Source organism: Ascaphus truei, chromosome 1 (assembly GCF_040206685.1).
Source record: "Ascaphus truei isolate aAscTru1 chromosome 1, aAscTru1.hap1, whole genome shotgun sequence".
Classification (NCBI taxonomy): domain Eukaryota; kingdom Metazoa; phylum Chordata; class Amphibia; order Anura; family Ascaphidae; genus Ascaphus; species Ascaphus truei.
In genome coordinates, this window is record NC_134483.1 from 228,960,791 (window position 1) to 229,032,879 (window position 72,089).

The following is a 72,089-nucleotide window of genomic DNA, read 5'->3' on the forward strand; positions in this document are numbered from 1 at the left end:
ATAAGACCATTTTACTTGATATTTATACATATATATTTAGGCACTGTACCATGTATGAGTTTCACTGGATGTGCTAAAAACTGAGCTCTGTCTGTGTTTTATGTTCTGTCTCTGATTTTAAATATATATTGCCATGCTCAGTAGCACTCCTCTGTGACACTCATATGCTTATATATATGTTGTGGTTATTTTGGGGGTTCAATAGGAGCTTGTTAGGTGTCCAGTATGTTTTACAATTGTTGTTCAGCTAGTCTTGGATGATTGGAGGGTGGCAACCTCCTACATAATTGTAGCTCACCCCCTCCCACATTTAAATGGTTAAGGGCTCACTCCATAGCATCTTCCACTCAGGGGAACTTGCTGGCTTGCAGTATGGTTGTGACAACTATAATACAGAGTGCTTTTCCTGGTAATGTACAGGTTAATAAAAGCTTCAATCAGACTTAGAACTTTGCCACTAATATTGACAGATTTACTATAAATCATTCTTCCTGTTACTACACAGGTTATTAAGAATTTATATTAGCGTTAGGGACCCCTGAATTGTGGTCTGCCGTGCAGTTGGCTCAGGGGCTTACAACAATTTTGGCCAAAAATGTTAAACTAAAAGACAATTTTACTTGATATTTATACATATATATTTAGGCACTGTACCGTGTATGAGTTTCACTGGATGTGCTTAAAACTGAGCTCTGTCTGTGTTTTATGTTCTGTCTCTGACTTTAAATATATATTGCCATGCTCAGTAGCACTCCTCTGTGACACTCATATGCTTATATATATGTTGTGGTTATTTTGGGGGTTCAATAGGAGCTTGTTAGGTGTCCAGTATGTTTGATCTACTGTATGCCAAGAGTCACTGATTAATTGTAATTGGCTACTCATAGAGGACTTATTCAACCAGTGTGTATTAGTGCTGCTACAGTATACTAGTGTCAGACTTTCAAGTTAGTATTGCCACAACAATGTTACATTCTAGTGGGAAAATTGTTTATGTGTGAAAGGAAAATCCGTTATTTCCTCCCCTGGCTTCAGAACCAAAAGGAACCTATTCTCTGCAGAGCAAAACTGAAGCCAAACTGAAGGAAAATCCGTTATTTCCTTCCCCTGGCTTCAGAACCAAAAGGAACCTATTCTCTGCAAAGAAAACTGAAGCCTTGTGACCGGACACACTATCTGCACCTGTTTGCAGCAGACTTCCCAGGAAGCTTCACGCCCTGCAACTGTTATCTTCGATCTTTGATGAACCTTATCAGGCCTGGGAGACGAACAAAATGAAACGTAACGCACGCCAGGTTGCAAATCCTTTGTCTCAATTTATTACTCATAGGGTAATGGTTTTTATACAGAATAAAAAAAGATATTGGTTAGAGGCGTAACATAGGCGTGTCCTGGGCGTATACTAGGTGTGTCTTGGGCGTAGCTTTGATTAGAGGCGTGATTTAGGGGCAGGACATATTAGTGGCGTGACTTTTGAGACGTGTCCCTTTTCAATACAAGCAATGTTCTGAATACATAGCTTATTCATTGTCTGTTATCAAAAGAGACCTTGAGTCTTAGCAACTTTATTTCTCTACCTTGCTTCTCGCAGAGAACCATTCTATTATATTCTACTAAAACACCAGGAAATTGACCTTACAAAAGTATCTAGTGATATCCTGGCCAGGAAGAATGAAATGCAATTTAGCAGAGAAACTGAGTGCATTTATGAATTATATTTCAGCAAAAAGCTGACTACAGAATCTTAACTAGTTATGACCAGACAAAATGGAAGCTTAACATGAGTGCACATTCTGGCCTGACATACTGGTCCTAACAATCCCTCCTTTTTGTTCTCTAAAAGAACAAATACCCTTACTAGGTACGCTTCTCTATGACAATGGCCTTATGGGGACCAATAGTATCATAGACTCTGTTCATGGCCACATATGAATTATTAGTTGCATACATGGCGTGAGATGAAACTGAAGGTTTCCTTGAGACAAATGAAAGCATTGCACACTTAGCACAGTGAAAAATAACAAAAATTGCTGCGATTATACTAATCACTACAATAAAACCATAGAGAATTTTCATACCCAATTCTCCAATCCAACTAGTGAGTCCTGACATCCAATTTAAGTTAAGGCCTGAGGATTCTTTACGCATCCTTGCCTGAATTTCCTGTAACTTATCCATATCTTCATGAATAGCGCCAGACTCATCTTCAATATAGGCACAGCACTTCTGTCCTACAAGTTTACAAACACCTCCTTGTGAGGCTAGCAGATAATCAAGAGCCATTCTATTCTGTAATAATACTGTCCGGATCTGCTCTTGTTCATTAGTCAAACGGATGATAGCACACATGTCTGATTAAGAGCATCATTAATATTTACCATAAGATCACTTAATTTAGAATAGAGATCCAGAACACCTAAACTAGGTATAAAAACCCAAGCTGCAATGCGGTTTGAACTAATGGTCCTGGTCAGATCTTTTCGATTTCTCAGCTTCCCTTGGGGTAACGTGTCAGATACATAGAAAGTGGGAAGAATGAAACCCAGATAACAAAGGGCAGTGTGATTGCAGGGTACAATCTTAGTGGCCCACATGCCACACAACCAATAGAGATATATATATATATATCATTAAATATTTCTATAGATTAGAATATGTCACATAATCTAAGGGTCAGCTATTTGTGAGAATTGGTGGGGGTTAATTTCTGCTAAGAGCGACTGTACAAACATTCTTCTTGCACACATCTTTCATACTGCATTTACTCAGAATGGCAAAACGGACCAAGATGGCTGCTTTGGTCACAATGGCTGACGTGATCCTTTCCTTGTGGTTGACTCACTTCCCTTTGTGACCTCCCACCTTCCTCATATCCAGTCTTCTCAGTCCCCCATATCCTTAAGAGACAGTCTATTTAAAGAACAAAACAGTTAACCATTTCATAGTCCTGATGGACCAAGATGTCCAAGTTGTGCATAACTTCATTCCTTTCTTTTCTGGCCATTATATCAGCCCAGTTGATTTCTTCTTTGGTCTCTTCTTCTGGGGGACTGGCTACATCATCACTGCAGAGAGGCATAGCGTCGGTGGGGGTTGCAACGCACTTCTGGATCAGAGTTTTGCTGTACTTAATACATAGAGAGCAATGAGTAGGACAAACACACACATACAAAAACATTCGCTAGCTTCGCTCAAAGCAAATCAATCCAACCACCAAGTCCCCATGGTCCCTAAATCCTGGATAAATACACAACATTGCGCTTTAACTAGGGCGCATACATGCCCCTCCTTTTGAGGCTAAAATATAGTCCAGAGCTATTTTATTCTGTGGAGCCATTAATTTAAACTAAACCTATTCTTGGTTAAATGAGTAAATGTCTGTGGCTGTATGATTTAGGATATCCCTGTAAACCTGTCATACAGTAACCCAACTCCTACATTTGGGAATAAATTCCTTGAAACATATTCTTCCCATAGACTACTTTTTAGCACTTGTGTATTGGGTGCATCTCTTCTGTTTCTAACTCTACGTGTGAACAATTAACATAACTGTGTGTTTGACTGATAAAGCATTCTCCCACCGGGATATCATTCTGCAGGGAGATTCTATTAACCTAGAAATTCAAACAAAATAAACAAAGTTAAACAAATAATACCTTATACTATTTTGTCATCCTTATGGGACGCCACGTACACAAACATAATGGAGCATACATTGTAACTGAAAAATAATAAAAACCTGTAAAAATAAAAAGTTCAAAGTTCGTGTGTTGAGGCCTGGACATTTTTGCCTATAACCTTTTTCCCTTGATGATTAGTGGTCAGAGAGTATTGTGTCCATCAAAACACTTATTTGCAGGCGCTGTGTCTTTGTCTTTATTAGCTGTTTGTGCCTAGGCTGGCACTATTTTGACGTGCGTGATGTGTATCCATGATGATAAGCAATTTTTACTGCAATGCTGGTGATGAGTAGTATTTAAATGGCCTTTTCATCTGGGATGAAGAGCGTGCTTGCGTAGAAAATGCTTGACCATTAACTCGTCTTGCGTTGGTGCACTTTCAGCTTTAACCTGTGCCTAGAAAGACTCAAAAATATATATTAGTTGCATGCAATACTTATTAATTGTTTTATTACCAATAACATGGTCCTTAATTAGTTACTTTGAACTACTGATGGTCATAACTCATCCCATAAGTGTCTCATAGGGAGAGAATTTATACCTAGAAATAAATTCTTGTATTAATATGGTTACTACTATTATTAGCATCCGCAATATTAAACAGAGATATTCCCTATTAACGCTCCTCAAATTTTAAATTAAGCAACCAATATGGACTTGACTTTGCTACAATCCAAGTTCCTAAAACTTGGTACCTCAGCCTGTGCCAAACCAATTGCTTCCATAATCAATTCTATCCTGTCTGCAGGCCATATCTCTAAGACCTGGAAAACTGCTAGAGTTATCCCAATCTTCAAAAATGGGGACAAAAATACTGTCTCAAACTACAAATCAATCTCTCTTCTCCCAATACACACTTACTCTCATTCATACCTAACTGCCATCTGCCATTTTTTCTGATGCAAATGGTGTCAACCTTTTAGTCATTTAATACTAACTAACCTTAAAACTCGCCCCACAAGTCAAGCATCCCAACAGCCTGCACTCATGGCTATTGTCCCACATCCACAGTCACTCCTGGCTTTCACTTCAAACACTCCACTGTAACTATTCTGCTAAAAAAAATGTGAAATGCCCTGTATATAATATATACCCTGTTCACTTATGCAATTACACTTGCAATAATATATCCCCTGTCCTTAAACTCTATTTCCAGGACATACCCAAAAACAAATAAATGGTTACAAAATGATAAATTTGACAGATATTATATATCCCTCAACATAGGGACGGCTTGCTACCTGCTTTGCTGTGACATCTGCAAAGGTATTATTATTTACATGGGGCCTGTCAGCTCTTGGAGTTAACATTGCTATAATAAATTCTGAACCTGCTGTGCATTGTGTATCATTTACAACATATCAATTTCTTGACCCTCTATAGGGATTTCAGAAAGACATTCAATAACCTATGTATGTATCTCCCCTCTTTTGTTCATATATTATCTATATATGTGAACAAAAATACAAAAACACAAAAATAAAAATTATGAAAACAGGTTGCTTTGATATATAGCAAAATTAAACTGGTAAATAGATTTGTATGTGTTGTGATTATAAAAATATTTACTGCTTGTGTTAAAAGAAAAAGCCTGCAGTAGGTCTTTTAACAACTGTGGCATTTACAATATAAGAAAAATCCTGAAATCCTGAACAAAAGATTTCCTTTTAAAATAGACAAATAATTTTGAACTCTTTGCAAAGTGCTGAGCACACGGCCAGCATTAACTTTAAAAGACACTCTGACTTTAAAAAGAAAAAAATAATTTTCAAAGCGCCTCTTTTTTTTTTTTTTTTTTCTTTTCTGGGAAAACAGCCAGAAATTTCACAGTACAGATAACGGGTTTCGCTGTCTAATTCATATTAACTGCTGGATTAATCCTCACGCAGGGGATTCTAACGTTAGTTTAATGTTAAATATGAAGCTTTCCACGCTGTCCTAAAACTGCATTTTGTATGGTCTTTCAAAGATTAAATAACGGGAATATTTTAAATTACTTATAAACACCAAGTCTATGCCAACAAGAGCATGCAATATTCCTTCATTCATTCCCCTGAATGCCTTCTGAAAGAAATCTCATACTCCTGCAAACTTCCATCAATACAATTGCTATCCCGTTTTAACTATGCCCTCTTTTAAGCTAAACAAAATATCTTCAAACATGCAACAGTTATACCATGACTAAAAAAACAGCAAGCTTGACCCTACCTGTCTTGTATGGCTTCTACACTGCTTATTTAACGGAGACAATTCTCGCTAAAATAACTGACCTCCATGCTGCTAAAGGCAGATATCATCACACTCCGCTCACACCATGGACACCCTCCTTTTGAAGTGCTATGTACATTAATGGCGTTATATACATATATAATGCAATATATTAATTCAAACAGTGCTTATGAGCTCTTACCAGCATTTTAAACAAAAACATCTTAATCCTGTAGAAATAAAATTGAAATGTGTTATCTTACTGCTTTACGGAAAAGAAGACAGTTCTACATTACCTTGTTCTCATGATTAAACTGCTTAAGCACAGCTAGTTAATTTTAATGTGAATGCTTCGCATTCTTTAAACTGTAAGAGAGAGACTGTGCCCCTCCTTTTATTAAGATAGAAATACCACACACGAAAAGAAATGTGTCCGGTTTAAAAAGTATCCGCCTGGCCAGGACGAATAACCCTTTTAAACTATAACCAGGGACTGAGCTGAATATACTCCCCTTCCGTTGTGAGGTATTTCTCTCTATATTCGGTGTACACCTTTTTTTTTTTTTTTTTTTAAACCTTTTAAAATTTAGATTTCATCATGAGCAACTAATATTCATATTTTTTGTACAGATGTTAATAAGCATGACCATACAGTGTCTCACACAAGAAATCATTCAGGAGAAAATTCATCAGGGTTACAAACAAACTCTACATAAAGTAGCGGTGTTTTTTTTTTTTACAGAGACTTTCACTCTGAGCCCCCACGGGCAAAGCAGCACTTCCCTGCTTCTCACTGATAGTGGCACACTCTCTGCCAATGACCAAAACCACCACAATTAAAACAGACACCATTATTCTGCCGAGAACAACCTTCTGCATATTCGACAAAACGGGTAATGACTAGCTGTCTGAGCAACAAATTCCTCAGGAATCAGACCAGATTTACACTCGCATTTAAAAATTGTACATTCCTAGGCTTCCGTCCAGAGTCATTCTTACTCATGCAAGCACCCATTAGTAGCTTAAAGAAAAACAGCTAAATTATGACAAATAATTGCAATATTTATACTTACACAATATACAATGGTCGTTCAGCTAGATCAGAGATAACAGTCCAGTCGTGCACAGAATTTACTGGACTCTTACCAAAAATTCTGTTTAAAAGGGCCTATCCCAATTCTTCAGTCACAATTTAGGTCTATTAAATTCCCAGAGGGGGTGAAGCATCATATATAAAAATTTACATATATACTCACCACCTTTGTGAATTTCCCACTTCTAGACACCAAAACTGAAAGGAAAATCCGTTATTTCCTCCCCTGGCTTCAGAACCAAAAGGAACCTATTCTCTGCAGAGCAAAACTGAAGCCAAACTGAAGGAAAATCCGTTATTTCCTTCCCCTGGCTTCAGAACCAAAAGGAACCTATTCTCTGCAAAGAAAACTGAAGCCTTGTGACCGGACACACTATCTGCACCTGTTTGCAGCAGACTTCCCAGGAAGCTTCACGCCCTGCAACTGTTATCTTCGATCTTTGATGAACCTTATCAGGCCTGGGAGACGAACAAAATGAAACGTAACGCACGCCAGGTTTCAAATCCTTTGTCTCAATTTATTACTCATAGGGTAATGGTTTTTATACAGAATAAAAAAAGATATTGGTTAGAGGCGTAACATAGGCGTGTCCTGGGCGTATACTAGGTGTGTCTTGGGCGTAGCTTTGATTAGAGGCGTGATTTAGGGGCAGGACATATTAGTGGCGTGACTTTTGAGACGTGTCCCTTTTCAATACAAGCAATGTTCTGAATACCTAGCTTATTCATTGTCTGTTATCAAAAGAGACCTTGAGTCTTAGCAACTTTATTTCTCTACCTTGCTTCTCGCAGAGAACCATTCTATTATATTCTACTAAAACACCAGGAAATTGACCTTACAAAAGTATCTAGTGATATCCTGGCCAGGAAGAATGAAATGCAATTTAGCAGAGAAACTGAGTGCATTTATGAATTATATTTCAGCAAAAAGCTGACTACAGAATCTTAACTAGTTATGACCAGACAAAATGGAAGCTTAACATGAGTGCACATTCTGGCCTGACATACTGGTCCTAACAATGTGTATCCTCGGTTAAAAGGCTAAAAGGAGCTAAAAGGACCATGACACCAGTACAGACAATAATTATTTAGAATTGTATCTTATGCTTTCTTTGGGGGTGGGGGGGAGACAAAGCATGCATTGCATCAGGTACAGCACGTTACATTAGGACTAGAGGTTTACATTAGGTTTGGGGGGGAAGGGACCTGGCATGCATGGATTGGAGTGCAGTGTCTTACCTGGCAGTTTTGCCGGGAGAGTTACCAGCACCAAGGAGGGTTTTTTCCTGTGCTTTCTCTTTGCCCAGCTCCAGACATACACATGCAAAACAGAAATAGAAAAAAATTATACCATGACACTAGTACAGACCATAATTATTCAGAACTGTATATTCTACTTCTTTTTTTTTGTGGGGGGGAGGAGACAAAGCATCCATGGCTTTGGGTACAGCACTTTACATTAGGACATTAACATTGTCAGTGAAGTAATTCTTCCTGGGTGGGTAGCGGGGAAGGGTGGGTTAACCCCATAATTACTATAGCGGTTATTATCCGCTAAGTTGATTAAGGGGATAGGGGCCATTAGATTATTGTCAGAGTCTCCTAGACATCCTGCTCCTATCCATAGTTCATTTCTCTGTCCACCTGGTGTGCTGCTGGTTTCTGTCTGATTTGGGGTTCCTCTGTATGTCTCCTCTTGTTGCTCCTGTCCTCTGTCCTTATAGTTTTCTGTTTCCTGTTCCTCTGTTGCCTTTGTTTTGTTTCCAGATTCCCATGTTCATGCTTCTGCTTCTGTCCAGTTCTGTTCTGCATTGAGTCTGATACTTATTAAAGGCCCTTGACGGTAGATGCAGGTCGTAAATAAAGAACAGGAAACAGCTTTAAGCCTTGCTCTGAGTCAGCAGGGAGATGTAGAATAGAGAGTCAACTCCAAAGAAGCTGAACTGGCAACTGCATTGAGTAGGAAAGGAAATGCAGAAGGACAGCTTCAAGAGTTAAAAACTCAAATAGTTGGTTTTAAATGCTCATTAAGTGATACCACGAAACTGCAGGAGACTGGGACAGTAGAAACAGATTCCAGACAGACAGAATTCAAAAGCAAGGTGGCAGAGGCTTTGCAAGACCTGAGCAAGGGTTACAAGGAACAGACATTTAGTGCTAAACTGGAGTCTGAAAAGATGAAGTTGGAGAAAGAGATTCCAAAACTAAAAGAGATGTTGGTCACAAAAAGAGACCACGGAGCGTGAACGCAATGTTCCTACCGGCTCGTATGGAGTGCCTGATGCACCCTTTCCTGATGCCCATGTTCCTGATGTCCATGCCCCTGCGATTGAGTTAAACGCACCCATCAGGAAGTTCCTCATTCCAAAACTAAAATAGATGTGTTGGTCACAAAAAGAGACCACGGAAAGTGAACTCAATGTCCCCACTAACTTGTATGGAGAGTCTGATGCACCAGTTCCTGATGCCTATGTTCCTGATCTTTATGCCCCTGCATTTAAGTTAAATGCACCCATCAGGAAGTTCCTTGCAATGCTCGATGTACCGGTTACTGGTTCCTGCGCCGTCGTAGTAGGAACAAGTATTTTGCTTGTCAACGAACCACCAGAGGTAGGTCACCCTTAGTCGCCTTTCATCAAGGCCTCCAGGAAGAGCCTGAAGCATCTTCCGGAGAACACTTATCAGAGGGGGGGATAATTTCAGGGTCTCCTAAACATCCTGCTCCTAGCCATAGTTTCTTTCTGTGTCCACCGGGTGTACTGCTGGTTTCTGTCTGCTCTGGGGTTCTTCTGTTTGCCTGTATCCTCTTGTTGCTCCTGTCCCCTGTCATTATAGTATCCTGTTTCCTGTTCCTCCCTTGCCTTTGTTTTGTGTCCAGACGCCCATGCCCATGCTTCTGCTTCTGCTTCTGTCCTGTTCTGTTCTGTATTGAGCATGGTACTTATTAAAGGCCCTTGCCTATGATCTGGCTTGTCCTCGTTTGTTCCCTGGTCTCCGTCCCTGATCCCTAGTCTCAGTTCCTGTTCCCCTGCCCTTGCTTCCTGTTGCCGACCCCTGCCTGGACCCCGAATATCCTGCATGCTGCCTGGCCACCGAAAACTGCTTGTGACCCTGATGATCCTGCTTGCTGCCTGCCACTGAACTCTGCTTGTGACCCCACCAGTCCTTGCCTACTCCCCGCTGTTCCGGCCACTGAGGTCCTACCCGCTCCAGGAGTCTCCCCTTGACAATTGTATTTTTTTCATGTATTCTTGCTGTCATCGGAAGAGATCCTTTGGATAGATTAGTATTACACTAATGTTTTCCACTCCTTTGTACTGAGTGATATATATATATATATATATATATATATCTCAAACAACGTGTACAGTAGCGCCAAAAACACTAATATAATAATATTGTGACAATGTAAACTTATAGTATCTGAAGTGATCAAACCGTGAATATATATAGACCAATGATTAATTAAGTGATGTGTGAATGTGACAAAAACAATAACAAAAAATAAATAAAGGAAGAATATAAGAACCAGTCCTAATGTATAGTCCATCCAATAATAGATATTTTACTCCAGTAAGGGGGTATTTTGCTGCTCTCTGGAGGATCAACCAAATCCAATCAGAACCATGGGGAAGACAAGAAGAGAGAGTGCACGCCCCATAGCATAATAAAGTAAATTTATTGATTGGGAAAAAACAAGGGGGAGGGGGGGAAGAAGATCAGTAACAAGGGTAATATTAAAATAGGCAAGTGTGAATCAAATTTCACCACCAGCCTGATGTCTCCACGAAACCTCCACAGTTAGTGTCTCACTTTGTGGGTTCAAAGAGCCACCACGATCCACTGGAGGGCTGGAAACACCAGGATATCCACAAGACATCTATCTGGAGCCTCAGTATAGCTTCTAAGGTAATACAGCCACAGATCTGCTCCGCGGGTGATCCGGCTTGAACACGGGCTACTTGATGACGTAATATCGCTTGCGAGATGAAGCTCCCTGACGCGTTTCGTTGCGCACGGGCGACTTTCTCAAAGGGATTATGGTGAAAGTCTATTGGCTGCTTATTTAAGCCACATAAGAATCCCAAACCCGCCCATTTCTTTCTGATTGGTTAAACAATTTGACAGACTGATTCACAAACAAATACATGTATCTTAAAAACGACTATTGAAAGACATATATTTTCTACATATAGATCAATTAGAAAAAACAGTCTGGTGTAGGTTTAACTGTTGATAAAAAAGATAAATTAAGTATTACTCAGAAAACCCATATTAAACATATTTAAAAAAATGCTACTAAAAATAAAACTACTATAAATAATAAATTGATAATTAATATTTAATATTAGCTCACATCACACTAAACCAAATATATATTTATATAGATAAATAAAGTAAATAATATAAACTTTTAAACAAAACAATGACCAGTTTAAATTTATTGTGCAATTTGTGTGCTAAAATATATAAAATAAATGTATTTTAAAAATAAATTTAAATAAAAAATAAAAATTAGGGGAAGAGCCAAAATAATACTATAATTCTACTAAAAACCAATGCAGAGGACTAAAAAGTTCCAACAGACCAAGTGAGTATGATAATATGTTACTAATGTATCATACCAGAAAGTATTGGTAAGATACCCTATTTTTAACAACCTCGAACTATCAATATTCTGAACACAATGTTGAAAACTGAATAATACAGTTAATATAAGACTGTGCATACTGTAAGTAAATCCATAATCAGATATATGATATTACATTTTTTATATAAGAAGATAGTTTAATCAATATATACAGAGATGTAAAGAATAAATTACATTCCAATATGCATCAGCATAGAGGAGAACTGAGGATAATTTTAATTTTAGTTTTAATTTAAATATTAATATTAATTTTAATATTAATTATAATTTCAGAGCAGGGAGAGTCAGTGGAGGAGGATGGAGACTAAACCAGAGTGCTTGTGTCTAAGCATTCGTTCAATCCACCGGTGGCAAGAGTACCCAACCGGTGGATCCAGAAAGTTTCTTGATGACAAAGGGATTTAAAACGATATTCTCCCAGAGATGAAGGAGAGATTTATTCCAAACCCACGATGGTCAAGGATTTGGGGTCCCTATTGTGTACTAGATTGAAATGTCGAGGAATGCTACAGTATGTGTATCGATTCCTTTTATGACATTCCTCCTATGCTCAAGGAAGCGTGTACACAACTGTAGGACGTGTGGTACGACCAACATATTGCTGGCCGCAACCACATTGTAGCATTTATATATCACATATGAAATAAGACAGTTAATACTGCTCTTCACTTGAAATGTAACCCCCTTATGAAAAGAAACTAAACTGGATTTGACTACCAAATGTTTACAGGTGATACAGCTACCTCTGTCGCAACACACACAATTTTAGCCCGTTAGGCACAACATTTATGTCACGCATCCCATGCTATAGACATCATTACTTTGTTTACTCTTTTATAAATGCAGTGGAGAAAATTCAAAGGACACAGTATAAAAATAGTAGTGTACAAACTGCTGATAAGGTCTACCGTGACGTGGTTGTAGGCTTGATATGTTTTGGTCAAAGGATTTAACTAAATGACTGATACTTACAGTATGAGAAGAAAAACAGAAATTAACTAAATAATTTGTCATATTGGATGTGCATTATGGCTTCTATGTTTACTGTTAATTATTGAGTTATGAATTTCATTATTACATGATTTCTATCCATCCTTTTTTATGAATAAATTGTAATTTAATAATAAGTCATGATAAACAATGGAGAAAAGAACCCCAGTAAAGCACTCATACACTGTGTTGAGATGATGGTGTAGATTTAAAACTAGACTTTATTAGAAATATATTAAAACAATGGGAATTAAAATAGGATTAAACTCGTATCACTACGCTTAGTTACCTAAGGGATATGATAATCCTTAGGTAGGTAGTCGTTATTAAAGTGTTGCTTGAGTACACTAGCCCCCAGCCACCTATGCTAGGGAAGCCTGGGGTAAAGCTACTGTAGAATGAGGGATTATAATTACTATTCTTATATGGAATGCCAAATTATATACTTGTAGTGCATTTGGTGCAATAGTGTTGAAATGATGCTGCTAATGGTTGGTTGATTTCACAGCCTATAATTAGCAATAGAGTGTCATTTTAATCTTGATACGATAATGCATCTATGTTGCCTTAAGGTTGGATGAACAGTATGACAATACTGCCCTAAGGATATACATCAACTGTAGCTCTAGGTCATATAATTAGGACTTGTAGCTCTAGTTGGTATGCACGGTATAGTTATAATAGTGTGCTGCACTTCTAAGACCTGTTGCTGACTGCAGTAGGGGATAGACTAAATAGAACACCGGAACATCTAAATAGAGCCGGCCACCTCCTCCCTCCTCCCGATCGGGCACGTGGCGGACATTTTTTATTTTTTTTAATTAGTGCGACCTCGGTAATAGCGCGGTCGAATTGGGTGGCCCCCGAGGACCGCGCTATAACGGAGTTGGGCTGTATATATCCAGAGATATCCATAAGGAAGTTATAGTATAATTGTGTATTAATAATTATTTGTAAATATTATTTTTTTTTAATAAATTCAAAAATCAAAAACAGAATACACAGACCATTTGCAGCCAACAGTACTGTAGTTTAGGCAGTGCTAACTCATTAGCAGAAAGAGGGTTTCCCTTTGCTGCTTTCCAGCATGGAGGTCTGCCAAAGAGTGAAGGACAGTCTGGACGTTTGGCTTTTACAGAATAGCTATACTTGACCCGCTGTATTCCTAGGAACTATAGTTCTTTTATGTTTGCTGTTACCTAGGGAAACACTTTTTTTTTCTAAACTGGAGCATGTTCAGCTTACTCCCGAGTCAGTGTGAAAGAAAAGCTCACAAAGTTCAGCTTTGCTTCACAATCAATTAATATTGTTTTTAATTTGGATACCGTAAAAGTGTAAACAGACTTGTTTTGAGGATCATATTTATTGTCTTGCAGACCTATTATTAAATGTAGATTTACATCCAAATTAATGAAGCTCAACTCAATAATAAATAACATGATAGAGGAGAAAGCAGTAGTTTTGTTGGACAGGGAAAATAATATAAAAAATAGGGGGGAAAAACCCCAGAGTACTTGAGTTCCGACTTTGGACATGTTCTGCTTTTAACATGTTTATAAATGCATAAAGCCAATTAATATTTTATCATCAAGTTGGGTTCATGTGCCTCTTTTTCTTAATTACCTGCAGTGCTTTGCATTTTCCACTCTATTTTACTTGTACACATCTAATTTGCAATTAACTCAACAAGAGAAATAGTGAGTGTGCAGTATGAGAAACTTGTTAAATGTTAAGGCAGCATTTAAAGGTGAAATCTCAGCTATCCAGCCAGCAAACAACATTTTCTAAAAAAAATAAATCTACAGTAATTGGCTTCCCAAACCAGGCGAACAGTAAATATTTTGACTGTTTTCATTTTTTGGGGGACATTAGTTACAAACTGTATTGCATATCCTTACCAGAAATCTGATAAAGGAAGGGAAAAAAGAGAAATCTAAGTCTCAGGTCACCATGTTTACATAACTTAATTTTTTTATTTAAATGCTTACAGTACATATGTCCAATTTGGGTTAATAGGTAATCAGTTACCAAGTTGTAACACCTTTAACAAGTCACTGCCATTAATGCAGTTTGGTAAGGTCGACTCCCTTTTTATAAGTAAAAATGTATTAGAAACCAAATAAAAACAAGTACGGCTCACTTTCATGTGTGAAAGTATAGAGGGACATACAGTAACCAGGCGTGGGTAGGAGAACCTTGATCCTGATGGGTCCTCAGATGTCCTAAGAGAGTAAGCTTTCCAGTCCTTCTGGTTTGGTGTCCTGCTCCAGATCCTGCAATCCGGATGATCTTGTGAGCCTTTGCCTGCCTTGATATATCCACTCAGGACCACTTGTGGTTTGCTCTGCAACTCACTTCCGCATTCGGCGTATGCCGTTGGGAATGGTTGGGTAGTGTAATGATTGATGTCACCGCGCTTCATTAGGCACTGCCACAAAGTTAACCTACCCATTTCGCTCCCAAGGGTTTCATCAGGGGAGGTGGCCCTAATCCTCTTCACCTCATATATGCCGCCACTACTAGCCAATTGTAATTTGAACCCAATCAAACAGGTAGATACATCTGCAATAGTTAATTGAATAATACACAATTTGGGCTCATCTAAGTCACCTACCTGGCAGAGTGTGCACTATTTAAAAAATTAACCATTTAGGCAAAAAATGTTTAGTATAATGTACAGTATATACCTAATATAACAATACAATCCATATAATATAGAAATAATCTAAACAGTGACCTAAGGTCTATAAAGTGCAAAATATTATAGTTTGGATCTAGGTTTAAGACAAGTGGCTGAAAATAGTCCAAAATACATCATATGTTTGCATACAACACTACATAAATATCTTTATACTGTTGCGGTCCCGTTTATTCTAAAACATCACCGCATTTTTCCTGGATTTTTTTCCGAATGCGACGCACTTCACCGGGTGCATGCCGCATTCATGTTGCGTTCTCAGCCGCGGGTCATGTGCGGTTGATGCGCGGTTCATGCGTTTATTGAGAATGGTTCGGATTTAATAGGTTGCAATTCTTTGCATGTCCGCCAGATGGCAGATATTCATGAATTGTAATGCGTATGCGCTCCAGTAATGTGTCGACTTGCAGGTGTTTCGTTTAAAAAAGATACCACAGTTTAAATTGGCCTTGGGACTGAAGGAAGAGGTTACAATAATGTATCAATTTAGGCTTTTCATATTAAAGAAAGACAAAGACCAGTTTCTGTTATTCTCCAGAGACCCGCCACCATGAGTGTTCAAGTGCAGCCCGTTTTCCAAAAACCCGACAGAACGTATGCATATTTAATATGGGCCGCGATTAATGCAACAGATGATAAGATAGCAACAGTTGTTCAAATTTATCAGCATTTTATCGAACACTATGGGCCTCATGCAGTAAGCGTTGATAAGGGAAATATGGCCATGTTATAGCCAAAATTGGGTTTGAGATTCAGTAAGCGCCGATAAGTGCTTCATATCGCCAGGTTTCGGAGCCGATAATTTGGTTATGGCCAGTCGCCTGCCGATAAGCCTGTTTTCGACACTGATCGCCACTTTTTTAAATCGGCTGGATTCAACAAAAAAAAACAGCTTATCGGGGCTGATCGGCACTACGAAATTGAGATGTTATGGCCGATTTCTCCCGCCAACTAAAGTTGGCATTTTGGACGGGAGAACGATCGCTAAGGCTGCCGGAACGGCACTTAGAAAAAAAAAATCTTCTGTACATCAATGGAAGTCAATGGAGCGGGGACGTATAACAGTATAGTACTGTTTACGTTTCATTGCTCACAATACAAGGGGGATTTGCATTACAGTGTGGGGGCATTCCCTGCATTGTGTCACAGCTGACGTGTCTTATTTGCATAACATTCGACTTTTACATGTTTTCAGCATTTGCGGGTCACATTACTCATCATGTGATGATGTGGCAAGGGAAAATACTATACTACACTCTTAAAGGAGAACCTCACATCATATCACACATTTTACTCAACTCAGCGACAATTATTTACATGATGTCACACATGTCACACATGTCACACATACACAGTATATTCATCTTCCTTTACATTACACAATGCTTGTAATGTGACACGCATCTTTAAACGTTCATGTACATCTGTATTCTCATGTTTACATATACTTTTGGGTCCTCCCTATTTTCATGACGTCACTTATTGGACGCTCAATCACATTGCATGTTTACATTGTAACCGTTGCATTACAAGCACTTCAACCTAACTTATACACACATGTACAGTAATTCATCATTGGGACACCTTGTAAACTCATTCTATACCAACTATCCTCCTTACACAAATGCATGCATATGCACTCGACTATTCATTGTTGCCAACATGTCACAATAACATGGATAATTACACATGTTACACAAAACTTTTCCCACGTCAATCTCAGCCTTTTTGTCTCATTACATGACTGACTCTTGCGTTCACAAGTGTTACATGCATTGCACATGCAACTATTTATTTGCAAGCAATCTTTGTACAAAGGTTCACGTCACATCATTGCCAAATATCATCATTCCCTGCAGAATACACACAACAAATACTTAGAACAACAAGTGCACACAGCTTGCCACAGAAGTACTTTATTATGTTAATGTAACACCTTGCATTTTACTATGTCACCTGACATCATCACATACCTATTTAAAGGACGCACATTACCTGCTCATTCACAGCTACTCATTTCAAAATGTTGCGAATGTTTAGGAGACGCAGGAACATTCTTTTCTATGACATGCTTGATGATCAAGAGAATCATATAGGGCAAGGTAGGGACACACCGAGGGACAGTGACAGTGACGCGGATACGACAGGGACAGGGAGAGGGACAGGCCGAGGGACAGGTAGAGGGACAGGAGATCAGAGGAGAAGACAGAGGAGACAACTTGTGCCTCGTCCGCGTCTGTACAGGGAGAGAACCCTGTTAGATGGGATGAGTGAGGAGGAGATTGTAAGTCGCTATCGTTTGAGTTCAGCAGCAATCTTAGCTCTTTATGAGGAGATAAGGGGGGATTTAGATTTTTTCACAGCCAGAGGTCGTGCAGTCCCTGGGCTTGTTAAAATGCTGTGCTCATTACATTATCTTGCTTCCGCGTCATACCAGACAACTGTGGCCATAGTGGGCGGGGTCTCGCAATCTACATTCTCGCGGGCCTTGACCCAGTTTCTCTATGCACTCAATAGACGCGCTAGGAATTATATTCATTTTCCTACAGAGGCGACAGAGTGGCTGGAAGTCAGGACTGGCTTTTATAATATAGCAGGGATACCATCTGTGCTGGGTGCAATCGATTGCACACATGTTGCTTTGATTGCACCTAGTCAGAGTGAGCATGTGTACCGCAATCGGAAGCACTACCATTCACTCAATGTACAGGTGGTATGTGATGCGACGATGAGGATAATGCATGTGGTACCCAAGTTCCCTGGTTCCAGTCACGATTCCTCTATCCTGAGGAACTCTTCAGTCTTCCATGCGTTCGAAGAGGGACATTTTGAACCTGGTTGGCTGCTGGGTGAGTACATATTTACATGTTCTAACACAAAACACATGTTGATTTAGGAATGTTGGCATTGTACAATTTGATCACTAATGTCAGCTTATGTGTGCTCCATTCATTATAGGTGACTCAGGATACGGAATTAGGCCGTGGCTCTTGACTCCGGTGCTAAACCCTCAAACTGAAGCAGAGGACAGGTACAATGCAGCCCATATATCTACAAGATCTGTTATAGAGAGGACATTTGGCCTACTCAAGACCAGGTTTAGGTGTCTGGACAGAACTGGTGGGGCTCTTCTATACAAGCCTCAAAAAGTGTCTGATATTATCCTTGCCTGTTGCATTTTGCACAATGTTGCACTCAGGCACAATGTACAGTCAGACCTAGCTGAGGCTTTGGTAGACGAGCATCCCACCCATGTAGCTGCTGAAAATGAACAAACAGCCAGTGGTGGCCAGACACGACAGAATCTCATCAATTCATTTTTTTCTTGTAAGTACAAACTCATATGTTCCTAGTACTACTTTTATAGTTTAATTATGTTATATTAACAATAATGTTTCTTTATATAACCTTCTGTTAGGACACAGATGAATATGGGTTGCACACCTTTCTTTTCTCTGCTGTGTGCACAAAGGGATGTGGCACCGGTATGTTATTGTTGCACAGGTTATATAATCCCTCTTCAATTGTACTTTAGTTGTGTGTATGTGAATACAACTTGGGTAACAAAGCAATAATATTTTAGCATTGTGTTATTCCTTATGCTAAGACAAAACACATATTATGCCCATAATCATTCATGCTTCTAGTATGCTTACATACAATGTTATTGGTGCAGTGTAACATGTACATCCATATGATGTGTACACCAGGCTGATTTACATTTTGAATGTCATGCAATATACATGGTGTTGTACATTTAACACCAAATACACACTTTGCTGTGTTGTTTACGGTACTGAAGATGGCATGTCAATGTTTGCAATTTATATATTGTTCCTTTGCATTATAGGTATATCTCCAGTATGACTGATCATGGTATGTATATTTGCTGACATCTCTCATAAGATGTGGCTACCTCAATCTTCCTATAATTATTGGAACTAAAAACCCAACATATTGGTTTAAACACAAATGTTACATATATGTACTTTCTGTATCATGTATATGCATTTAGCTACTCTTGAGCTTTCATGTGCATTGTATTACAAAATGATTACTCACATTTCATCACATTTTATGTATGTTTCCTTATAATTTCCATTAATGTAATATAGAGGTGGTTGGAGAAAAGGGGATAACTGTACTTATTTGTTTACTTACGGGAGCACATTCATCACTAGCATAGACACACTTTTTAAGACAACTGTTTGTGTCTCTATCAATTGGTGTAGGATCCATGTATAACACCGACAAATGATAACACCAGCTTTATTATGGTAGCTTATATCATCATATTGACTATACTATGTATTTCTAAACGATTAATAAACACAGTAAACTATAGTTAGTTAGGTTAATGAAATATACACAGAAACGTACTTCATAACATGATGGTGATGTCATATTCAGAACATCATGCATTGGAGGGGACCATAACATCTGGCCAGTAACATTATTTGCTACAGTCCCAAACCATTTTATCTACATACCCATGTAACAAGAGATTTTAAAAATAAATGGCTACTTGGTTGTAAGTGTCCTTTACATTGGGAGAAGGAGTGGCTCACTGAGTAAAGACACACACTGGCACTGATAGTTTGAAGCAGGGGAGTCTGGTTCAATTCCCGGTGTGGGCTCCTTGTGACCTTGGCCAAGTCACTTTATCTCCCTGTGCCTCATGCGGCAAAAAAACATTTGTACGTTCCACGGGCCAGGGACCTCAGGCTGAAACATGTGTCTGTAAATCGCTGCGTACAACTAGCAGCCCTATACATGAACATGCTCATATTATTATTATTATTGTTACATAGTTTCGACAGTCATACGTTCCATTACATATTAGAATACACAAATGTGTTAGCAGAGTGGGAATGGTTGTTATATATAAAACACACCATGTCATAAAATGTTAGTAGTCATTAAAGAACACTCAATAAAAATTCATGAGCCACTCTTTTGCAACATCATTATGTTAATTAAGTGCTTATGCAATATAGGCATAAGGGTATCACATTTTTAATTGTTTGTTAATAAGCGCTGCAAGCAATATAAAATTAGTTCCATATGTAGTATAGTAGTCGGTGGCTCCTCCTCACAATCATCTCATATAAAGGTAGACTCTTCTGAAATCATACATTGATCCGATTGTATCTTCCCCGACATCTCTGAAATACAGCAAACACATGATGGTCAAAGATGGCACCTTACTAGATATGCATCCGTGACAACGCGTTACGCAGCTCTATATGATTGTGTAGATACACACGTCAGTCACTTATATGTTAGAAGTAAAACTGTTCATCAGTATGTAATGTTTCTTTAAATTTGTAGCAGGCATAACTATGTATAAGAAGTGAACGTTGCCTGTATACTGAAAGATGTGCGCGCACATCTTTGTGTGCGCACGCACTTCACGCTTGGCTCCACTAACTGTTAGCGCATGCGCAAAACAAAGCGTACGTTGTGCGTTCAATACATGTTGAAAATACCAGTAAACATAACATCTTTATTTCAAATACAATGAAGACGAAACTACATTCGTTCTAAACGAGTACATCTGTATTCTTTTTAAACAGACGTGTTTGAACAGAAAGCACGGCCGATAACACAATGCGCAAATGCAATACGTGTGACGTCATGTTAAGCCAGCGTGAAACGCACGCTAACACTCCTCCCACTCAATTAACATTCGGCTAACGCCCAGGGTACGCCTACAAACACTGAGCCGCACGCATCACACACTGCAGTTACCGTTACTATAACAAAACATGACAGCCAATAGGCTTTGAGGCGCGCACGTCGCTTGGGGGCGGGACTTACATCACTAATCCTTTTTAAGGACGCCTTGGCCCATGACAAGGGTCCCACGTCATACGTGGTGGACCCGGTTTTCAATGTTGTAGATGTTGCATGATAACAAAACAGGTATGTGTTAGAGTAATGGTAAAATGTTGCTAATATGTTTAAAGGGATAGGAAAGTACGTATATTTATTCCGTCAGCAATGTGTACTACTCTTTCAGGTCCTACTATATTGTATTAGGAAACAATTTGTTTGTGATCGCTACATGTTATGCAGTCTGCAATGTTACGCTGTATCCACGCATTGAAAGTGAAAATGGTGGTTACAAAAAAAAAAAAATGTAAACGCAGAGTCAACGCATAACGATTGTTATATTTACCATTCTTCTAGAATTAACTCTTCGCCTGGCTGCAACTGATCGCTCCAGAAATGCAAGCCATTTTCATCCACGCTTAACCCAACCGCTGAATCCAGTATGGCACATATCTCCTCCAGGATGCGCTCATAGGAATCGCCACTGCTTTCTTCAAATAATTGGTCGGGAGGTAGGTTCATTTCTTCCGGTTCCCATTCCAATGCAATTTCAGCTGAAAGGCTTGGTACATAATCATAGTACTTTTGTTCTTGTACAATGTGGGTTTCAGGAATGGAGGCTGCAGATATTGCAGCACGTATCGATTCAAACGGATCAGTAGTAGCGGATACATTGCTATTGCCATTAGGAATAAATATGCCTTTCACGACAATATAAGTGCCGTCTTTCAGGAGAAATTGTTTTTCCGGGGCAATCTTCCAGAAACCATAGGTGTGTTGTAGCTTATCCTGGTCACGTTCAAAAAAGTCATTACTTGATAAAGTGAATCTTATTGAGGAATTAAAATTCCGTGCATGCTTACGGTCTTGGTAATAAGGATATTTTGCTCGAATGAAATCATCGATTTGGCGTGTGCTTGCTTTCTGTCCGCGACTGTTCAAGATGGCTTCACAGATCATGTACTTATACCCTAAAAGGGGATTAATATTGTTAACGAATTCATCAGCCATGTCTGAGTAGCACAAAAGCTGTGTGCAGGTCTGTGTTATTTGCTCATCAAAATGAATGTGCTGAATGGCTAACAAACTCCTGTTTTTCCTTGTCAAGGTCAACAAAAGTAACTACTTTGACTCCTTATTTCAAACGCCAATTGGATTTGTTTGTCTAATTGGGTTAACAGTTGTGGTTCGTGATATGGGACTGTGGGAGAAACATTTCTCCTTCTTTTATCTCGTTTGTGAAAAACATCCCTAGACTGTGAATGCGTTCACATAGTGTTTTTTTGAAAACTAACAAAGACCAGTGTGTGAAAATATTTCTTAGCCAGGCATATCAGTAAAAACACACCTGCAAAAAGAAATGTTTTTTCCCCGCTTACATTTCTGTGTGTATGTGAAAGTCTGGTTAACTCCCTGTCTGCATGAGTTTAAATACGTGTGTATATATATATATATATATATATATATATATATAAATATATCTCTTATAAAAATATATATATATTTATATATTATATTTTATTTTTTTTTATATTGCAGGAGTACACACAACATTGATGGCATTAAGTATACCTTGTATGAAACCTATTTAAATGGTGAGAAACATGATTGAATTAAGTAATAAACATTTGTTTAAGCACAATACTGTTAGAGTCTCATACTTAGGATATTTCTCAAACATTAGGCCTGTATTATTAAAATAGTGTTTTCACAAGGAAGCATGAAGTGTATTAGTTTGTGTATACCAGTTTATATAGTACTATATATATATATATATATATATATATATATATATATATATATATATATATATATATATATATATATATACACATATATACATATATATATATATATATATATATATATATATATATATACACATATATACATATATATATACACATATATACATATATATATACACATATATACATATATATATATACATATATATATACACATATATACATATATATATACACATATATACATATATATATACACATATATACATATATATATACACATATACACATATATACATATATATATACACATATATACATATATATATACACATATACATATATATATATACACACACTCACACTCACACTCACTCAGTGTGTGTGTGTGTGTGTGTGTGTGTGTGTGTGTATATATATTATTATACATTCTGAGATGTTATAGAAACGAACACACAACTGATTAAAGGACAAAATTACAATGGCCAAGCAAGGCAAAGGTAAGTAATAATTTACACATAATCCTGCTGTACACGTACAAGAAAGATGTTTGCACTTACTTAGGTGTTTTAATAATTGCATGTGACTAATATGCATATGCAATTCTTACATCAATTAACACACCCAAATGCAATGTTTTGCTGCAAAGTCAATGGCAGCTTCTCTAAACTTAGCAACTGGCTCCTGGTGGACCATTACTGAACAGACGATTACAACATAAATATTTATAACACAATTAATTATGAGTGTTAACATTTCCAAAACTTCACGTGTACAAGAACATAGTTGAAAGTTTGGAAACAACACAGTCTTCAGCATACATACAATAGTAATTAGATAATCTGAAGTCAACAAAACAAGGCCAAAGACATATTTTCTGAATTATAACATTTATTTTTTTTGTTCCTTTTGCGAGCGAGTAACAGGCCTGCTTGTTGTCTCTTGAATTTTCCTTTTTCTTTTGCCACCAACTTTAGGCACAACAGAGCCACTTTGAGTGGCCTCTGGCACTTCACGGGCAGGGCTTGTGGCCAGTGACTGTTCACCTACGGGGCTTGTGGCCAGTGACTCACCTACAGGGCTTGTGGCCAGTGACTCACCTACAGGGCTTTTGGGCAGTGATTCACCTACAGGGCTTTTGGGCAGCGATTCACCTACAGGGCTTTTGGGCAGCGATTCACCTACAGGGCTTTTGGGCAGCGACTCACCTACAGGGCTTTTGGGCAGCGATTCACCTACAGGGCTTTTGGGCAGCGACTCACCTACAGGGCTTTTGGGTAGTGACTGTTCACGGACAGGGCTTGTGCCCAGTGACACATGTGAGCAAGTTGGTAGACACTGCACAAGTGATGGTTGGTCTGTTTCATGTGTGTCTTGTTTTGTTTTTGTCGCCTCCTTTGTAGGTGTCTGCTGCTGAATTTGTACAGATGGCAGCGGTAGGATGTCATCAGGAACCTGCACAGCAATGTCTGCTACTTGACCGGTAACATTTGGGCCTGGTGAATGAATATCAGATGAATGTGGTGAAAACTGACCTGCATGAACAGATCCTGGCTGGGAGGTGTTGAATTGTGGTACATTAGTCATTCTCCAGTAATTAGCTTGTGTTTGCTGAACAACTAATGCTTCGAATGAGGTGTTGATTTTTTGCAACTGTTTAGGCACTTCAATGAAGACTCTGTGGAGATGTGCCAATTGTGATACTGTTTCTTCCTGCAGTCCAATCATCCTTTCCAGCACTGTCATCATGTCTGAATGGCGACGATTTTCTGCGTCCACTATTTTTCCCTCTGAAGCTACAATTGCATCGTATGTGGAAGTTGATGGACGATTTGGCGGTACAACAGTTTCTATTGGCACCTCTTCATGGTCACATGATTGTATTTCAGTCTCTTCTGTGGCGTCATCCTCATCATACTCATCATCCTCATCACCATGATGTTCTAAAAAGAAATGTACACATTATTAAATGGCATGTTAATGTATGCTGTGTTACTATGTAATTGTACTGTGTCCTAAGTAACACCTAACATGTTAGCATACGTTTTATAACCTCATTAAAAACTACCTTGACTTACGAATAATGTTTGGACTCAGTATGAAATATGAATGAATGAAAAGTTGCTCTAAACTCAGAAGTCCTACATGATAATTAACATCACTAACACAATACATGTTGCCTTACACTTAATTTTCACTGACACTAAGTAATCCTATTTAAAGAAGATGTGCAAAACAAATAATGCACATGACAACATAACATATAGAAGAGCACATATTATATGGCCAGCAAATGATACACTCACCTTCTAGTAGTGTTGAGCTGGCTGACCCAGGTGAAGACACTTGTTCCATCTCAGGTGACACATGTCCTCCAGGGGCAACTATATATAACAATAACATAAGTTTTACATTTACATGTGTAAATATTGAACACACACTTATTGTATGTTCTGTATTTATGATTAACTAACAACATCAGTTCCTTAACCGAAAATGTGTGTGAAAGTGAACATAAATAGTTGTAATAACACTGTACATGCCTGTGTACTTAGAATTTTTGAGTTCCCTAACATACAACATACTATGTTTCTGCAGTAATGCGTGAGGATAAATAGATTAAATGAGTACATAAAAATCATATGTTGTGTAGTGATATCAGTATCATAATGTACATAACTATCATGAGATGACCATTCACAATGGTTATCATGAAGGTGGTCATATTGCAAAAAGTGTTGTTTTTGGTAGAGGATATGTGTGGTACATTAATCGAAGATGTGGCACACCTGAATGTGGCTGTGACTCAACAAGACAACACATGCAGTGTGTGATAATGTGTCTTTCATAGTAGTTCAACTATAGATATGAGTGAACTAATGTGTGACGTACGCTTTGATAAGTAATGAGTTGTTGGGGCATTTAGTAGCTAGAGTTAAGCTTTCAAATGAGTGTGATTAACTTCAGTTGTGCTATTCATGTTGTAAGAAAGGTATTCCCTTCCCCAAAAAGCCTAATCAGCCACACCTTTCAATGACTTGAAACAGGTGCAAATGGTGTGAACTAAGTTGACCGTGAAATGAGGCTGTAATTAGTGTGTGTGCTGAACCCCACCCCCTCTGTTGAAGTGTATGCTGTGATGAGATATTAATTGCAGCTGCTTTAACACAATGGTAGATGAGCTAAGTAGTCATCTGCAGTGTTTAAGTTATGAAAACAATGACATAACATATGATACGTGTGCCTCATTATGCTGTCTGTATATGACATAAAGCAAAAATGGACCTTTTCATAAGCAACTATAGATGTGTTAGTGCCAGTGATGTTTGTAGGCCGTTACATGCAATTTCTTTGATGCATGCTTAAAATAGGCAGTAATGTCATGTTTGTCGGAGTAAAATCAATAAAATACACAATAATATTCTACATATTTCTGTTCTGTACCTGTAGCTACTAATAATTTCTCATGAACATGTGTTACACATGTGTACTACCCTGTTGTTCCCCATCTTCGCCCACCATCAATTGCTTCCACTGCAGCTATGCATTTTGGGAATTCACATGTAAATGAGCACGCAATGGCACGTGCTATATTAGTTACTGCTTTTAGTAGGACTACTACATATATGTCTATTTTGAGATATATATATATACAGAATCAGACATATACATATATAGATGCAGGTATGCTTATATTGTGAAGACAGTATAAAAAGCAGTGTAAATATGCAAAATAACTGTAAGAAACGACACGCCTAGTACAGTAATATTTATCACCTGCTGGAAATTGTGACGGATAAATTCCAATGTCACGGTCACCAGCCAAGCCTTCCACGACGACGGTAAGTAATTTTGGCCGAAGCAGCTCCTCCAATGGAGTCAATATGAGACGTTGTGGTGTGGGCCCACCTCCAGTGCCAGTAGCATGCACGCGTTGGTCTTGTATTTTCTTTTTCAATTTGGACCTAATATCATCAAATCTTTTCCGACAATGATACTTGTCCCTGACACTATTCCCACAGGCATTGACACCAATGACTATTGTGTCCCACATTTCTTTTTTGCTTGCTGCACTTGTCCGCCCTTGAAAAACATATAAAAGATATGAGGTAAATTAATAATAATATAAGCACCAGTTTCCTACACTGCTAGCTGTTCCAAGAGATAGCAAACATGCTGTTTTATGTGTAATATGTGCAGCACATGAGCATTCACTACTAAACCTATACATGTAAGCAAGGTTGCATTCATATTGTATGCAGTTCTGGCAAATTGACCGCCTGTGTTTATTTGTCCTTGTAAGGCATGATAAAAAGCTGTGTTTCCACACTAATGAACATAGAAAGATATTGTGTACCCATATTTGCATATGAACAAAACTCAGATGACCTAGGATCACATGTATTTGAATAATAAATGTAAAGTTACACTTACCTACTAAATGTCCATAGAGACTGTCATAGTGCTCCAGAATGCCAGTGACAAGAGCCCTATTTTCCTGGTCATTGAAGCGAGGATTACGTGGCTTCTCCACACGTTTTTTCCGAGCAGGTTTAGGGTCAGAGCTTGGCTGGTGCTGACTGGACTCTCCTTCTTCCAATGGAAGAGCCTCCAAAAGCTGGCCACCAGCAAGCACGCCACCACCAGACACCCCATCAGCAACTGCGCCACCAGCAGCACTCCCAGCACCAGCACTCCCACTCCTAGCACCAGCACTCACACTCCTAGCACCAGCACTCCCACTCCTAGCACCAGCACTCACACTCCTAGCACCAGCACTCACACTCCTAGCACCAGCACTCCCACTCCCAGCAACAGCACTCCCACTCCCAGCAACAGCACTCCCACTCCCAGCAACAGCACTCACACTCCCAGCAACAGCACTCCCACTCCCAGCAACAGCACTCCCACTCCCAGCAACAGCACTCCCACTCCCAGCAACAGCACTCACACTCCCAGCAACAGCACTCCCACTCCCAGCAACAGCACTCCCACTCCCAGCAACACCACTCGGTGCACCAGCAACATCACTCCCCTGAACAGTACGTTCACTCCGACGCGTACTCCCACGAGTAGCACTCCCACTCCCACCAGCATCACTCTTCCCACGCTTTGCGGGCATACTTCCAGCACTCACAAAAAACAGACAAGAAATGTACAGGCAATCACACGACCCACTTCCACATATAAAACAAGACAAAGATGTAAACAAAACAACAAAGGACAAAGCTCACCCAATACACAACAAGTCTCTCAGTCAATATGCAAATCTTCAATCATCCAGCTCTGTGCGTCTCTCTCTCTCTCTCACTCCCAACAACACAGAGAATGATTAGCAGTACACGTTGCCTTTAAATATGGCGCGCAATCAAAAACATGCTTGTTTCGCCTGATTCAGCAAGATTTGTGATTGTGCAACCTAACAGCACCCCGCCACGCACGCCGATACACCTGTGTGTGATCGGCTCATCATCGTGAGAGTGGGCGGATTTGTTTTCTGGTTGATTTTGAATGTATTCGGCACTTACTGCATACGGAGAGGGAAAAACGCCAATAACATGACTAATCGATAAGCTTGCCGATTTCACATAATCGTCGCTTACTGCATGAGGCCCTATGACTTTTACAAATTTTCGCCAGCTCCTCATGTGTGGAAGCGTGCAATAAGGAAAATGTTATGTAGCGGTCCATGTTTTTATCGTATTGATCCCAAATTTATTGGAGGGTATTGGTGTGTATCACCGGCTTTTTCCTGTATCTATGATCATACAGACGGCAAAAGGCGAAAGGTCGTGTTAAAACCAACTAAGAAATGACAGTCGCTGGCAAGCAATGCGCCAGCACCAGCACCGGCTTCCAATAACGGTCCGACCGTCAGTGACAACCCTTGCTGTCTGTCCACGCACAGATACCTTCAGCTTGAGCCGGATTTCGCGTGCAGTTTCGATCAAGCTTGCATGTACCTAAGCGATTTCCAGCCTCATCAGCTGACTACAGGTGTAGTATTCCTGCTGCCAACTGTCAACGTGTATGATCAAGAATACTGGACTGGCAGTGGCCCGGCGCCGGTTCTATGGTGAGTAATGTTGCCGTATTTTTTTATTTTGTAAATATCAATATCGGTGCGATTCAAAAGTCAAGCGATTCTCCTGTAAGCAATATCATTGGCTGAGCGGCTTCTACAGTAGATACTGCACAATTGATGAAAAGCTAGGCGCATGCGCATTGGAACCTTCTTGAAACGCATATGCGTGTCATCACATCGACGGTAGGCGCATGCGCATGTGAACAGGTGACGCCCCCCGAGAAAATTATTGGTGGGACTGACTGGGAACTTCTTTAGGGGACTGACCATTACAGTAAAACTTTTCTTTTTGTTTTTCCTCAGAAAAGAAAACGAACGGCAAATGGAGGGAATTCGATGGATAATATCGCTTTGTGTAACAATGCCTGCACATTGCTGAATCCGATTTTAAAAACCACGAACCGAAGTCTAGAGTTTAGTGGCCGTTGTTATTGATTAGAATAGAATACCTGAAACAGTATGCTGATGTTTTCCGACCGTACAGTATACAATACAGTACTTTTTTATATATACTGTGTAATAAACCCGAAAAAAATAAAAGTATGCATTTATTCTACATGTATTACAGTACATACAGTATGTGTCTTCTATACAGTACCAGTACATACTGTAGAGTGCAGTATGTGTATTCTATATTTTTTAATACTCTTGTGATTTGCAGTACTGAGCATGCCTACAGTATACAGTACAGTATGCCTGGACAGTAGTGTACATTCGAGAAACACTGTATTTTGTTACAGTATCAAAGAAGCCAATGGAACAATTTAAAACAAATCAACATGTTCTTTTATTGGCGGAGTAAGTACAAAAACATTTATTTACAAATACTGTACAATGTAAAAACATTTTAAGTGCACAGCAATTCAAAACATCAACAGGTGTATGGTTTACTGCTAGTGAAAACATTTATGTACAGAAAGTAAAAACATTTACAGCACCTGTTATTAAAAAAAACTCTTTATTCATAAAATATACAAAACGCAACATCTACTTTATTTAAGTACAGCAGGTCAAACATTTACAGCAGTCAGTCAGGCTTGCACCACTCCAGTCCTCGAGGGCTGCAAACAGGCCCGGTTTTCAGGACAACCTTTGAAAAACGGGCCTTTTTGTTGCCCTCGGGGACTGGAATTGTGCAGGTCTTGTGTACAGTGTATAAAAACATTTATTTATTAATACAAGTAAAAACACACAACATCTCCTTTATTTAAGTACAGCAGGTCAAAACATGTACAGTACAGCACAACAGTATGGTCTTACCTGTTATTAAAAAAAAAATCTTTATTCATAAAATATACAAAACAAAACATCTCCTTTATTTAAGTACAGCAGGTCAAAACATTTACAGTGGATGTGTGCAGAACAGTCAGTCAGGCCTGCACCACTCCAGTCCTCGAGGGCCGCAAACAGGCCTGGTTTTCAGGACAACCTTGAAAACCGGGCCTGTTTGCGGCCCTCGGGGACTGGAACAAAACATTAACCAAACATTTACAACAGTTGAACACTCACGCAAATGCGTACCCCACCAGATTCTCCTTCCATGGCCGATGCCTTGCATGGCGCAAAATGCCACTGATGCAGTCTCGAACGCCTTTCATTACAGGATCTGTAATTGCAAAATAACGCCGCAATTCATCAAGAATGGTCTTTCTTAAATTGTCAGGAAGCGCCTTTTTTCACGATTTCCTTCGTAGTTGACTTTGAAGGCCCACTCGCAGTACCTCAAGTAGGATATGTGGTGCTTAAAAATTAACAAGGCATACTTGTGGGGTACACCAGCACTAATCACCCTATACTTCTCCCTGAGTGCCGATGGCAGATCGCGCAGGATGATGTCGGGCACCGTATCGATGCAAGCGAATGTAGGTTGGGTTCTGGATGCGGGTGTTCTTCTGTGAGCGAGTGTGATTGTGGCGGCGGGCAAGGGTAGGTTGTCTGGGAGGAAGCTTTCCTCATGTCTTGGTCGCCGTGTTGTCTCCTGGCGTGGTCTTGATGGGGTTGTCATGTTATCCTCCTCCTCAATGGCATACATGTACACAAAATCTTCTGGTGGAGGGGGTGCGCTTGGTGATGGAAGGTGGTCGATGCTCCCATCCATCACATTCATGCCACTCTCCTGCTCAGGCGTCGGGGATACAGGGGCATGAACACCGAGCAAATAATGTATCCCCGTTATGTCAGCCTCTATCTTCTCCATCCGTCGATCCATAGAGTTCCCGGGGATATCCACACTTATCCCATTCAGCATCCGGTCTAACGGGCTGCTTCTTGTGCATGGCGTTCTGTGGACATCTGGGTGGATGGGTGCTATGGAGGATGAGATGGGGGTTCCATGGAGAGAAGCGGCAGCGTCGTCAGAGAATAGCAGATATCCCCTGCATACTCAGGTCACCTATGTGAGGCTTAGCATCAATAGCAAACGGATGTACACCATTTAGTCTGGACTCAGTGATCAGCTACAAGCAGCAATACTTCACACCCTGATAGCTCTCCTATGAGTGCCACTTTAGTATAACCATCTATTTAGCATTGTTCACCATTGGTAGTGAATAGGATAATTGAGCAGTACTATAGACTTTACCAGTCTATTTTTATCTGTGTCATATACATCCCACTACACTATACGATTTTAACGAAGTTATTAAATAAATCTTTTTTATTTTATGTATATTAATTCACCCCTGACCACATTATACTATAAAGGTTTGCTGTGCGCCTCTTAAAAGGGACCTCTGGTGCCTCCTTTAGGCACATCTCTTTATCTTTATACCTACACTCCCTTGGCAGCACGCTAACACCATCTAGGGGTTTCTGAGCGAGGTTCCTAACCCACAGTATTTATACAGTATAGCAACAGTATATATATTTTATATATTGCTGCATATTTATAGAACAATATCTCATTATATACTACTGTATTTGTACACCAAATGATGTGCTGTGCTTGTGGCCTACTGCACTGTAACTTACTGCTTTGTTTTTCTGTACATTGTAGGGAGACAACTCTTCTGGTCGACAAAATAAGTGAGGAGAATGATGAGAAGAGTGCATTAAGGGTCAAATACACTCTGCAGGAAAATCGCAATCTGACTGTATCCAAGACCAGCAGAAAGAAGATGAGACGCAGAATTGGATGGAAATATGGACGTGTGAGGTTAGTATTGGACAGTACAGGAGGTAAAAGTGTTGTTTAAGAAACTGTACTGTACCGCAAACATTACTTTATTCCTTGTCATTACAGAGCATACCCCATGATAAGGGACGTTAACAAAATCAAGAGAGTGGTCCAGGCCAAGGCATGGATCGACAGTGGAGAAACTTTCCAGGATTGCATCTTCACTGACGAATCTACCGTATCGCTGGAGAGATTTGCCACCTTTGCATTCCACAAAAAAGGTCGCATATCTATAAAGCCACGGCCAAAACACCCAGTGAAGATGCATGTGTGGGGTGCCATCTCTAGGTGTGGACCAGGATGCATTGTCATCTTTGAAGGTAAAATATATAAAATATAATTGAGCCTTATGCACTGTACTGTACTAGTGTGCAGTTTATTGAGCACTTTTCTTTTCTTGTTATAGGAATCATGAATAAAGCTTTCTTCCAAGAAAAAATTGTGCCTGAGATTGTGGAATACATCACGTGCGAGTTCCCGGATGGTCATCGTTTCTACCAGGACAACGATCCGAAGCACACTGCGTCAACAGCGCATATCCTTGAGCGCGGTATAAACTGGCTGAAGACGCCAGCGGAGTAAGTGCGGTAACAGTGTCTCATTTTTTCCCCACTGTTTTTACTGTGTATTGTATCTCTTAAACTAATTGTCCTTTTTTTCCAATGACAGATCGCCAGACTTCAATCCGATCTAAATGGTCTGGCATCAGCTGAAGGACCATATCCGGAAAGTGGTGAAACCTTCAAAAAAGGATGAGTTGGCAAAAGGCATACTGAGTTTTTGGAACGATGTACTCACCGGGGAACGGTGCAATAAATATATTGACCATATTGCGACTGTGTTGCCCATTGTGATCGCGCGTAATGGGCAAGCATCAGGAAGGTAGAATGGTATACTGAAGTACTGTACTGTAGTATTGTAAGTACAGTATGATACAGGTAATTATGGCACAGATTTTTTCTTTCCTAGTTGTCAGAGTATACAGTAGACTAGTTTGACAGTACTAACTGCATACACAATGCCATAATGCCATAATACAGTATGCACCTACAGTACAGTAACTGCTCAATTTTTTTCTTTCCAGAGAGAGCATCACCAGCCATCTGGTTACATAGTATTTAACAGTAGTCGGAGTATACAGTTGTTCCAGTATAGACTAGTTTGACAGTACTAACTGTCTACTGTAGTCCAATGTGGAGTAGCTATACAGAACACAATGCCATAATACAGTATGCACCTAACTGCTCAATATTTTTCTTTCCAGAGAGAGCAGTTGGGTGAGTCATGCGCAGTAATCAGCTAGCTCCCATCTCAAAGAGGATTACACGCAGGCGCAGTGAGGTGACTGACGCTCGGCTAGGGACGGATTAAAAACACAATGACATCTTCAGAAAATTAATGACTCTGTGGAGGTGTCTGTCGATAAGAGTTTCAAAACCTTGAGCAAGCCTTGTGTGTGTGCGTGGGGGAGGGGGTTGCATGAAGGATTAGCTGTGCTGCAGTTCAAAGAAATGACATAATTTCAAAAGGCAGTTCATCATAATAATTTGATCCCTGCACCCCCAAATACAGTACGTAAAAAGCACACAAATCAACCATGTGCAGTCAAACGCACAGGGTGCAGTCAAAAGCTACACCACAGCTTGAATATCGTAATATCAAGATGGTTTTTGCAGGCTTGTGGAGAAAATAACAATTAAAAATTTAGAATAATTTTTTTTTTTATCACTCACTCAAGCAAGCAGTGGTGGGTGAAGTTACAGGCGCATGCGCAGTAATCAACTAGCTCCCATCCCAAAGCGGATTACACGAAGGCACATAGAGAGGTGATGCTCTTCTAGGGACTGATGAAAAACAAAATGGCAAGCGTTTTATATTTTTTTTTTGTTACTGGTAAAATAAATATTTATTTACATTCCTGCTAATCATAATCATTGACAACAACCCCCCCACACCTACAGTACACCAAAGAATAAGAATGAATGACAAAACAACATGAATCAGTTAATGGTTTTTTTAACTCTCAATTCTCACAATGCTGTGCAAATTAGATTTACATATCAAATTCGAGAAGGGATTTTTCCAAAGCGTTACCGCAAACAAAGCCTCAAAGGGTTGGGGGGAGGGGGGTTGGGTGAGTCATGCGCAGTAATCAGCTAGCTCCCATCTCAAAGAGGATTACACGCAGGCGCAGTGAGGTGACTGACGCTCGGCTAGGGACGGATGAAAAACACAATGACATCTTCAGAAAATTAATGACTCTGTGGAGGTGTCTGTCGATAAGAGATTCAAAACCTTGAGCGAGCCTTGTGTGTGTGCGTGGGGGAGGGGGCTACAGGGTACAGCTGCATGAAGTTCAAAGATAATGACATACTTTAATTTTAAAAGACAGTTCATAATAATAATATCATCCCTACACCCCCAAATACAGTACGTAGAAAGCACACAAATCAACCATGTGCAGTCAAACGCACAGGGTCGCAGTCAAAAGCTACAGCACAGATTGAATATCGTAATACAGTATCAAGATGGTTTTTGCAGGCTTGTGGAGAAAATAAAAAATAAAAAATTAGAAAAAAAAAACATTTTTGGTCACTCACTCAAGCAAGCAGTGGTGGGCGAAGTTACAGGCGCATACGCAGTAATCACCTGCTGTCAAGCAGGAATCTGATTGAAACCAGAAAGACACACGTCCAAAGGAATGTGTGGGAGAGATGTACTGCATTGTAGAGAAGATAAGAAGTTGAAATACCCTGCAGTGCAGTTAATTATCCTGAGCGAGGGGAGAGCGCTGTATATGCCGAAATGTGACACTGTTACAGTACTGTACTCGCCTATGCATTTCAACAATTTTCAAATGAGACATACTGTACAATACAGTACTGCAAATGCATGTATAATGTAAATATGCAAATTTACAATTACTGCGCGCGCACACACAGACTGTGTACTGATGTAGGTTGAACCGCGAAGGTATTAGACTTCCAAGATAACAGCTCGCAAACGCCCCCCTGAGTTTTTACACGGCATTGCAGTATTGCAGACAGCGAGAATAAAATGCTAATATCACGAGCGCTAAAATAACGCAATTCACTCCGGACCAAAAAAAAAAACGCATCTGACCGGGATTATCAGAGAGCCGCGGATCTAGCCTATTTAGACTCAGGGCGGCCGCCACTGTACAATCAATATATTGCAATTTTACAGAAATAAACTTAAAACCATGAAAAGATTGAATAGAAATGGGGCAATATCTATTTGTTAATTTAGACCAATACAGTAGGTATTTTTGTGCAAAGTTTATATATCCAAAACTGTTCCCTATGTTTCAAAATGTTGTCCCTCACTCCTCCTCTTTTGTTGAGAATGACCTGTTCAATACCCATGAATTTAAAGTGGTCCACATCACGGTTATGTGAGAACAAAAAGTGCAATCTTTTATGATTATATAAGTGAATTTTGGCATTTTTAATATTATTAACATGTTCCTTGATCCTTGTTTTCAATTCTCTTTAAGTCTTACCTATATATTTTAACACACATAGGAAAGTAATAAAATATACTGTGAAAGCGTAGAAATAATATCAATGGGTCAAGGGTTCAAAGTATCAACGTGAGTTTATCTGCAACAAGGTACAAATGAGCGAAATAATTCAAAATGAACTCATGCCTCGGAAAACATATTGCTTGGCATCACATTTTTATACATTTCAAAATGAGTAATACGCCCCTTAAGGGGGCTGGCTTAGAGATAAAAACAATATGATGACATATAAAAATCCTTATTCATACATAAATATGCTTCGTAAGCTATACTTTATCCTATATATTCCACCGCAATGTGGGCCTCTTAACCTCCTGACTTAAGGAGTAAACCTCTTAGCCCTTTGGGTGCAGCTGCCAGATAAGAGAAACAAAGGTCAGCAATATATGACTTTGCTGGAAAAACTCTTACAAATGCAATTATTTCAATTCCATGACTAGTTAGGAATTACACAAGGGCTAGTTTACACAGGAGCGATGCTCTGCAACATATCAAACATACACAAATAAACAGGTACACATATACACAAGCAAACACTCAAAATGGCTGCTGCGCCAAAATGGTGGTGATGATAGTCTGTCTTCATATAGCCTGAGCCACACACCTTATCTCAATCTCCACAATTCATTTAGATCTTCTGTTAATAAATTGATTAACTTGATGAATTTGACCAGATAGAGAGACACATTCATTGGTAGCAGTTATAAATATACATACTGCTGCGCCAGCCTTTATTCTAAAACTTCTCGGAGCCGTTGTCGTTGCATCTCCTGTATTCCACACACTATAAATTTTGCATCCCCTTTGTTCATGCTGCATTCGCTCCGCTGGCACACACTGTTGATCGGTTTAATTATAATGGTTTCGGATTTAATTGCGGGCAATTCTTCGCGTATCCGTTAGGTGGCAGGTATTTATGAATTGTAATGAATTCTAATGTGTACATTACTTTTGCTACAGTAATGTGTCGACTTGCAGGTTTTAAAAAAAAAAAAACAGATACTGTATAAAACAAGTTTAGCACAGTGGTCCATTGTGAATTGACCTTGGTAATGAAGAAGTTACTGTATCAATGTAGGCGTTTCATAATAAAAACTCAATGCTGTGTGTCTTGTTTGGCATTATTTCTCCTGTCTTGAACAATTGCTGACCGAATGCAATGAATACACAGCAGTACGTGTGCAAAAGATCTGACTGTACTTATGCATTTTTAATATGTTCTGCAATTAATGCAGCAGATGATAAAATGGCTACAGTTGCTGAAATCTATGAATATTTAATCGCAAAGTATGACATATACAAATTTTCACCTGATGCTCGTGGGTGGAAGCGTGCAATAAGGCAAAAGTTAAGTAGCGATCCGTGTTTTTTTCGTATTGCCCCTGCACCCGGAGTTAGAGGAGGATATTGGTGTGTGATGCCAGATTTTTCCAGTATCTTTGATCATGGGGAATTCAAAAGTAGAAAGGTCAGGTTTAATCAAAATAAGATTCGTCAATCCCAGGCCAGCAATGTAACAGCGCATGCACCGGCGCCAGCACTGGCTTACAATAATGGTCCGACTGTCAGTGAAAACCTGGTGACCGGCAACCCTTGCTATCTTCCCCCGACAGGATACCTGCAAAACTTCCAGCATGAGCCTGATTTAACGTAAAGATACCAGCAAGCTTGCATGTACCAAAAAGATTTCCAGCTTCATCAGCTGTCAACTACAGGTGTAGCAGGCCCGCTGTCACCTGTCAACCACGTGTATTATGAAGACTACAGGAGTGACAGTGGCTCATCACCACCTGTTTGGCAAAGTCTACAGTATAATTAAGGTATATACAGTATAATTTACTACAGTAACTACCTGTATTACACTACCTGCAGTTCAAGCTGCGGTATTTTATTCTTTTTTTTAAAATATCAATACATTATGCACACAGACAAGTGATTAGTTTCTGCAGATCGGTCCGTTCTCCTGTAATCAATCGCTTTGCTCATGGTTATTTAGTTCTATTATTTTATTCACAATTCTAGAAAATGTAGTCCAGCAATATGATTGGCTGAGCAGTTACTACAGTAGATACTGAACAATTGGTGGATAGCTAGGCGCATGCGTGTATGTCTCATTGTACCTTGTTGAAACGCATATGCGTATCATCACATCCCCACCCCCACCCACCTCGCACGCAGTCTTACTACAGTAACAAGACAACGGTAATACAACCGTTTATCAACCCCCCCCCCCCCCGAGCCATTCATGAAAAATCTTGTAGCCTTCTTGAAGGAACCATTATGTGAAATGTTATACTTACTGTATGTTTTAGAAAAGGTGACACAATGAAACAATGAAACAATTTTAAAAAATCAACTTTTTTTTACTTTTTTGAGTAAAAACATTATATTATAACTTTTGAACAACAGAACAATCAAGCAGCAGCAATAACGGAAATATATAATATACTGTACCAGTAATAATTTTATTTTTCCTCAGAAAAGAAACGTTGTCATCAAGCGGAGAAAGGCAAAAGGAGGGATTTCGATGGACCTACAGTATAATATCGCTTTTTTGCAGCTTTGCTTGCGCATTGATGAATCTGATTTAAAAATCCAAGTACTGTAGGCAACAATGTAGTGACAGTGCAATTTTTATTGATTAGGATAGAATAATTGTGAGCTTTATAGAAAACCTTAAACAGTATGCTGCTGTTTTCATATTCAATACTTTTTTACATACTGTACAGCAATACACTTGCATGTTTAATTAACTCTTATAAGAAACCCCCAAAATAAAAATGTATAATCTTTTATTCTATACAGTATGTATTTATTCTACAGTATATGTATTATATATGTATTGTTTTAATACTGTTTTGCTTTAATGCGCATGCATGTATGTCTCATGGAACCTTATTGAAACGCATATGCGTGTCATCACATTTAGGCGCATGAGTGTATGACTTCTCATTCAATGTGAATTTCAAGTCTGAAAAAAAAACGTTTTTTTCGTTTCCCGACATGGGCTTGCATAACAATTTTTGCTATTCTGCGAATCAATCACTACTGTAGCCTTTTAGTTCTACACTAGTCATATACGTACTTTATGAGGTGGGTGGCATGCTGTGATTTTTATTTGGGGGTGTGGAGTTCAAAACATTTTGTTGACCTGTTGAAAATATTTCTTTGAGCTAATAATCCAGCATACAGCCCTTCCCCCCCCCCACACACACAAGACTAAAGTATTTCTACTTCTTATCGACACCTCCCCCAAACCATTCATTTGTAATGGGTGGCTTCGTGGCTTAATTTAATCTCCCTGAGCATGTAATCACATTTATGCACATGCATGTATGTCTCATTGGAACCTTGTTGAAACGCATATGGTGTCATCACATTTAGGCGCATGCGTGTATGTGAACAAGAGACACCATACATCCCCCCCCCCCCCGAGCCATTCATTAAAATTCTTGTAGGCTGATAAGTCCTTACTGTGGAACGAATCCTACCCCAAACACATTCATTTGTTTTTTTAACTAACTAATACTGCACACACTTCTACAGTAGCAGTTCCCCACCCCCACCCATCTTACTAACAAGACAATGGTAATGCAATGCTTATCAACCCCCCCCCCCTCACCCCGAGCCATTCATAACAATTCTTGTAGCCTTCTTGAGGGACTGACTGATTTTAACCAACCATTATGTGAAATGTTATACTTATGTTTTATAAAAGGTGACACAGTGAAACAATTTAAAAAATCTTTTTAAAATTTGTTTTTAGTAAAAACATTATTTTATAACTTTTGAACAACAGAACAATCAAGCAGCAGCAAAGTCGATCCCCAATGGTCTGACCTTCCAGGGACAAGCCCTTATATGCCTCAAAAAGCCATTGATGTTGTCTCTCACGGTTCTCATTAAATGATCAGTAACATTACTGTAAAATAACGCTGCACTTCCTCCTAAATTGTTCTCCTTAAATTTTCTGGCAAAGCCTTCTTGATTTTATTCCCTTCATAATTAACGTTGTGGGTCCACCCGCTGTACATCTCATAACTGACGTGATGTTTAAAGATGGTCAGGGCATATTTCTGGGCTTGACCAGCACTTCTGATCTTGTATTTCTCCCGGAATTGCTGGGGCAGGTCACGCAAGATGATGTCTGGCAGTGTTTCAATGCAAGCGTGTGTGCTTCTGGGAGCGTATGTACTTCTGGGCACGGGAGTGCTTCTGGGAGCAGATGTGCTTCTGGCAGCGGGCAAGGGTAGGTGGTCTGGGAGGATGCTTTCCTCCTGTCGTAGTAGCCTTATCGGTGTTGCTATCTCCTGTCGTGGTCTTACCGGGGTTGTCATCTCATCCTCATCAATGGCATACAGGTACACGTATTCTGCAGATGCAGGGGGTGTGCTTGGTGATGGAATCGTGAAGGTCACATCCAGGCCACCCTCCTGCTCCTGCGTCGACATACAGGGGCAGGAACTACAAGCAAAGAATTGATCCCGCTATGTTACTCTCCATCTTCACCATGTTCCTCTCCATCTTCTCCAAACGCTTTTCCATATTTAACATGGTCTCTAAAAGAAGATCAATATTTTGCACCATAGAGTTGTCAGGAATATCGACACAACTTAAACCATTCAGCATGCGGGCGAATGAGCTGGATCTTGTGTGAGGAGTGTTGACAACATCTGCGTGGATGGGTGCTGGAGCGGATGAGATAGGGGTTCCCAGCAGAGCATCGTGGGGGATGGGTGCTGGAACAGGTGACCTGGGGGTTCCCAGCAGAGCAGCGTCATGGAAGCCAAACATTTTGCTTTCTTTGTACGCCAGCGAATTTCTTCTTGACATACTGTAATAAGGCCCAGGCTTTTTAGCCTTTGGAGTCGTCGGAACGTTTTCGTTATTCACCTTTGCCTTTTGCTTTGGCTTTGACTTGGAAAAGGCTTCCACCTTTTGCTTTTTCATGGTCGGCACGGCAGAAGCAAGCCACTATAAAACTAAGCCACAAAGCCACCCATTACATGGTTTGGGGGAGGTGTCAATAAGAAGTAGAAATACTATAGCCTTGAGTGTGTGGAGAGCGCTGTATGCTTGATTATTAGTTCAAAGAAATATTTTCAACAGGTCATCATAATGTTTTGAACCCCACATCCCCAAATAAAAATCACAGTATGCCACCCACCTCATAAAGTACGTACATGGCTAGTGTAGAATTAAAAAGCTACAGTAGTGATTGATTCTCAGAATAGCAAAAATTGTTATGCAAGCCCATGTTGAGAAATGAAAAAAAAGTTTTTTTTCAGACTTGAAATTCACATTGAATAAGAAGTCATACACGCATGCGCCTAAATGTGATGACACGCATATGCGTTTCAACAAGGTTCCAATGAGATGTACACGCATGCGCATAAAATAAAAACAGTATGAAAAGAAGAGCAGGCCTAGCAAAAGCATTGATTAAAAAATAATACATATGTAATGGGTTTCCCCCCCCCCCCAATCTCACATTGGCCCGGGTACTCTAATAACCAACCCCCATTACGTGTTAGTGTTTGGTGGTGCACCTGTAGGCAACAGGACTCCTGAGTCTCCCGTTTGATGGTATTAGGGGATGTCATCAGGACAGGTAGCTGAGGTAGTGGGTGCGAGTTCAACTTACATCATGTGCAGCACCTCCACCTCATCAGGGTCTATGCTTCCGCAGGGAGATGGTCCTGGTGAGGAACTCCTTCGTGGTAGTGCCTGCCACTGTTGAGTAATTTCACACTCACACAGTGGGGTTTTCGTTAACAAGGCCATCTTTATTGTAGTTTGGGATGTAGCAGACTGCCCCATGCAGCTGCCGGCTCTAGCCGCACATCTCTCCGTGCTGTCCCTTTGCCAGGTACGCCCTCCCAAATTGAAGTGGGATTCCCTCTTCTCCTAGGGAGATCCTCTCTGTGCCAGGTCCCTGGACACAGAGTGGCTTAGACAGGCCGATTGGTCAACCTGGACCGCTAGTTACAGCACTAGGGTCACAAAGTGTTCCTACAATCCCTTATGCAGGAAAATACAACTTCCCAACAACTTCCCACAGCTGCTGGAACACAACTAACTAACTGTGTTGTGCCTTATATACTTCAGGAGGCAGGCGCATCCCTGATGTCACTATCCAGGGACTCAGAACATACAGCCACTCCCCTCCATACATAGGGCACATCACCATGGTGTGAGGGAAAACCTCCATAACTACTGCTGGCATACCTGTACTTACCAGGACTTACTGCCAACAGAGAGGAAAGTAGTATACCATTATTATGCATGGCTATATACTCCCCCTGGTGAATCCCCACCGTCCCGGCTGGGGCCTAAATTTGGTGTACCTTGCTCCAGGAAACACTGAAAAAGAACACACAAATTAAGCGTCAAACATTATCACCTTCACATAATAATGCAAGAACCTTCCGCTCACTGACCAGCAGGGAGCGTTAAAGAAAAGGGCAGACCACTCGTGGACTGGACCTAATAATAGTGTCGAGGGTCTGGTTTCTTCACCTCCCGCCCCGCTGCATCGGTGACTGTCACGCTATACTCTCGGGGCAGGCCTCGCTCATTACAATACACCACTTTGTGCATTTAAATGCTGCGCCAAATTTTCCAAACCCTCATCAGTAGGGAAACCCTCTGCTCAGCTTGAACGCCCTTAATGGCTCCTCCCTTATTAACGATATAATATTCTATATCATTACGAAGCCACCTCTCTCGATTGTCCTCTATCTCCCTCATCAGAGGTTCGGGGACATATGGGTACTCAAGCCCTTGAGACCGTTTATACTTGGCTGTAATGGCCCATTCAGCTCGGCAGGCCCGGGTTAATTTAGTTTGCCCAGCCTTCCCCGGTAACACCCATGACGGGCTCATCTGACTCCACCGGATCATCTAACCCTTCAGATCCCTTTGGGGTAATACGACCCCCTTGAATTCGGTCCCACCTTACTCGCAGCTCTTTGAGGTATGCCTCATCGTCGAAATCCCCAGGAGCCCACCAATGGTCAACTACCCCCTCCCTCTCTAGAATGAAATGGGTGCGGTCTATCCAGGCGACATAACCCTCATATAGTGGTGCCCACCATCGAGTTTCCCGTACCACCTCCGAGTTGGATTCTAGTGGCTCCTCCTCTTCAGGCCCGCCCGATGATACCCCTGAAGTACCCTCAGATTGCGTAACCTTTCCCCGACGCTGTGACCAGTGTCCACCCGTGATCCCCAACATACTAGCACAATCACTGGGCACCGACCCTCGTCGGGAAATCTTCCCTCCACCCTCCTATCCATCATCTGAAGTTCCCCAGTCCATGCTCCCAGTCCGTTCCTCGGTAGGACCCCGGGAATCCCCTGACATCCCCAGGCTAGAGGTAGACCCGAAGGAAGAGGTGACAGGGACAGGGGATTTAACTAGGGCCTTGGGGCTAACTTTGGTGATGGATGGGGTTGGGGGATGGGGCCGGATGGTAGGTATCGGCAGGGTTACGGCCTGCTCCTCAGCAATACCTGCCTCACTTCCGCCACAAAGTCCATTCTTTCCTCCGGCAGCAGAGCTTCTCACTCTCCGGCTCGAGCGCCCATTCCGTCTGTCCATAGGGGATCAACTTCCACTGCTCGACCGCAGAGGCGCGATCACCTCCCACTCGATGCCGCCCTGGTTGTCCGGAATCTCCTCTGTACACGCACGTGCTTCGACGCCATCTTGGGTTGGGTCCCCAATCGAGACCTCTTCCTCCACGAGGACATCCGGCAACGCCCGTCTGCTAGGCGGTCCAGCCTGACCCTGGATCCTCTCCTCCTTCACCTCCACCCCCTCGGTCTGCGGCGAGCACTGAGCTAGCCTACTGCCCCGCAGCGTCGGGGTGTATCGACCTCATTCCGACCCGCTAGTCACCACGGCAGTGGGACTCCGGCGATCGGGTTGTCGCGGTACTGGAGACACTCGACTCCGTGTCTCCACACCACGAGGAATAGCATCTCGCCACGGGATACCACTGGTATGGTACTCCGTCAACAAGTCCTGTGCATCTGCCAGCCTGGCACACTCCTCGTCCGAGGACTCTAATTTACAGTTCGGGCGGGGTATTCCAGTAGGGGACCGTCGATGGGCTCCTTTCCGGTCACCTCTCCGATGGCTAGTTTTCTCTGGCTTGAGAGCTCGTCTTGATTCCTGCTCCGTGGGGCCTGTACTCTCACGCCACAGTGCACCCGGAAGCTCCACCGCCGACATCGGGGTAGAATCCTTCATTCCCCCAGCTTGTACCGGCACAAACGTCGTCATGGGCCACATATATTGCAGTCCACAGTGAGGACATCGAGCCTCGCTGCCCACAGCTCCGCCTGGCAGTCTGCACTGCAGGCAGAGACAGACCACTGTCTCCACACCCTCTACGCGGATATCAGGAAGCCTCCTGGAACCGAATAGAGATGGGTAGATATCAAGGGACTCTGATCCACTTTCTCGGAATGTTCAGCCATGGTCACCAACGGAGGCACTCTTCGTAGAGGTCTGTATCGATCAATGGCTCTTCGCAACTGAAGGGCAGGGGATGGTTGAACAATCCCTCCCCCTACTTTCTCCATCGGCATCCGGTGGAATTGCAGACCACTCCCCCTGGTTGAAACTAGGGGGATGTCTCGTAGACTTGTAGGCTGACCCAGCACAGGTGCAGAGTGAGTCATAGTCCATGAGGGTGCGGCTCCAGCTTTCGCGCCAAACTCCACAGCAGGGTGGAGTTTTCTCATTGCCGCCAATCCTGGCCAACAATTAGCAAACTGCAAAGTTGCAAGACTTTCTGCAGCTGGCCCACGCGGTAGCCCGGGAACGCGGGAACCGCCATCTTGGTGAGTACTGTCCTTCTTCATATTTGAGGTAGCGTATGGCTGTTTGTTTATTGGTGTATAACAAAGTCAATTTCGTTCCTCCCATCTCACAAGGCTGTCATCCTCACTAGTCTCGAGGGTACTTTCCCGAGAACATAGGCAGGACAAACACGGCGCAGCCACGGCTTTCACGCCATTCCATAACAAGCACACAAGAGTCTCTCCTGTAGCTTGTTCTTCTTCCTCAGTCCGGCATCCTGGACCTTCTGCTCCTTGCAGATCCTCCATTCTGACGGTTGTTTCTCGATCACTGTATAGTGGATTATTGTACATGGAGCTCCGCTCTGCGGGGCAGCTACCACATCAGTACAATAAACATGCCTTGTGCACCATTATGTACCTAACGTAGATCTAACTCGTGTTTGCACTACCTCAGTCTAGGCTCACTCTCTCAGTGTCTACTGTATCTCCTTCCTCCCAGTCTGTGCTCCCTTTGGTAAGTGATCTGAAATGGGCTAGAGTACTCTGGGGCTTCCATGCAGTACTTGGGCGTCTACCTCGCTTGGTCAGCCTAGTGCAGACCCTCTCCAGGATTCCTGACCTAGTTAACAGGCTATCCCTTCAGGCATCCTACCCCTAGCACTACCTCAAGGTGACTCGGACAGCTATAGCACCTCTCCAGACCCACTTACTCCTCTCAGGTTCCCAGGCTACTCCTGCGGTTCCATCCCAACACAGCACAAAGTGGCAGCATACACTTTCCCTGTTTCCTAGTGTGCCTAGCAAAAGCCTGTCCTGTTGACAGATATATATCTCAGCAGCGCCTCCAATTGTAACGGGTTTCCCCCCCCCCCCAATCTCACATTGGCCCGGGTACTCTAATAACCAACCCCCATTACGTGTTAGTGTTTGGTGGTGCACTTGTAGGCAACAGGACTCCTGAGTCTCCCGCTTGATGGTATTAGGGGATGTCATCAGGACAGGTAGCTGAGGTAGTGGGTGCGAGTTCAACTTACATCATGTGCAGCGCCTCCACCTCATCAGGGTTTATGCTTCCGCAGGGAGATGGTCCTGGTGAGGAACTCCTTCGTGGTAGTGCCTGCCACTGTTGAGTAATTTCACACTCACACAGTGGGGTTTTCGTTAACAAGGCCATCTTTATTGTAGTTTGGGATGTAGCAGACTGCCCCATGCAGCTGCCGGCTCTAGCCGCACATCTCTCCGTGCTGTCCCTTTGCCAGGTACGCCCTCCCAAATTGAAGTGGGATTCCCTCTTCTCCTAGGGAGATCCTCTCTGTGCCAGGTCCCTGGACACAGAGTGGCTTAGACAGGCCGATTGGTCAACCTGGACCGCTAGTTACTGCACTAGGGTCACAAAGTGTTCCTACAATCCCTTATGCAGGAAAATACAACTTCCCAACAACTTCCCACAGCTGCTGGAAAACAACTAACTAACTGCCTTATATACTTCAGGAGGCAGGCGCATCCCTGATGTCACTATCCAGGGACTCAGAACATACAGCCACTCCCCTCCATACATAAGGCACATCACCATGGTGTGAGGGAAAACCTCCATAACTACTGCTGGCATACCTGTACTTACCAGGACTTACTGCCAACAGAGAGGAAAGTAGTATACCATTATTATGCATGGCTATCCATATATAAATGGGATGACACACATACAGTATGCGTTTCAGCAAGGTTCCTATCCGCATGAGTGGAAAAAATATTTTATATTCGGAAGAAGACGCAACGTTATATTTTTGTAATACATCTTTTCCCTTTATTATCCTGTATACAGTACAGTATGTGTCCTCATATTTTTATGTGTATGGCTAAGGAGCCTCAGACTACTGTATACTGTATGAACTCATAACATTAATCTCTGCTTCAAATATAAATCTTCAAATTACAATTACTGTACACACACACACAGACTTGCAAAACTGTACGGCAGTACTGTGTAGGTTGAATTGCTAATAGACTTTTAAGACAACAGCTCGCAATCGCCCACTTGAGTTTCTAGATGGTATTGCAGACAACGCTAAAATGCAATTTTCTGTGCCCGATAGAAAACCGATAGAAACCCGAGTCAACTGCTATACGGTTGGAAAACATAGCGCGTCATGACCCGGTATTCAGAGCGGTACGCCGGGCGAGGTTTTAGAATAAAGGCTGACGCCTCTGTACCTTGCTTGTGTTGATTTTTCTCGGCCCCTCTTTCCTGTAATCTTAAGTCCACTTGGATACATAGTACAATGTGTTCCTCCACTTCCATGGGACGTTCCTGTGCAGCAAGTTCGTCCTTAAGGCTCTTGGAGAGACCTTGTCAGAATGCTGCCACCATTGCCTTATCGTTCCAGCCGGTTTCAGCGTCTATGGTCCAAAATTCGACTGCGTACCGGGCCACGGGATGACTGCCTTGGGAAATATGGAAGAGAGATGAGGCAGAGGTTACCTTGCATCCAGGCATATCACATACTCTGCGGAACTCCTTGGTGAAGCAACCTACTGTATGTTGCACTTGAGGTCCGGCCTTTGCTCCCATATGGGTGAAGCCCATGCCAAAGCGTCGTCAACTAGCATGGATACGATATAGGCCACCTTAGATTGCTGGGATAGATCACGTGATGTCATCAATTCAAACTGAATAGAACACTTGTAAAGAAACCAGCGACAACCAAGAAGTTCGCCGCCATAGCAGTTGGGTGTAGGGAGCCAGGGTTCGGAGGCTCCGTTCATGGGAACGGTTGTGGGAGCAACCACCGCTAAAGGGACAAGGTCCACAGCGGCACTTTTAACCTAGTCAGTCAAAGCTTGTACTGTAAGTAGAAGTTGCTCCATTCGCCGACTATTTGTAATGATGCACGGAACACGCCCCCTGCGGCGTGTTCCTTCCTTACCTGTTTACTTCTGATCGCCGCCCTCTAGCTGCGAGTCAAGATCCTGTGTCTTTAAGGATTCTGAAGCAAACAACGCCATCTTGCTTCCTGACAAATCCTGCCCTCTTCCTCCTGACAGGAAGTAAGCCACTCTTTGACTTTCTCTTTGCTATTAGTGATTTGCTGCCTGCCCTGGTGCCTGCTAGTACTCATCGCATACTGTTCCTGCCTGGACCTCCTTGGGACCTTTACTTATCTCCTTTTGATTCCGGAAGACTGGGACAGTCACTCATATACTACTGAGGTTAGTTTACCGTCGGGTAGTGTAGGTACCTGCTTAGTAGGGTTCACCTTGATGTGGTAGCAGGCTTATAATTCCTTGGCCAATGGATTAGACTAAGAACCCTTATGTTATATTTAGTTTCGCTGCACTTTGCTGTTTCTGGCTTTATGCCTTTAAGAAGGCTGGACGTTCTCCAAGAAGCAATTCCCTTATGGGTGTTACCTTATGCTCTGGACTCTACCTCCCCTGCTGCTTACTTGTGGCTTACCCACAACCCCCGCATTGGTGCCTGAGAATGCGCGCACTCCCGCTCTGCTGTCAGAGCATGCGCACACATGCAGCTGGATCAGTCGTGTCTCTGAGCCTGACACTTCACCTCTGGACGCGTCGCGCATTCTTCTGTGCGCGTCGTGGTCACGTGACTACGTGCGTCGATCCCCAGCTGCCCGGCAACTCACTCCCTTCATGTCCCCTGCGGCTTCCCCTCCTCGCTAACGGGTCCTTCCCTTTCCCTGCGCTTGTGGGTGAGGAGCACAAGCGTGACACTATTCTGGTCAAGCTGTTTCTCTGTTTGGTTAAACATGTCAGAGTCCATGTGCAGAACTCAAGCCACCTCAGCGGGGTCCATGTTTGTGGGGCTGAGCATACTGTAACGAGTGCTCACCACAAACAGGACGGGAACGCAGAGCTGAGGTGGGGATGTTAGAATACACTGACCAACAACCGCGTCCGGATTGCAGAGTCATAGTCGTGTAGCTGGGTCAGGGAAGGAGAGGTTAGAATTGTCGTGAAACTCACCATGGTCTAAGATTGGAGAAGTCGGATGGTCGGTGTGCGTAGCCGGAGTTAAGGAGTAAAGATGTCAGAATGGTCGTTGTGCGCAGCTGAGGTCCAGGAGTCAGAGAAGGTAGAGGTACGGGTACAAGCTGAGGTCAAAAGGTACAAGAAATCAAAGCAGAATGCACAGAGCAATAGCAGGGCAGCAGAATCCTTTGAGGCAAGCACTATGTACATAAACACAAGTTTATGCACAGCCAATTTGCCAAGGGGCTGGCTGAGCATATAAAGCACAGAGAACCAATGGGAAGGATGCAGGCAGTGAGTCCTCACAGGTACACTGTGCACTAATAGGCAGGGGTAGAGGGAATCACAGCTGGGGAGTAATGAAGGGAATTACTGTTGTTAACATTAACCCCTCGAGTGTGTCTGGTTGTGCGACACCGATGTATAGTGGAGACAGGAGCGTCCTCCATTGCGTCATGGGACACGGCGTGGGGGCAGAGCCTAGGTCCGCTGCCAGCAGGAGTACTGTGGCGCTCGCGCGCAGTGCAGACACGAGGGGCATTACCCAATGCGTCACGGGATGCATCACAGGGGCGAGACCGAGGGCCAATCCTCACACTGAGCAAACCAATTGTGTAGAGTATGTATTCTGGTTCTTTTAATGTCAATTTTTTTATACCCCGAAAGAAGTCGCGTTAGAGCGATGAAATGTACGTTGGGTCTTAGCCGACATGGTTGAATTACTTTGATTGTTCCCTCCATCTGGACACCCTGTATCTAAATAAGCTAGATAGTATACTATTTTGGCAGTTCAGCCATCCAGCACTTACCATCACTCCTTATGTGTCAGCAGTACAATATTATGCAATTACATATCGCTACACGATAAGCCTGTTCGCTAATATAAGAGACCTTCTCATTTTGTGCCCTGGCAGTACAGCATTACATCGGTAGTACCTCTGTTGTGGGCTAACCCCCCACTGTTGATGAAGTAATGCATAACATACTAACAGTATTATAGACTGCCCTATAGGTATAAAATCATAGGGATAAGAGCCATTATGCTATATTTTTTATGTAATCTTACCCCTTGTATACCAGTGAGCACAATTACATTATTGCGCTGGATATCCGATACGGAAAATACAGCGCATGCGCAGATAACTGAACTCTGCACAAAGAGTTTTAGCGAATGTGGCTGCACCATTCTGAATGCTCTCTCCTTCTGGGCATTCTACGTGTAATAAACTTACTATTAGGAGATAGGGATCTCCACCCTTTTTTCCTTCAAGGAGTAGCATCACCAGATGCAACAACATTATTGTGCTGGACATCCGATACGGAACCCACTGCGCATGTGCAGAGCACGGAACTCTGTACTAAATGTATTAAAACACGGTTTCACTGCATTATGTACTACAAATTGACACACAAAATGCCTATATAGACACCTGCATCTCCTTATGCAAAAGGATACCTAGGAGGATAAAAGACAAGCAGATATTAATTCCAAGAATAGACTACTAAGCCCTCTATCTTGAGCACTATATGACTTCAGAATTTATCTATATTGAGCCATTTGCATACACTAGGAGACCAAATCTGATTTAACATATTTCAGGAAATACTCACCCTCCTATATATATATATATGTATATATATTGGCAGTAAAGATACGATTAGTATCGAAAGTAGACACCATCTAGCTATTTGGTACTAAGATACAAGATACAGGCCTTTTTGAATTTTCTAGAGACCTTAACTATCAGCTATACATGGATCTCCAGTCTTGATGGATTCCTTCTATAGATATATCCTTATCTTTCTATTAGGATTTATATCTATTTTTAACACTACATTACATTTATTAATAAAATTTATTTTAACTGTATTTAGATGTACCTCTGACCTATTATACTATAATATTGTGCCATTAAGAGGGACCTTTTGAGTGTATTTTGCCTCGACAACAAAGTACACTTATCCTTTATCTACCTATCCATTCCCAGGCAGCACGCAGTTACCCTTATCTGGGGTTTGAGCGAGTTCTCCATTCATCTTTGACCAATTTTTTTATATGTTAAAAAAAATCAGCTGTATCTTTAAGATACTGAGACCCACATAAAATAGAGGCAGACAAAATCCCTCAAACACAATGACAATTGCACGTTCAGAGGGTCACTAAGACCTACAAAAAAGGCAATTGTGTTTTTATTCTGAAAAAAAGCCATCACCATTAGAAATGTGCAAAATTTTCGCAGTATCTGGAAATGTTGTTTCCTGCAGCATTTCACACTGATTTGCAATTTTTTAACCCTTTTTTTTTAGTTAAATGTCTTGTCAAACTGCAGAACGGTAAAAAAAAATGTATAAACACCGTTGGGACAGTTTCCACAACGTTAATCACCAATAAACCTATGGCATAATGGGGCAATTTTAATGTTTTTCTCTAATTTGAACAAGTTGCTGAAATCTTGTACAGAACTGTTGCTGAAATGGTGCCTTTTATAAGATAGCATGTTTCTACACTTTACTTAGTGCATTGTATGTTTATTTGCTTGTTTGAGATTGGGGCCAATGCTTTATTTATAATCTTACCATATGCTGAAGCAGTTGCTACTGAGTTTCACTGCTGTTTTTGTTTGTGCATTATCTTCTCTCCCGCCAAAACCCAACCATTTTTTGGAGTTCTTCCCGTAATACATTCCCACTGCCACCAATGCTGAACATCATCACAACCATCTGTAAACACTGTAAATGGAATGCAGAGGCAAATAGAAGCTGTCATAAGAATAACCGTGCTTACTCAGAGGCAGCGAGGCTGGCTAGTGTCCAAACACAATAAAATAAGTGTCAGATAGACCTGTCTACATTTCTCTATATATGTGTTTGCAGAATTTTGATATTCATTCTACTAACTATTTATTGCATTGGCACCAGGGCTAGCAGGATGTATATTGTTACATTATCAATAAAGTTGTTTTCCAGTTTTTTTTTTTTACCCTGCACCAGGACATCACTGTTTGGACTATATAAGGGACATGGAAACATCATGTTAATAATTAATTAATAATGTTAATGCCCCTGAGGAAGTTCCACATGAACAAAAAGCGTTGGGCATTTATCCAGGAAAGAAGCGGTCCTACCACTCATAAGAAACATCTACTTCTCCAGCGTCATAGTTCCATGGCTTCTAGTGATCTGCAGTGGCAGACATTTTTAGCATTAACATTGCTTGAGTGTACATGGGAGAGGAGGTGAAAGAGGGGGTGGATGGTGTGAATTCTAGGATGACTTTTGCAATATTTAGGCCAGGTCCCCTGTGGCCGCTGTGGCGCGCGCTACAGTGTGCACGCCACACACCACAGAACAGCCCTCTATGGGGCAGGCCCCAGTGGCTGTGTGTTGTCGCGCAAAGCGATGAGACACGTACGCTGACAGGGAAGACAAGAATTTTGCCTTCCCATGCCGCGCCGCAATCATGTATTCGGTGTGCACCAATAGATTTTCCCCCACCCCCACTCCCCACGCTTGTCAGGAATCGGCGTTCTCCTCGCTTCCCACACAAAGCACTCCCTCTCCGCAGGGAGCCCCTGCACACACAAAGCAAGCCTGCCTTACCGGCCTCCACGGCTCCTCGCCCCTGCCGCCGTCGCGGGATCACTCCCCTCGGCGATTCCTCTACTCAGCGCCGGGCGCGTCCACGCCCTCCTACACGCATGCCAGCCTCAGACATTATGTGCATGCATTCTCAGCTTACAGAGCACACACCTAACAGAGCACTTTTAACCTCTGCTCCTGCAGTGAGGCGTCGCCCCCAAGCATCACACAGTTCCATGCAAATCAATGATTACACTCAGCTGGGCTGTAACACCTCTCTCCTATCAGGGAGGACTCCTTGCAGTCCTCTAGGCCTGCCCCCTTTTCCCATTGGCCTGCCCAGCTTTATTATGCCTGTGCTTCCCATCACTCGTTGCTCAACATAGTTCTGTATGGAAGCATTTGACTATTCTCTCAGTGACTCCTCAGGTATTGACGCGGATTGGACGACTACCCCCTCTGGCTCTCGACTTTGGCTCTACTTGGACTTCGTGACTTCTGGCATCTCTGATCTTGGCAACGGCAATAACCACTCCTTCTCTACTACCGGTACCGGCAAGTATTGTCTTCACTACTATACCTGGCCTGGCAACAATAACACCACACTCCGGACTACTCCCTTTGCTGCGGGTGCGTGTATCCCTACGTCCCACCTCAGCACAGGGGACGGGTCTGGTCTGCGGGCAGCACCGGCGTAACAACGCTCTCCTAGAGCTCCCTACAGACCGCTGATCGTGGCTTTAAACTCTGCATGTGCATCCAGGGTGCCAGGCATGCATGTTGTAGTGAGGACTGGGGATATAGCCTTACATGGACCCTGGGAAGCCCTAATGCCTGTATTTTTCATCAGCTTTGCTTCTTTCAAGAGTTTTTCTATTTCTTGTTGGTATACAGAGATGTCTTTCCTCTGCACTATTTTTTCTTTCTTTGTTTCCCCCTTTTTATATGTACGTGAGGACATTTGCGCTCCAAAATTTGTGTTTTTGCTTCTTATCAATACTGTACCCCTGGAAAGAGTCTTTCTTTCAAAGCTGCACTATAGCTTATTGTTGTATTTATATTCTTTTGAGTCATTGCCCACTTTTTCACTCAAAGTGTCATTTGCACTGAATGTTTTTCTTGTTTACATTTCTCTATTGGAATATAATATTTAAAAACAAATATACAAAGCAATCAATATTAAACTGCCAACATTAAATCAAACGGAATGTAATATGACTATACTGTATACGTTATGTTCCTGAGTGTATCTGAATAGTTCAGTGACTGTTTTTATGTAAAACAAGGCATAATGCCTTGGATATTAAGGTAAACTTGTGTGTAATTTACACATCACCATCAAATTACATGTATTCATCATAAACCCTAGAGTGTAGGTTTCATAATTATTTCATTTTATACATATATACTGTCTATATATAGTAACAGAAACAAGAGAATGGTAATACATTTGATATATAGGGCTCCCATGATACTGGACAGCTTCTATCCTGTTTATAACTGAAGGGATTCCTATGAGATCCAGCTGGAGCCAAGGAACCAGAAGAGCACCGCAGCAAAAAGTGGGGACCAAACCATGAAGTGCTGTAAAACAAGGTAATTTAATCCAAAGAGAAAGTACACAGTAACATACAGGTGGGCCAAGTGATCCTCTAACGCGTTTCGCACTTGTGCAGTGCATTAACAAATCTCTGCACAAGCGCGAAACGCGTTAGAGGATCACACCCAGTGCGTACTATTTTCTACTATCACAATTGATTCATTATTCTGGTCTCTTGGACTGTATTATTGGGCTTAGGATCGCCAACAGGACAGAGAAGTGTTTGTGCTGCGCAAATATGCATGAACTTGTGCTATTGGGATTCAATATTAACTAACATTACCATCAAGACTTTTGACCAACACCTATATACTCACATGCAACATATGACCATCTTGCTCTGGTTTAACAGCATTTGATACTACATGGAATGCCTGTGCTGTTTGTGTTTTGAGCACTAGTGGAGACTCAGTGGTCATTATTCTATCCTGTTTAGATTGGAAAGTGCATCCACAGAATGGATGTCCTCAATCCCACAGTTTCACAGGTGCTGGAACTGAGGGATGAGGGATCCAGACCAGAGATTGTCTGCTATCTGATTTCTGTCACCTGTCCTGCTAATTAGAAAACAGGTAATTAAATCTGGTTTCCTGGTTCCTCTCCCCAAGATCCTGGAGGCAGGAAGGCTGAAAAAAAGCAGAAAAGGGTGAATCTTTTCCCCTACATGATAAATCCCTTGTGTACTATCTTTGACTGTGAAGTTAGCTATTTTTATTTGTTGGAAGCAGGCAAGCCATCAGTGTGATCCTGTGTCTAGTTATTGCTCAGTTGAGCTGGGTTTATTTTGTACATTATTTTCAAAGTGTAGCAGTCCCAGTGCCTGGGACTGAATACACCATGTAGAAGCCTGCTTAACGGAACATTGTATCACGTCTCCTCGTGTCACTCACCTTAAAAGAACATGTTCTAGTGAATACAGACAGACTGCGGAGCCCCCTGAGTAAGCCGTTTATCACAAAATATATATATATATTAAGTTTGTTTAGCAGGTCAGTGGTGTCTTGGATATAGCTAGGTGTGTTCCGGACAAGTGGTTTTAGAATGCCTTCCACCAAGCCATAAATGTTCTCAGTCAATGAGCCAGATCCAGAGATAGTAGGGTGCCTAGGTAATCCTCTTTGTAAATTTTAGGGAGCATCTAGAACGTGCCAGGTACTGGTTTAGCTGGTATCAGGAATAAGTACATTTCCTAGACACCACCATTACTATAAAGAACAATCAACTGCAGACCTCTACATATCGCAAACTACAGGCAGAGACAGCTATTTGAGGGACAACAGCTTCCAACCCACACACACTAAGCATGCAACCATCTACAATCAAGCCATACAATACAGCCGGATATGCTCTGACACAGCAGACAGAGGCCAGCGGATTACAGCCTTGAGATAAGATTTCATAATCCGTGGATACAACCACAGAATTGTAGACCACAAAGCCACCAGAATACCAAGAAGTGATCTCCTTGAATACAGAAAGAAAGATACAAGCGACAGGGTACCTTTGGTGGCCACATATAAACCATACCTAGAAGCCCTTTGCAAGATCACCAGGGAACTACAACCCATTCTCCAGGAAGATACAAGACTTCCCTGAAACACCCTTATTATCATACAGACAACCTCATAATCTCAAGGTAATGATGGTGAGGAGTAAAGTTTTCAACAAAACAACTGAATGCAGGACAAGATCATGCCAATAAGAAAGATTCAAAATCTGCGCAATGCTTCACACAACGGGCACAATAAAAATACCACACAGGAATCTGGAGTACAAATCCAAAGGAAGATTCACCTGTTCCTCCAGCAATTTCTTGTACCTTATCATGTGCATGAAATGCCAAGGGGACTGCTACAACTTAGGTGAGACGGGACAGGGGCTAAACAACAGAATGAACCTGAATCGCCACAGCATCACACGTGGAACAAGAGACAGTCCTGTCGGCGGACATTTCTCTGACTCTGGCCAAAAGATGAACGATCTGAAGGTGGCCATACTCAAAGGTAATCTTAGAACACCAAATGAGAGATGGTTGCATGAATACAAATTTATGAAACCGTTCAGGACACTGACCAGTGGCCTAAACCGAGACAGCAGTTACATGAGCCACTACACAAGAGAACTCTCTTCTCATGAGTGCTAAATCCCATGTCTATAAATACTGCGCTATATGAATACACACACACTTGTCTCTTACACATTCTAATGTACAATGTAATACTATCTCTATACCAATAGGGACAACATATTATGCACACAATTTATAGTAATGCAACACACTCTTACATTTCAACACGCACCAACACCATTGGTATACACTCCCCCTCCACACACACTTTTTGTATAGCGCTGTATACACTGTGGGCTCTCTATAAATTTATATTTACACACATACTCACACATATGCACAAACTCTTACATCACAAACATTCAGGGACCATTTAACACCTAAAGTCATGAATCGCATACTGCACAGAGGGTGGGTGGGATAGGTTTCATCCACAAATAAGATTCCAGGCTGTTTTAAAGTAAAACTTTTCTTGCTTTATCCATTGAAACATCGCCCGAAGAAGAGATCAGCATCTCGAAAGCTTGCACAAATAAAAGCATTTAGTTAGCCACAGAACGGTATTGAGTATTTGTTTTTGATTATTAAACTTGACTAACATGGTACAGATAACTCTACATTATATCATATATATATATATATATATATAAATATAAATATATATATATATATATATATATATATATATATATATATATATTGTGACATAGTCCAAAGATGTTAGGCAGCTTTCTGCCCCATTTTAGAGCAGAAAGTGCAGGAATAGTTACAAATGATCCGTTCCACAGCTTCCCATTAACTCAGGCAGCTGGATGGAAAATCCAGACCACAGATTACAATGGCTCTAGTTCTCCCTCACCTGCTCTTCTAATCACATGCACAGGTACTTAGAGCAGAGAGGTTTTGCATTTCACTCTCTCTCCTTAGAGCCTGGAGGCTGGGGGTATCGCTGCTCCCCTGTTTCCAGTTTCGGGGTTGACGGCCCCTCCAAGTATCACAGTACCAGAGGATTTGCCTGGACACGGGACCGAGTTCCCACCACGAACAGATAAGACCAAACAAATGTTTACTGCTGTTGCTAAAGACTGTGCTGTATCTAAGTGACCCTAAATGAGAGGGCATTGTTTTAAGCTGGGGGACCAGGTTAGTTGGCCAGCAGCTGTTAGAGAGACTGATTCTGATGTGTAGTTAGATCCCTGAAAGGGATAGGATTTTGTTTATATCATTTGGTTTCTTTTTACTTGAAATAACAGTGTGGGAAATACTGTAACACTGAAATGAGTGAACTGCTGAATGAAAGTATCTGAGTACCTCTAACCTACACATGTTAAAGCTGCAGTACCTTACTTGGATGAAAATAAAGCAGGCAGAAGCCTGAGTTAAGCAGCTTAATACTTTGCATGATTCTGTTTTTGTATTAAATAACCCTAGAAGACTGTGTCGGGAAGAACCCAGACAGGCGTCAGCACTACAAAAGAGGGGCGTTTGTCACAATATATATATATATATAACAAAAAAGGGGGCTAAGCTGCGCCTCTGCTGAAAAGTGCTAGTATACAATGTGACTCACTAAGGAGTTCAACACTGTATAAATGGGTATATGTAAATTAAATGAAATATAAAAATAAATACAAATAAATTATGAATGATAAAAAAATCAAATACAATAAAACCTGTAACCAAGCAATGAATAAAACAAAATGTTAAACAATGATTCAGCAAATAAATGTCTCCAAAAATGGAAAAAAGAGTATAAAAACCAGTCCTCAGATAAGTCCAATAGATGATATAAATTCTGGTATAGAGGATCTCCGGCTGCTCTCAAAGTGGACAAACCACATCCACAGGGAATCTAGAAGAAAAGGGGGAAGAGAGAGCGCACACCCATAGCGTAAAATAGTAAAATTTAATGAGGGGGAAGGGAGAGGGGGGGATAAGAATTGCACTTACAAAGGTACAATATAAACAAGCATTCTGTGATACTGTATATAATCACCACCATCCGGTTTAGAACAGCAGCCTCGTTGTCTTTGCAGTCCTAGGATGACGTCCCAGTCAATGTCCAGGGTAAATGATCTCCTCTGCATTGATTAGGGAGTCCTATAGAGTAGCTCCGAGCTGGGAAGCCTCTGCAACAATCGCGCGGGTCAGTGAGTCCCAGCGCGCGGTGATAACGTCAGTGTCATGCGTCTGACGTAATGACGCTCCCTGACGCGTTTCGTCACTCAACCATCTGTCCTTCCTGAAGTAATAGAACAAGAGCTAAGATGGCTGGTTGGTAATTGCCTACTAAACATGTTGAACTTTTGATTTTTGTATGATGATTTTGAAATATGTTTGCCCATATTTCCATGAAATTTAGACAGCTAGAAAGCTGGCATCTGAAGTATATTTTGTGTAGCATCCACTTTGATTTCTGTATTTTGTCTAATTTGTTTCTTTTTTCATTGAACCTCAAACTCAATGCAGTTAAGTCATAATAATCTAATATACTGTAATAGTGTATAACAAACTCATTAAGATATGCTTCATAAATTATGGAGACAGAGGAGAGTTTGACATTCTATTGAGGACTATGAGTTACAACATTTTATAGTCAGAAAGTGTACAAATCAAAAAGGTCTCCTCATTTGACAAGCTTTTAATCATTTACTACAGTAGCTGCAAATCAATTCTATGTGCAGCAATTAGCTTTATGCATAACAGACATAGCTAATTACTGCTGGTTAACACGTCGTCTGTGCTCTGCTACATATTTATTGCCCTTGAGAAAACGGCCATAACTTAAGTATGTTAGCTGGCTTTCATTAACTTAGGCAGGTATACTTCTTTTTTTTCATTTCCTTGAATGCTCATGTTATGGAGTAATTTTTATGAGAATTAAAAAAAAATGTTTTAAGGTTTTCTTTATTTAGATACTGATGCAGCGGCCGTTATTCGAACACTTCACGCGGCAATTAATGCGGGAAACCGTGATCACAACAGGGACAAATCTTGCTGTGTTTAATGAACTGACCGTGGCGTATTAGCTTCCCAAAGCAGGGACCCCCGCTGTGTGATTGATACCGGCATCTGCCTTTGTGTAATAGACGCGCAGAAAGAGAGTCTGAATCAGTCCCTCTAACTGTGCGTCTCTCACAGGCGATCGCGGGGTTTTATTAAAATTCTAAAATTACAGTTTTGTAGCAGGGGGTCTCCTGAGCTGAACAAAGTTTATTTCAGTCTTGTAGGCCCCCTACTTCCCGAGTTACAGGCCTAGTTATGGGGTGCCAGTATCCCCACCATGTTAAAATCCTGTGGGTCACGTGACCGCGGGACTAGAGGGATACGGGCACCCCATAACTGGGCCTATAACTCGGGAACTATGGTGTCTCCAAGGCTGAAATAAACTTTGTTTAGCTCGGAAGACCCCCTGCTCCCCCACACTAGTATCAACCCCCCCCCCCTCCAAATAAAAAATCATTACCTTAGTGCGTAGCTGCTAAGGTAATGAAGCTGCTTACTGTACATTTTATTTTTATTCATAGTGTGCGTGAGCAGGGGGTCTCTTGAGCTGAACAAAGTTTATTTCAGCCTTGGAGACCCCCTACTTCCCGAGTTACAGGCCCAGTTATGGGGTGCGTCTATTACACAAAGGCAGACGCCGGTAGCATTCACACAGCAGGGGTCCCTGCATTTGGGAAGCTAATGTGCAGCGGTCAGTTCAAAAAAATAACGGGCCAAAACCGGGGAGAATTAGGGGATTATATCGTTTTCCAATTCGTGATCCGTTCGAATAACGGCCGCTGCATCAGTATACAAGAAATATAAATGTACATTTTATTCATTAATTTAAGCTCTTTATGTTAGGAATGTGAGCACACAGTGCAACAGGCGGAGCTCACGGCTCTCTCCTTACACTGCTCAGACTCGTCCGCTGCAACCACACAAGCCCCCTTCAGCTGCATCACTTACCCCTCGGCATGGTGGAACGCTCCACGAGGTACTTCCTCTACGCCGCAGCCGTCGGTGCAGAATCGCCGCTCCGCGCGCACGCACTCCACGTTACTTCCTCTCATGCGCACGTCGGATTTACACACACAACAGCCCCTGTACTTATCCCCTCTCAGGCTCCGCCCCCAAACACCGCACGGTTACAATCTGGCTCTTCCTGATTGTCACCTGGGCTCTAAGAACAGCAGCCAATGTGCTGAAGCTCCCTGGGCTCATCCAGGCACGCCCCCTCTCCTGGTTGGCTGTTCCAGCTTTATATACCCTCTCTGTCCTGTGCTTCCTCGCGCGTCATAGTTTTTGCATGGGTGTTTCACAGTGCTTGTTCTTTGATTCTCTCGGTTTTGACGCGGCTTGGCAGACTTCCCCCTTTGGCTCTCGACTTCGAATTGTTCCTGTTTACGTACCATCTGGCTCCCTTCGACCATGGCTCTCACCTCGATCCTTCCATACTTCTGCTACCCTTGATCACGGCAACGACCATTCTTCTGGGAAAAACGGTACCGGCAAGTATTCACGCAATACTCCCTATCTGGCCTGGCACCATCTAATACCACAACCTGGACATGTCCCTCTCTCTGTCGGTGTGTCACTGTTCTAGGGACAGGTCTGGTCTGCGGGCTACTCCGGCGTAACACTTTAAGGATGGTATCATAGGTGGTGAAGGGCAACTATACAAAAATATATTTTATGAATAATTATTATTCATCAGGAAAACATCAGAAAAGTGTAGGTGATGATTTAATCAGCCATAGATCCATTGGACCCACAATACAGATGTAGCCAGGTTCCCCCTTCTGTGTGGACCCCCCCTCCTTGTACTCACTGCCGTTCACGGAGAGGGGTGGGAGGCATGTGAGTGAGCAGCGCGCCATGGCAGTGATGCGGCCGGTTGTCGGGGACACGTGCGGGCCATTGCTTAGGCTGCAGTCGCGTTGTGAAGGTCCCGGCGACTCGCCACACAGGGCGCCGCCATCTTGCCCGGAAGAGTTGCGCATCCGCAGAAAGGAGCGTGCGAACCCTAGCTTACCAGGGAAGGCTCTTGGAAGGGACAACAAGTCCCATGAGTCTCTGCGCACCCCACGTGACGCCAGGGAGCCAATATGGCTAGAGTATCTCCCTGCACAGAGGGATTGATACATTTCGCGGGCTCTGAGCACTTTAGGGAGTCGGCGCCAGGAGCAGCTAAGGGAAGGAGGTAGGGTGCAGGAGTCAGTGACTCCCTGCACTAGGCCAGCAGCCCCTAGGCCCCAGATAGCCCTGAGTCACCCGTTTCTGAGTATTGTAGGGACAGGCCCCAGGTCAGGGACATTGCCCCTTACTATACAGAGTCAATAAGAGACACAGCAGACGCTGCGCGTCCATCCAGAGGTTTGGGCTCATACTTCCGCTGCCGCTGCAGAGGCCTTCCGGGTGGGATCGCCCCGGAGGGTGGTTCCGGTGTTGTTCTGTCATCGGATCCTTTGTGAAGCTCCGTTGCAGGCCCGAGCACTGGAGTGCTCGGCAGGTAACTCTTGTCAACAAGTGCACCAACGATCCTACTTATTATTGTTACGGGACTAGTGGCTGCGTAGTCAAACATGTCTTCTCCCTTAAAGGGTGCGGACATATTGTGTGGGGTTTTTGGACACGGGGTGGGATCACCCAGTGTAGGTGGGAGCGTCCGGCCAGACGCAGTATTCAGTGTCTCCTCTAGAGAGGGACACCTGTTGATTATTGATAACCTTTTCTATGCAGTAAAGCCAGTTCTGTTTTACCACTGTTTGCTCAATGTGATTGTTTCCTGTGAGGGCCTCCTCCCACTCCGTTGGAATCCCTCCCAGGGAGAGGCATTCCACCACGAGATCGTATTATATGCATGTTCCCCAGGCTCCTCAGCGGAGGCTTAGGTTCCTGAGAGCCACACAGGTTACACAGCACGGTAGTAGCATCTGTATTCACAGGGAATACCCGTTACACATAATATAACACAATGGGAGAGATTCACGAAATATGGATACAGGGTATCACACCCCAATCTGGCAATAACCGTTACCCAAATCAATTGCAGTTAATGCTGAATCAGGGTGCAATACCCTGTATTGGTGCGTTGTGAAATCCGGACAATTAAGGCATTAAATTTAGATTTTTAGACCCTGTCTTTCCTGTGCGGGAAGAGAAGAATATGAAATGAATGTGGCCACGATATTCTCCACAGGTGGGATAGACAACATTACAGCATGTTGAATAGTGGATTTAGTTTGTTAGTTTTGACACTTGAAAAGTTGGGGTGATAGGAATTATAGCTGTTGTAACCGAGTGCCGGGCTGCCAACAGGGTGGGTCTGCCGGGGTTGGCGTCCCAGGCCCGGTGAGTTGGGGTGGCCTGGCCATGCCCGTCTGCTGGTCCTCTCGCAGCATGGCACCGGCTCTCCCTTAGCAGCAGCCTACATGACTCTATCCCCCTGTCCCACGTTGATGGTCCTCTCTGACGTCAGCGGGCCCGAAGCGCTCTGATGTCAGCACTCTCTGCTTCCGGTGTGCGATGGCACGAGGGAGCTCAGCGTGGGACAGTGGGATAGAGGCATGCAAGCTGTTGCTGAGGGGAGCATTGGAGTCCGGCCGTGAGATCACCGGCAGCCTAGCCTGGCCAGAGGTCGAGTCCAACTTGCAGTGTCGACCGCCAGGCCCCCACATCCACTGAACCCAAGTCTATTTTTATATGCATTGTGGGGGTATTTTTAATATCTATTGGGGGGTGGGAGTCTTTTTTGTATATGTATTGGGAGGTGGGCATTTTAAAAAGATGTATTGGGGAGGTGGGGGTCTTTTTAAAATGTATTGGGGTTGGGGGTCGTTTTAATATGTATGGTGGTCTTTTTTATGTATTCGGGGGGGTGGGTCTTTTTAATATGTATGGGGGTCTTTTGTATATGTTTTTGGGGTTGGGGGTCTTTTTATATGTATTGGGGGCTTGGGGGTATTTCTATATGTTTTGGGGAGGGTTCTATTTTTATATGATGTGTATATATGTGTGTGTGTGTGTTATAATTGTGTGTTAATTGTCTTTAAGCACCCCCAAAAACCTGTTTCCTTTTGTTATAATGCTAATCTCATTTCCCCAGTCTATGTCTGGATAACTAAAATCCCCCATTATGCAAACATGAACCAGTTTTGATGCCTTCTCCAATTGCAAATGTATTTTAGCTTCCTCAATCTCACAGATATTTGGTGGTTTATAGCATATTCCTACAAACATTTTCTTTATACTTTTACCTCCACTGTTAATTTCTATCCACAAGGTCTTTCATAATTCCCTTCATAAATATCATCCCTTATAATAGGTTTTAGATCCGGTTTAACATATAAACATACTCCACCTCCCCTTCTATTTGTTCGATCCTTCCGAAAAAGGGCATAACCCTCTAAATTAACTGCCCTGTCATGAGTTTCATCCCACCATGTTTCAGTAATGCCTATGATATCGTACTGCTCCCTTGCAGCTCTTAATTCAAGCTCCCTCATTTTATCTGTCAGGCTTCTTGCATTAGCAAGCATGCATTTAAGTTTTTTTTCAGCCTGTTCTATTATCTTATCTGCTCCTTCCTTTCTGCACCCACTTGGTGTAGTCTTTAGAAGTTTTCTAGTATTATCTGTATTTACTATAGGTGTCTCACTGCTTGTCAAACTTGCACTTGCCCCCATTCTACATCCATAACCCTTGTATCCTCCTCTATTTTGATTAGTTATCTGTTTCATTCCCATCCCCCCTCCATCCTAGTTTAAAATCTCCTCCAACCTTTTTAACATTCTCCCCCCTAGCACAGTTATGTATCAAAGTTACTAGAATAGACCCCTATGACAGAGGCAAACAGCAACGCAAAAATTAGTTTGCATCAACTATTTTGTAAAAATGTTACTTGACACAGTATATAATAACAGTTTGTCATAAGAGCAAAAATGTCATTTAGGCAGGATATAGATTTTCCCATTACAGATATAAAAACCAAATCAACTTTTATTTTTACAGATCTTTTTCTTTCACTTACTTAACAACTACCCCTCAAATGTGTTCAAGCTGTGGAACTTTATTTAACCTACATAAATATATTCACTTGTGTGAAGTTATCGTGTATTGCCTTTGAGATGAAACATTCTTTCCAAAATATGAACTTCAGACTGGCTGATATTATAAATGTGTTTCTTGTAGTAAATATTAATAAATAAGTAAATAACAAATAGACAATTGTCTTTCAGAGACAGATTTTGTGTTATTTCCTGAGGATAGATGAAACATTGGAAAAAACAATGCTAGAATAGTCCAACATTTTAGAAAGAATTATTGCAGAATACTACCAATTACTCAATGAAACAAATAGAAAAAAGTAAAGAGCCTTAAGGCTTGGCGTTTAAACAAGCACTTGACAGATGGGTTTATGTGCTATACTAAATTTTAATTCTCTTTACAGCATCCATCAACTAGCTGGGATTAGCAAAGCAATAGTTAGCTGTGAAAAAGAAGGAAAGCATATTCCTCGATTTCAGATGCAACCATGGCCCAGATACATTAAACTCTGTTAAATTGGAGATAAAATCACACCCAGTAAAAAAATTGATGGGTGTTATTACCACAATTTTAAGCTGGTATTCATTAACACTGTGGTAATAATTTACCAGGTGTGATATTAGGGCCCACATTGCAATGTGGAAATTAATGTGACCGTTAACAATGCATTAATACCATACCATAATAATATTTCTATCATGCACATACAGCGGCTGTAATACCGATTATGTCTCTAAGCCATTTTCGTAAAATCTGCTGTATTCCACGCATCATCCCCTCGTTAATCTTCCATGAAGACTTCCAATCACACCACTGTTTACTGTTGTTGATTTCCTTGATTACCTGGATCCTGTTTTGTTTGGGTGCGGTCCTTCGCGTATCTGCCAGATGGCAAAAGTGAATCCCATTGCATTCTGTAGACTATCCAGTGGCTAGAGTGTACAGTAGTCAATGTGCAGGTGTTTAAAAAACAGATAAAAATAGTGTCAACTACAGTGGCCCATTGTGAATTGACCTTGGTTGATGAAGACGTTATCAATTTTAGGAGTTTAGGAAATTAAAATCTCAAAAGAGAATGTTTTGGCCATTTTTCTACATTGATATGCCTGCACAATTGCTGAATGGACATACAATGAACATCATGTCAAGTCCTTATACTAAACCTGATTGTAGTTATGCCTATTTAATTTTTACTGCAATTAATGCTGGAACAGATAAGAAGGCGACTGTCGCAGAGATATATGGCTATATCATTGACAACTACGATTTCTTCAAATTTTCACAGAACCATCGTGAGTGGAAGAATTCGATAAGGCAAACTTTAACTGATGATGATTGCTTTTTTCACACATCCCCTCCACTGGGAAGTGCAAGGGGTTATTTGTCGGTGCTCCCATATTTTGCCGATATGTTTGCTCATGGCGACTTCAAAAGTAGAAAGGTTGGCTTAATCCCTTTAAGATTCGTACTCCCCGACCCTGAAATGTACCAACACCGGCAATACCAACACTATTGCAATAAAGGGCCAACCATCACTGAAAACCCGGTGAAACAAATCTTTGCTACGTACCTGGCCCCACCTGATTACCAGCTTCAGCAGGCACCTGTCAACTATAATGCAGACTACATGAGTTTTTTTTCCCACGAAGGGCTGAATAATTGTGGGATTTTCAGAAAACATTATGTGATGCATTGTTATCATATTTTATCAATTTTTACACTTTTAACATCACTACATTTTTATTTTTCTATGAGGTGGCACATTGTTAAATTAATAAAAAATACTGCAATCAATTGTTACAGATGACAACAAGAATACATTTAACGTTCAAAGGGGCCTTTCATCTCATGGGTTTAGCTGAGTCATCAGTTTTAAATTCCATGGGGTTTAGCTGAGTAAAACAACCGTGGATTTCTTTGTCATTGAGAGAGAGGGGGGTGGGGGGAGGGTATTAGGCCAGACTATTGACTGTTATTACTGTATGCACACAGGACAATAAGCTTGGACATTTCCCCCCCCCCCCAACTTCCAGTAGTGCTGCCTCTCCTGTGAAAGAAAAATAAATGGCTGCAGGATTAGAGCATTGAAGGATTTGACTGCTTAACACTATTGACACTGTTTAACACTATTGACAGACACACAAAACGAATAAACTCTAACTAACCGTACCTGTAAACTGTAATGGATTTTTTCAAATAATAGGTAATACACACGTTTAATACAAATACTTTACATACAGTACTGTATATAATATATACGAAGGGGAGAGTAAGCGCAGACATAAAATTGTTAAATTAATATTACATTTAATATAAGGCTAACATTTAAACAGGTTATTGTCAGTACCATACTTACCTGTACTATACTTACTAAACCTGTATTTACTGTACCTTAATACAGTACAGTAACTTACTACATGCCGGTGGCATTCCAATTAGGCTTTAAAACAATGGGCAAAATGCTGCTAACACGTTAATGAAGTTGTTGCATTTTTTAAATGTTTATGTCTGCGCTTACTGTGTGAGACTGTCAGTGTGACTGTGTGTGACTGTGTGTGTGTGTGTGACTGTTTACATTTGGAAAAAGAGGTGTATTTTTGTATTATTATTTTTTCTTTTATTATCCTGTACAAATAAACCATCTAATTCGGTAAAAATACATTTTGTTGTGTGTTCATATTTGTAATCTTCTACAGTTTGATGATTTATGTAGGGCTAGGGAGCCTCAGAAAGGACTAAGGGGCTATGCACTAAGCTGTGATAAGTCATTTTAAGAGCGCAAAGTGCTCTTAGAACGTGATGTTCCGCCGAGCGCGATTCACAGAGTAGCGCTAACAGGCACTTTGCGCTCTAAAACTGACTTTTTTCAAGAGATTTTTCAAAGTCCAACTTTGCTCGTACGATCAGCTGTTTGCGCAGAATTCTGCCCTTCTGCGGGATTCACTAAGCTACGCAAACTTATCGTACGTGAATGTTGCGCTGAAAAAAGCTCACCAGCTAAAGGCAGGTGATAAAAAAAGCAGGACTTAGAAAAATTTCTTTGTTTACATTTTTGCAGGCGCAACACCCATTCAACAGGCCGGCGGGTGTCTCTTGCTGACCCCACGGGGGTCCCCGGCTGACCCCGCGGGGGACCGGGGGTTCCACAGGTGTCTGGGGTCCCCGTGGCCGTCCCGGGATCCCTGCGGCCTCCCGGGGTCCCCGTGGGCCTGCGGTACCAATGTTGTGCCTCCAAAAAAATAAACAATATTTCTAACTAAATACAGTAATGGGCAAAATTACTATTATCCACATATGGATAATAATGCATTTGCCCATTTTAAATACATTAATCACATTAAATACATATTACACTTGTTACCCACGATGAAGGCCGTCTTCATCCTCATCCTGCCCATGTCCCTCCGATGCTGCAAAACATACAAAAGAATAAAAATAGCAAATGTAATGTCACCTAACCCCTTAATCACCTTAGCGGTCATTAACCGCTATAGTCATTAAGGGGTTAACCCACCCTCACCCACCACTCGGGAGGCCTATACACCCTCCCCCACTACCCCCCACCCATGAGGCCTAACCACCCACTACCCACAGGGAGGCCTACCCAATCTGGCTTGGGGACAATACCATCTTCCCCCACCCCCGTTTAACACAATAAACAGCACTACAGTATATTTAATAAATAATACATAACCCACCCCCTGTGCCCCCCCATTAATTCCTGATTTATTCTTTTACATACAGGGTTAATACCCAGGCCCACGGGAGTCCCCAGTGGGCCTGACGAGTGTCCGTAGACCTCACAGTGGCCCAGCAAAAGGTTTCAAACTTAATTGAAGTAAAGCCTCTGTCACATGGTCTACTAGAGCCAATCAGAGTTGGGATTTCGTTCCCATGCTCTGATTGGCTACCGTACCATGCGTCGCCGGCCATCGTAGTTTTGATGATGTCATCTTAAAGACAAATGAAGCTCAGCCATTCTGATTGGCTGGCGTCATTTCCTTTAAATTACATCATAAAAAAATACATTTCGGCAAAATCACATGGTTTTCAAGGCCCAATCAGAGCCGTGGGAACCATGTGACGAAAATGTGACGTTATAGGCCTATAATAGCCTATGTCGTCTCATTTTGAAGCCAGACGGCGAGAAGGGAAGACCTCCCCTCCTAAGAAGAGAAGAAGGGCGTGGCGTAAGAAGATGGAAGAAGACGGAAGAAGACCCAGAAGAAGGTAAAGAAGCAAAGAAGACCCCAAGACTGACGGAAAGGATTACAAATAGAAGAAAGAAGACATGTGGATTGTAATGGTTTTTTATTTTATGGGTTCCTGTGCGTGGATTGGTTCGAGAGTAAGCTGTTCGACGGGAGTCGGTGAGTGGCTCAAGTAATGGTAAGCAAACAAAAGAAATGTTTTTTTTTTTTACATGTGATAGTTTTTTATTTTGATTATCATTTCTTGCCAATGTATGTATGTATGTATGTATGTATGTATGTATGTATGTCTAGATCTATATAAACATACAGGGTAAGAAATTATTGTTTTGGAAATGCTTGTTTTGCTGTTTTTAAAATGTATTTTGCTGCAATGCTGTAACGTACGTGCTTGCCACAAACTGGTACCGGACCGCGGGGCTGAGGTGGGGATGTATAAACACCGACCTTAGGCCACGGAGTCAGGTCCGGAGTGTGGATTCCATAATCAGACATAGCCAGGTCAGGATTGGAGAAAGTAGGGTTAATGTTATCCAGGCAGGGGTCAAGGCAGGCGGCACAGGAGCCGTGGTCGAGGAAACAAGCCGAGGTCATCAACAGGAAATCTTGGGTGAAGGTACTTCAGCATTGGAGGCTAGAACCTTGAGAGAAGCCACTGCAGCGGAGATGCTTCAGCGAAGGTGCTGCAGTGCATCAGGAAAAGGCCAGGAGTACACTCCACTTGGAGGAAACAGGAACCAGAGGTGCAGACACGCCACAGGAAACGCTGGGGAAACCAGCGTAGCCGCTACAGCACGACGAAGGCGAAGTCTGCCAGGAACAAGGAAAGCAGCGCCAGAGCTGCTATGCAAGAAGGCCTTGGGATGCAGGCGACTGGAAACAGGATACAAGGCACAAGGAGCCCAGCAGGCCAAACACAGAGTCTGTGACATGCACAGTTACCTGCAACTTGGATTGCAAAGTCTATGTCCAGCCACTTCCTGAGGGCGGGGCAGGCACTAAATAGCACAGGAGGCAAATCAAGCCAGAGCTGCACAGGAGGCAACAGGAGGCAGGTGATTGCAGAAGCAGGGAATAGTTTGTCTGGAACCCGCAAAGCTCCGGATGGATGGGCTCTAGCCAAACCCAGGAGTGGATTCCTGACATTACCCCCCCCCCCCCTTCACGCGAGGCCTCCGGACGAGCAGAGATAGAGTCCCACAGAGGTCTGGGCGACATGGAATTATTTCTGAATCCTCTGGGTATAGTTGTAGATCTGCGCCGAGGGCGTTTGTCAATGAGCGTTTTTTTCAAACGGATAAGCAGTGGCACTGCAATCAATAGGGGGTCAACACCCCTAGGTAGGTGAGGTTTAGAGAACATCAGGTCCAATGTCTGGGCATCCACATAGAACGCAGTAGACACAAAGGAAAAAGCAGAGAAGCATGCCCGTGCCCAGAGTGAGAGCACAAGGAGCAGGGACGGGCATCTCAGGCAAGGCAAGGAAGTCCAATAGGAGCGTTGCCGTCTTTGACGATGACATCGTGAAATCCAGAGAGAACACATGAGGTAGTACAGAAAGTTCCATGAGGGATAATCCTAAGTTTGCAGTAGCAGTCATGCAGTCAGAAGCGGGTGCATCAAATACTGTAGAGGAGTCACTGGGAAACAGTATTGCCTGAGGAGTGGGAATCCCAGATTCAGAGGTAACATGAGGTACTGTGGGGTGGTAGGGAGGGAAGGATGATGCTTTACTGTGAGAATCTTAGGATCATCCATGGTTATAACAGGACGTGCAGAAGTGTCAGTGAGGCGTCTGTTTGTTCCAGAAATGCATGGCTGAGAGACAGCAGCGACTACCCTAGACAGAGCACGGGGAATCGAAAAAGGTACACCAGTCACTGAAGTGAGTCCTTGAGAAGCAGCAAGAGCCAAACTAGGTATTTTGATTGAGTCAAAAGGCATTGCGCTATCCTCTGAAGTGGATATCTGGGAAACAGCAAGGGCCAGAGTAGATGCGTTTGAATCAGAGGAAGTTGCGCTTGTTTCTGAAGGGAATAATTGTGGAACAACAATAGGCATAACAGAACCTGGGGGGGATCTTCATGGCAGGAACCTTAGAAACAGGGCTGGGTACATTTAACCATGCGGGAAAAACACCTCTTACAGCAGGAGTTTTAGTGACGGGTAAATCACATGCTACAGGAGAGGCAGGAAAACATGTTTTTCATCAGGAGCTTTGGAACTTTCACAAATTAACTCAGGAACTGCTGGAAAATCCTGGGATGCAGTAACAGGGAACTGAGAATTTGCAAAGGAATCAGAGACAGAAAGGGTGGTCTCTGAAGTGGTAGATTGAGAAACAGCAAAAGGAGAGCCAAATGCTGTGGGGGGCTCTAAAGAAACAGGCTTGGAGTCAAAGGTAGAACTCTCAAATGTCTGAGGGGCAGAAGTGATTACACTTGCTCCTGTAAAGGGTTTAGAGAAGAGTGCACTGGTCTCTGAAATGGGCGTGGGAGAGTTACTGCTAGGTACTACAACATGATTACGAAACTTTGACAAAGATAACATTGACTCAGAAACTGGAGCTTTAGATGCAATAACATGAATTTGGCATTTTGCAGGGAAAGGAAAAAAAGGAAACTTTGACTTGGAAACCTGAACTGAGCAATACAGTAATTTGCAATGGGAGCTTCGCAGAGCTGACTTGCAGGGGTTAAATCAGGCACAGCATTAGGCTAAGGCCCCGCTCCCAGAGTCAGCGTGCCCGCACTGCAGACAGGCGGGGCGCTGACATACACAGACCGCGATATGCGGTCTGTAGGGAGCGGGAGCTGGAGCGGGAGGTGGGCGGGAGTGGGAGGTTTGAGCGGGAGGGGGGGCGTGGCTTGAGCGGAGGGACCCGCTACTCTCCCCCCCTCCCTCCACGGCTCGGGTAAGTAAAGCAACACACACACACAGACAGAGGCAGGCACTCACGCACTCAGGCACACACATACACACACACACACACACAGACAGAGGCAGGCACTCACGCACTCAGGCACACACATACACACACACACACACACAGACAGAGGCAGGCACTCACACACTCAGGCACACACATACACACACACACACACATACACAGAGGCAGGCACTCACGCACTCAGGCACACACACACACACACACACAGACAGAGGCAGGCACTCGCACTCAGGCACACACATACACACACACAGACAGGCACGCACTCAGAAACACACACAGACAGGCACCCACGCTGCTTTCACTCCACACTCCTCCCCGCTCCCCGAAGCCTCTCCTCCTCCCGAAGCCACCCCTCCTCATTGGCTCACAGCCACACCACGTGACGCGTCAATGCTTGGGAACACCATTCTCTTGTATCCCATAGCGGCTGACGCGCCACAGCGTGTAGTAAGCTGTGCAACCAGGGGGGACCGGGACCGGCTCCGCAGGATTCCCCTGCTGGTGGGGAACTCGCGTGTGGCCACCCGTGCCACCGAACGCAGCGGGACCGAGGCCTCAGAGTCAGAGGAAAGGGAACTAGAATTTGAAACAGGTGACTTGAAAAATTCATCCTTAAACTTCTGACATGCAACATCAGCTTGGGAATCCCAAGAAAATCGGGGTACCCCAAGGAGTCCTGTAGCAGGATGTGAAGCACAGAGGGGCTGCCTCGTAGCAGAGAGGGAGTCCAGGGACTGGTCATTCTTTTTCATGAGCCGGTCCAAGGTTAGGGAGAATCTTCCAGACTGGGCCAGCATTTCAGACAGGGACAGGCTTTTAGACCGGGACTGGTTTACAGACAGGGGCCGGCTTTCAGACAGGGGCCGGCTTTCAGAAAGGGGAAGTTTTTCAGACTGGGACAGGTTTTCAGACTGGGGCAGGTTTACAGACAGGGGCAGGTTTACAGACAGGGACCGGCTTTCAGACAGGGAGGTTAAATCAGGGCTAGGGACCATGGCAGCTTCTCCCTTAGGCTTAAGAAGAACAAAATCAGCTTGGTAATTTCCATGACAAGGAGGAAACCCCAAGGGTCTAGCAACAGGACTGGTAGCGCAGGGAAGCAGTCCCAAAACAGCGTCGCAGGCGAGGATAGG

At 42.3% G+C, this 72,089-nt stretch overlaps 1 protein-coding gene across 1 annotated transcript; it reads right to left on the reverse strand.

Moving 5' to 3' along the window:
• Positions 1–24,084: 24,084 nt before the first annotated feature.
• On the reverse strand, positions 24,085–40,657 carry LOC142493368 (uncharacterized). The gene is made up of 6 exons (XM_075597347.1): positions 40,543–40,657; positions 40,204–40,395; positions 26,681–26,986; positions 25,210–25,287; positions 24,139–24,846; positions 24,085–24,092 (listed from the first exon to the last, which is right to left on the reverse strand). The coding sequence occupies exons 1-6, from the start codon at positions 40,655–40,657 to the stop codon at positions 24,085–24,087; spliced, it is 1,407 nt and encodes a 468-aa protein (XP_075453462.1).
• Between the last annotated feature and the right edge of the window lie 31,432 nt (positions 40,658–72,089).

Bases quoted from the DNA above. Each gene is read 5' to 3' on its own strand.
- LOC142493368 (XM_075597347.1), bottom strand. From the start codon at position 40,657: ATGAAAAAGCAAAAGGTGGAAGCCTTTTCCAAGTCAAAGCCAAAGCAA. The intron at 26,987-40,203 runs GTAACATAGCGG...ATGTTTTTCAAG, and splicing joins GAACATGGTGAAGATGGAGA to GGCGGACAAGTGCAGCAAGC. The intron at 24,847-25,209 runs GTGAGTGTATCA...ATTTCTTTTTAG, and splicing joins CAGCTCAACACTACTAGAAG to AACATCATGGTGATGAGGAT.